Source organism: Pinus tabuliformis, chromosome 3_1 (genome assembly GCF_031772625.1).
Source record: "Pinus tabuliformis cultivar Carrire ecotype Pingquan chromosome 3_1, CPIR1, whole genome shotgun sequence".
Lineage (NCBI taxonomy): Eukaryota > Viridiplantae > Streptophyta > Pinopsida > Pinales > Pinaceae > Pinus > Pinus tabuliformis.
The window spans coordinates 423,504,191-423,576,279 of NC_142301.1; the positions used below are offsets into that span (position 1 = coordinate 423,504,191).

General features: G+C 39.6%; 3 pseudogenes; all 3 read right to left on the minus strand.

Moving 5' to 3' along the window:
• Positions 1-2,753, minus strand: part of LOC149187544 (uncharacterized) — a 4,008-nt pseudogene extending 1,255 nt beyond the window's left edge.
• Positions 2,754-4,991: 2,238 nt separating this feature from the next.
• LOC149187545 (omega-amidase, chloroplastic pseudogene) lies at positions 4,992-5,845 on the minus strand (annotated as a pseudogene).
• A 432-nt stretch (positions 5,846-6,277) lies between these two features.
• LOC149187546 (uncharacterized) lies at positions 6,278-46,945 on the minus strand (annotated as a pseudogene).
• Between the last annotated feature and the right edge of the window lie 25,144 nt (positions 46,946-72,089).

Genomic DNA, 72,089 nt, shown 5'->3' on the forward strand with positions numbered 1-72,089 from the left:
CACTCTCAAAAACACGCAGGAAATCTCCCAGAAACATTTCCTGAGTTACAACTGATTGATGACTACATGCAAGTAACCTCATTAAATGTTGAATGGCCAGTTCTGACTTCCCGATAACAGCATACCATCTTCCAAGATTAAAGTGGACATGGTCTCTGATATAATTCCATCCATCGCCTTCAAATACAGGAAGAACACACATATATGCTCTAATGGCATGTTTCCGCTGTCCACATATAGTGTAGCGATTTCCTGCAAGGACAAGATGGAATCCAAATTTCCTGAGCATGAGTGGATTTGCACGCAAATAAAAATAGGATGCCTGCTACAGCAAAATACCTGCATGTAAGCTTGGTTCCTCACTAGAGATACGGAAGTAGACATTGGAAGCCTCCTTGAATTGCCCCCTAACTTTGTGCAATTCCGACCACCAAAGTGCACATCTTGTGGCATATCTCTGACCTGAGGCACCTATTTTCTGATAACTTGTAAAAGTTGTTTCCATGGAATACTCTGCTTCCTTTCTTGATTGATCCATCATAAATAGTGAAAGTCCAATCATCCCCTGAACACCAGCATAATGCTTCCAGGCCTTGCCAATCTTCTAGTCACAAGATAACAATCGATAATTTGAAAGAGCAAGTTCATAATCACACAACATAAAGGCATAGTCTCCCAAAATTCTGATCTGAGACTCTATCGAACAAAATGTGTAGATGGACCCATTCGAAACATCAGCAGTATCATCCTTCCCCTTATGCCACCAAAGGTTTTTAAACTGATTTTTCAACCTCTTCCTTGTTGCTGAAACCTATCGATTCAAGGAGCGTATTTTCTGCTCCATGTATGGGATAATATTCTTTACAAAAAATTCTTGCATGAATTCATTAATCTGTTCCAAGTCATTTCATTTGAAATAGTGGCCTAGAACATGGTTAGATGATGAATTATCAAAGATGATGAAACAAAAGGAGTCCAGATATCTTCTGGTAAGATCTCTTCATTTGATTGTGAAGAATTAATACATAGTAGCCTACAATCATGTGGTCCAAAAGTTCCCTTCATTTCCAATAGTATTTCATTTGATTTGTCTGCAGGGCCATCTTCAATGAAGGAAAACTGGTACTGTATTGAGTAAATGAATTTTCTCGTACTTAATGTTGTCTAGGGGCTTCAATCATACACTTGTTGATATGAGATATAACTAGATTAGCTTTGAAAAATCCCGCTCCAACCCCTGTAGATCTTGCTTTGTCTCTTTGTGCTGATGATGTTCTGTCTGTTTGTGCTTTTGCAGGGATAGGGGCTGCTGAACCTAGCAAGATGGGCAGGGCTGCCTGAAGAGCTGTAAAACCTTATCAACCATGTATTGAACGAACTTAATAATTTCTTCTTTAAAACAGAGTTTTGAAGAAGAACTATCCTTCAACATTATTAATAATGTGGATCTTGAAGTGAAACCTTATTGAAGCTCTCTTTGGCCTGCAGGCGTTAGTGAACACTTCTGGAGACAAAACCCTGGACTCAAGGATTAAAATGACCCTTTTTGACCAAACTGGTATTTGATGACTGCAAATGACGAGAAATGAACCTTGGTGAATTTGACTCTGACAGAAGACTGACAAGATTGAGTCTAACATTGGCTCCAATTGGGATGGCAGCTATCGCTCCATGGAGGTGCCAAGAACATCAGATCTCTAGGAGAGCTAGACAGTGCCTTCATCCATTGGGCTATGGAGTCCATTATTCCGACAAACCAACATGACTCAATTTATTGACTGAAACTCGACTTAAACTGACTCAACGCAAACTGAAATGACTGAAAAACTTGACTCTAACAAACTAACTCAAAATGGCAAAGACCTAAACATAAAACTTAAAGTTGGGTGGCAGTACATGGCCACCCGTGTTTCTTACAAGACAATATATCCTCAAACTATATCAAAATGCGAATGCAACCAATCAAGAAGATGGCTTCTTGACTGATTCTTCCTATCAGATCTGCTAGTCAACAATAAAAACTGATCACTGGGCATCTAAAAAGCTAATTGACCCTGATCTCCTTCATCACTGAATACTGCAACAATCACCTTCACTGCTGGCTGCAACAGATTTGCCATTGGATCTTGAAAAACATGAAGTCTTTCCTACTGCTGAAGAAACAAGGTGTCCTTTGCTTCAAATTCTGATCTTCCTTCATCATGCACTTCAGTAAAAGTATAATCATGGGCTTCAAAAAGCTCTGAACAGGTAGATGAGCAGATATCTTCTTGGAAAAACATTTCAACACATGAAACATATGAAGAGGAATCTGAATGGAAATCCTGAATGTTTTGATCTTCTGTGGTGTGAATGTATTGAATGAAGGTCTGATCTTGTTTTTCATACATTGACTGGATTACCTCCTCATGAAGGCTGTATTCTAATGAGATGAGGGCAGTTAGGCTTTTAACTCTGGCTTCTTCATTTAAGGCAGTCTCAACAATGCAATTCTCTTCTATGAGATCTGAAACAACATATTTTTCCTCATCAGAATCCATCTCTCGATCTGGTTTATCATCATCATTTTCAGAGATTGGAACATCATTTTCCTGCATATCCTCATTTATTTCAACCAGAACTGGAATAGGACTACTTTTTTCATCATTTTCAGTCATATGGAAATCTTTAACCTGCTGATTTTGATCTTGCTGCAAAGTTTCCTCTGAGAGTTCTGTAGGCTGCTGGAACGAATTTTCATACAATGCTTCCATGATTTCTTCATCCATAAAATTATCATCCTCATAGTATTTTTCAAGGTTCTCAATAAAACCATAAGCATGCTTGCAACAATCCTGAACTAAATTTAATGATGGATAAGATTCTCTATACTTCTCAAAGAATATTGAATGAAAATCCTTTAGACAATAAATGGAAGCAAGTGGCAAGCTTTCATACCAAGATCGGGCTTCGTCTTCCAGAGTAGCCATAAACATTTTCATCAAACAGTCCTCAGGAAAATTTATCTTTAATCTATGCACATGAATGTGAAATTTCACCAGATGAAGAGCAGCGTCATTACCTCCCACATTTCTGAACACAGGCAAATTCTTTGACCAATCTACCTTGGGTATTTTATTTGGAAAACCTGGGAAGTGATCTCGGCTCATGGGAGCATATCTTCTTGCAATCCGATCCATCTTAAGAAATCTCAAAGCTACTGATCCGTCTGTAGTGGAGTCACCATGAAGGATTGATTGCATGGATTCTTAAGTGAATGGAGTCGCCAGGTGAATGATTTCATTCGTCTTCTTATGTCTGATCGTTGTTCGCCATCAATAATCAGCTCTGAACTTGAGATATGTACTGGGGCAAAACAATCTTCAAGAAAACCCTTTTCTTCACCAGTGGAGTCGCCACTATGTTAGCGCTCGAATCTGCCTCAAGCTGAAGAAGGCAAAACTTGAGGCAACATCAAACCAAGCTCAGCCTCGTAGCTAGCCCTACGAGGACAGGAGAGGGCTCTCTCCAGTCAATCTCGATAAAATGAGCAATCGGGTGCAAGAAGACTAAAAATGGGAACTGATTTTAGGCTAGTAAATGGATAGGAAAGGGGTAATTTGATAAATGACTGGGTTTTCTGGGCAAAGTGGGATCAAGAATAGCATGAGCAGGGAGATTAAATCCGAGACACAGATTATCTCAGGAGGCAAGACAGGCAATAAATTTAGCATTCAATTTTGAAATTATATGGAATGAAAAGAATGCTGAGAGGTTGACAAGGGAAATAGATGAATCCTTATCAAACAGAAGAAAACACAAAACATGAATACCTTCCCAAGGCAGAGCAGCAAACTGGATTCTGCCTTTCTCACTTAAAAGTATTCATTTAGAAATGATTATGAAATGAAATGGAAACATAACAAGCTACATATGAAACAAAGGAAAAGACAAGTGCTAAATTCACACCACAAGAATCTCAAGAGTCAGAGCTGTATCTTTTCATTAAATCCCTATCAAAAAACTGTATAGTGAAGTTTTCCTTCATAGCTCTCCCACTGTTTGCCAGAACTCAGAACTCTTTCTTCAAAAATTTTCTATACAATGAATAGACTCACTTTATCAAAAAATGAATCGATTCAAAATATGGGAAGATTTAATCATTACTAACTGAAGATGAAAAGCCATCCATCGCTAAAGGAGCAACGTTATATTTTGCTCGGATCTGGAAAAGTGACATCTGTAGGTGTGAATCCCTTGAAATTTTAACTGAAGTTAGAAATAGACCATCATTTCCTATTTCTCGGCTGTGGTAGGTATTCTTCATTTAATTGGGCTTTTGACCTTTCACCTTCTCTTTTGTCGTTTAAAACCAATTTTTGTAATTAGCGCCAGATCCATCAGCATTAACAAGTGCCATGAAAAGCCCACAAGGACCTCTATCTCTGAATAAGTTTCAAACATACCCTTCGAGCTAATTGAATCTATAGCATAGACATTGTGATACTCTTCATTTACTCCTTACTGTATTTGTCACTGGGTTATAGAGGTGTTTCGCCTGTATCTCTTATGCGTAAACAGCTAAATATTGTAGCATGTCTGGAGGCAACACTTTGATTCTCATTAATATTATTGACTTTTGGAACTCTTTGTTGGCCAGCTCATTTACACAAGTAATCCTGAATCACCCGGATGTATGTAACATATTTGTTCTGTGCAGGACCAAAGGTCATATACTTAGCAACGAATTGCCAAGTGCTCTAAACGTTTCGCTTCGTTCGCAATGTATAATGGATGGATACCCTCTCATGAGCCCCATCACAAAATTCAGACTCAGATGCATATTTTCAACCGCAACATATTCCTTTCTAGCCAAAATGTTTATTCATTGCATTCATAGTCGTTTATATTGGATGAAACTGGCAGGTACTATAATCAATGTAGATAAAATTAGTTGTACAATAACCTTTGCGAATATGAGAAACACGATCAATGTTTTTTGGGTGTCAATGAGTAAAACGCGATCAATGCTTTTCTTTGTCCAGTCTTTTTTCGTCAATGAGTTGATACAAATCACCATGTCGCTGCTTTTCAAGTGGCATATTCATCCTTCTTTCCTCTATTCGGGAATAGTCAATATCCGCTATGACTGTTGCTTCTTCATGGTCCGTTGTTGCAACAATTTCTCCAAACGGCACAATGAGAGTGGAGTGGCCCCAGGCAACATAGCCTACATTTATGTCACGAGCAGGTGAACATGAAGCAACATACAACTGATTATCGACTGCCTTGGCTCTCTGTAGTAGCTCCCAATGAAGCGGATCAGTAGTCATGTTGAAAGCTCCAGGATAGCATATTAAATGTGCACCTCTTGCTGCATACAGCATAGCTAATTTTTGAAAGCAGATATCATAACAAATTCCAATCCCAATATGCCCTACATCTGTGTCTACGATTGTCAGGGTATTTCCCGCTATAAGTGTGTTAGATTCCATAAAGGAAATCTTTCCAAGAACATCAATGTCAAAAGATGTATCTTTCTGTGTTTAGCTTTCAGTTCTCCATCTTTTCCAAATACACAACATGCGTTGTAGAGGTGATCACCACTGTGTTCTGAAATTGATCCACCAACTATTGTGATCCCTTTGCTACGAGCAACTTCAGAAAGCATGGATGTTGAAGGAGATGCACTTCCACCAGCATCTATGTCTTCAGCATATATTGGAAAACTAGCATTTGAATATGGACCATTCCATATCTCCGGCAACACTACAAGCTGAGCGCCATTATCAGTTGTAGCCTCGATGGCGGCATGAGAATGTGCTATATTCCCCTCCTTGTTCTCCGTCATGGACAACTGGCACATGGCGAATTCACTCGTTTTTGGGCAATGGGAGTGTATCTTGGCAATTCTCAGGCTTACGAGCTGTGTGCGCTGCGCAGCACACCCAGTGCGCCGTGCTGCACTAGTGCGCCATGCCCATGTAAATTTCCACTACGGAACAGGTCCCTATGCGCCGCGCGCACCTAGTGCGTCGCGCCAGTCATCCTATGCGCCGCGCTGCTAATTTCATCCTTGTTTCTTTTGTGGATCACCAACATTGAATCCCCCCTCATAAGACCTTAAGTCCTCAAGGCAAATCACACGGAACCTTCCATTAATTTTTTCTTTTTGGGCACTTGCTAGCCCATGAAGACCTCTTTCTATCCTTATGCTACCACAGCAATCATACAGTTCAAGTGCTTCAACCTCTCCATGAGACTTGCAGACAATTTTGAGCATATTCTCCTTTCCCACCTACTCAGATAGTGCCCGACTGATGGCATCATCCTCTACTTTCCCTAACAAGGAAACAACTCCAACCACGTCCCGTATGATAGGGAGTTTTCTTGATTGAACATTCACCCTACTTAAGTGAAGCCAGAGGGAAGGTGCAGTGATTCCCTGTCTATTGATTTCTTCTAAAGTATCTTCAACACTGTGTGAATATGGATTTGAATTTGCCTTCCCATCACTTTTTGAAGCAAAGGTACATTTGTTGAGCTCTCTTTCCAAGTCACTCAGAGAACTATTCGCTTCACTTAAATTGGTTTCTAATTTCCTCAATTCATCCTCACGCTTTTTAACTTTGGTCCCAAGTTGTTTGAAATCATTCTCCCATTTCGTCATCTCACTCATAAAAGTCTCAATGTACAATCTAACTTCATTCACCATAGTTTGATTACTTATTTGTGATTTACTCGCTGCGCTCTCATTGTAAGCATGACAGATTGCTCCATCATCGAAAGTTTGATCCAGAACACTAACAATCTCCAACCGTGGATTTGGAAGAATATCAACCTTAATATGCACAAAGAGCTTGGTATGCCAGGAATGGAAAGCTTTAAATTGCAATAGTCTAATGTCTTCTGGAAGCATAATTTTGGGCACCATACCATTCCCTGACTGAATTTGTATTGAACAGAACTCAGAGTATACAAATCAACTATCAACGTATGCTGGAAACCATCCATTTTAGGAGTCACTTTCAAATGTACCATCATACTTTGACCTCCTTTCAGACTAAAAGCCTCCTCAGATAAAACCAATGAAGAAGCACCACGATCATATATGTTCCCCTCTTCATCGATGCTATGATTAGATAGTGCAATTTCAGATCCAATTTCTTTTTCTCCATGATGACCAACACCAACGTTCTCCGACATCATTTCAGGAATGAAATCACATATGAGGGAAACTGCAGATATATCAATAGGGATATGAAGAGGATTCTTAAACTCAAGCTCCACATTTATAGCCTCTCCAGCAATACAAATATTGCTATCTTTTCCTTTCAAAGATTTGGAAGAAGACCTTGCTGCAGAATCTAACCAGTTACTTGATGTCGAGGATGTCGATGGAACTAATCCTTCCTCCAAATATTGCCATGTCTTTTCTAGTAAAAGAATAGCTCCAGCAGAGGCATATGTGCGGTGATCCTCAAAATGAATTCTCAGTGATGTCATATTAATGGCAGGCAACTTCAGTTTGAACATTTCATCTTTTTTACCAACACTCTCAAAAACACGCAGGAAATCTCCCAGAAACATTTCCTGAGTTACAGCTGATTGATGACTACATGCAAGTAACCTCATTAAATGTTGAATGGCCAGTTCTGACTTACTGATAACATTATACCATCTTCCAAGATTAAAGTGGACATGGTCTCTGATATAATTCCATCCATCACCTTCAAATACAGGAAGAACACACATATATGCTCTAATGGCATGTTTCCGCTGTCCACATATAGTGTAGCGATTTCCTGCAAGGACAAGATGGAATCCAAATTTCCTGAGCATGCGTGGATTTGCACGCAGATAACAATAGGTTGCCTGCTCCAGCAATATACCTGCACGTAAGCTTGGTTCCTCACTAGAGATATGGAAGTAGACATTGGCAGCCTCCTTGAATTGCCCCCTAGCTTTGTGCAATTCCGACCACCAAAGTGCACATCTTGTGGCATATCTCTGACCTGAGGCACCTATTTTCTGATAAGTTGTAAAAGTCGTTTCCATGGAATACTCTGCTTCCTTTCTTGATTGATCCAGCATAAATAGTGAAAGTCCAATCATTTCCTGAACACCAGCATAACGCTTCCAAGCCTTGTCAATCTTGTAGTCACTGGATAACAATCGATAATTTGAAAGAGCAAGTTCATAATCACGCAACATAAAGGCATAGTCTCCCAAAATTCTGATCTGAGACTCTATCGAACTAAATGTGTAGATGGACCCATTCGAAACATCAGCAGTATCATCCTTCCCCTTATGCCACCAAAGGTTTTTAAACTGATTTTTCAACCCCTTCCTTGTTGCTGAAACCTGTTGATTCAAGGAGCGTATTTTCTGCTCCATGTATGGGATAATATTCTTTACAGAAAATTCTTGCATGAATTCATTAATCTGTTCCAAGTCATTTCTGTTGAAACAGCGGCCTAGAACATGGTCAGATGATGAATTATCAAAGATGATGAAACAAAAGGAGTCCATATATCTTCTGGTAAGATCTCTTCATTTGATTGTGAAGAATTAATACATAGCAGCCTACAATCATGTGGTCCAAAAGTTCCCTTCATTTCCAATAGTATTTCATTTGCTTTGTCTGCAGGTCCATCTTCAATAAAGGAAAATTGGTACTGTATTGAGTAAATGAATTTTCTCGTACTTAATGTTGTCTAGGGGCTTCAGTGATACACTTGTTGATATGAGATATAACTAGATTAGCTTTGAAAAATCCCGCTCTAACCCCTGTAGATCTTGCTTTGTCTCTTTGTGCTGATGATGTTCTGTCTGTTTGTGCTTTTGAAGGGACAGGGGCTTCTGAACCTAGCAAGATGGGCAGGGCTGCCTGAAGAGCTGTAAAACCTTATCAACCATGTATTGAACGAACTTGATAATTTCTTCTTTAAAACAGAGTTTTGAAGAAGAACTGTCCTTTAGCATTATTAATAATGTGGATCTTGAAGTGAAACCTTATTGAAGCTCTCTTTGGCCTGTAGGCGTTAGTGAACACTTCTGGAGACAAAACCCTGGACTCAAGGATTAAAACGACCCTTTTTGACCAAACTGGTATTTGATGACTGCAAATGACGAGAAATGAACCTTGGTGAATTTGCCTCTGACAGAAGACTAACAAGACTGAGTCTAACAGATCCAGCAATCAAGACCATGATGCACATGCTATATTATGAGTTTGATAGAGGTGCAAAATCAGTGTACCTGGATGCAATGGAGGCAAGAGTTTGCTTTCAGAAGGATGTCACCAAGGAGTGCATGGACACCATAACAGACTACCAAGCTTGGCATGAGTTTTCCACCATCAATCAACAAGAGGATGTCGATGAGTCAGTCTTCCCACAGCTGTCCGAGTCTAAGTGATGCCTTGTATGGCTAACTCAAGCCCACTTTTTTCTCACATGGGTATGTGTGCAGATTGTATTGTGAACATGTCTTAAAGTGAAAGACCAAGTTTCAATAGTAGAATGTAAATAGTCATGTGTAAGTTGAAGAGTCATGAGGGTAGTTGAACAGTCATAAAGAGGAATGTCAAGGGTAACCCCACCCTTTTCTATAAATAGAACCTAATAACTCATTTTACAGGCTTTTGGGAGCCAAGCTTTCGATAGGTATAACTTAGAGAAAGCTTGGAGTGTATTGTGATGAGCCTTGGCTTCTCCACAATGCAGAGCGAGTACATCTCTTTGGAAGAGTAGGCGAAAGTGATTGTAATGTTCCACTATTGGCGCTAGTGGCTATCATGGTTATATGTGTGATTGGATCTTTCACTCTTTTAATATAATAGAGCCATCATGTTTCATGCATATATTGTTATTGTAGTTCAACTATCCTAGTTACTCTAACATTATATGTAGTTATAATTTATGCATGTATGTATGGACTATTCCATATGTGTTTGTATGAATCTTATCGAAGCAAGTTGTTGGGATAACTCATCATTTTGGATCTTCAGTGATTCTTCTTTCCATCTCTTGATGTCTTTCAACTTATGTGTTCCATTTCAAGATGCGTGCTATCACAGGCTTCTTAGGGGTGCAATTTTCTCCCCTTCCATGTGTTATAGCCTTTCATGCACCTTCCTTGACTTGCTGCAAGGTCATACCCTTGCTTCCAACAAGGGCATATTAATTACTTCTGCGTGCAACTACAGTCAAGGAAATAATATACTACCCACTGTTGGGACTCCTACTCCAAACGGTCTAAAGTTTGGTTGGGAATTCTTACTGGGGAGATCCCCTAACATGTTGGTGGGTCAAGCACTGTCAACATTCTTGGAACTAGAAGGAGGGCTAGATGACAAGTTGAGTCCTCTCAATATGTTTTGAATATTGTTGTGGGGAAAAACGCCTATGCAGGACGATCCTATCCACCTAAGGTGTGACAGTGCCTTAGCAACAAACAGAGACAGCTATTCTAGTATTCTTCCTTTATGAATTAAGAATGAAGAGAGATGGATGGACTAACCGGTGTCTTCTGTTTGTCCCTCGATTCGGCTTCTGTTCTCTTTGAGAGTTCACAGCTACTTGCCTTCTCGCTCGCCCAGCTTCAACAGGTCTCTGCAAGATCACAAGAAGAGAACACTACACAAAGACATAGATTCATATTCATAACTAGTTCAGGATTAGAAGTAAACTAAACATACTAACGCAATCATACATCAAAGATACATCAGTATATAGGAGAAACCAAGATAGCTTTATTGATGAATAACAAGGTTCAGGAAGAGATACAACCAAGAAGGCTCCAATCCAGCATCTCCTTCCCAGCAAATGGAATTCCTATCTTCACCTCCCTTCAAAGCATTAAGCACCCAATGATTCCAATCTCAAACCAACAACAATTCTTTGCAATAACAAAATTCCAGCCTCTGGATCTCATGGAGGAGAGATCCATATATAGATGTTTGGAGAGAGGATGAGTCAGCTTGAGATCTGACTAGTGTCCTCTCCCTCTGTCAGTTCTTGTTTCCACTTGGAGGTTCTTGCTTCCACTTGGAGTTTGAGAACCTCTTACTCATCATGAGTCGAATTCACTGAGGCAAGTGTCATTGAGGAAGATTCTGGAAGCTTCCAGGGTCTTGACACCTCGTTGAATGAACTTGCCATTTGTAAACTCTCGCTCATCGCACCCTGGTAGTGCTTCTACCTGCGTTGTAGTGCAGGTAGCCAGTTCAGGCTTTGCATTTCAGCGCAGACAGCTAGTGGAGCTCTTCAATTGATCCTGAATTGACTTGCTTTTGAGTAGTTTCTGGTGGAGAACTTCTGTGAATTGCTGTGGTTTGTTAGCCTTGTTCCTCTAGGGGTAGGAACAACATGTTTAGGGACTTTGGATCCCTTAGATTATGGACATTTCATGCTCAATGCTGTAAGGCACAAAAATGTCTATAACAGTTGCCCCCTAAAGTATGAGGCCGTTTATCGGGTGAAATGCTTTATCAGGAGGATCCGAAGTTCATCCAATGCTGGGAGGAGACCTGTAATAAGATACAATACAATACATTATTTTTCATACTGCTTTCATGATCTAGCTGAGGCGGGCATTCCCATGCTCAGCTTTATAAATTCATTTTTCTGTACATAGCACAGACAATCGTCTGATGGTAGACTGATAATTTTGATGAAATCATCATCCTTTTGGGTAGGATGATTATCTGCTGCAATGATGTACATATCAATGTCTTTATCTTTCCTGAATATATATCGCAGCCCGGATGGATGAAACTAGATCCGGGGTCTTCAAACTCGTTCGATCTTCACTCTAAGTACAAGTCGATCCATGTGAGAAATGTTCTGAAGTCGAACATGGAAAGACATCGCCTGATTACCGGTCAATGAGGTAAACCATTGACAAGTGCGAGAGGAGTCACCGATAATGATAATGACCCTCAAGGTACTACAGTACAATTCACGTGGTGTGAATAAAGGACTTGGCATCGAACACCACGCAAAATCTTTCGGTCGAAGGTCATTGATGTATACCTGTCGCCGGAAGTGAGAAACTTGCCATTGAGGCATGCAAGCTTCAAAGTACTGAAGGGGGTGTTCCTAGATCAACTTCTTGGATAATGAGCTGATGTCGACAAGAAGCGATCCGTCAAAGGAGGGCCTTGATGAATCCCACATCAATGACACGGAACGGAGCTAATGATTTTGATGGAGGTGAAAACGATCTGTGACATATGACTCAGGGTGGCGGTCATGAAAGGATGAAGGATAATGTACGGCAGTGGATGGGACACGGCTGATTTCTTTGAACGACTTCTCTTGAACATATGGCGACACTTATGCGATGGATCGGTAGCATTACCCCAAATATGGATGGTATGGCGAGACCATGGTGATGTGACTGGTGAATGAAACAACCCAACCCGATTGTGGTACGGAGGAAAAGTGTCATGTTCAAGAGCGACTTGCTACCATCAAAGTTTTCTTGAGTTTCTCCCAATTTTCCCCAGTCATTGCTGACCAGTACCTCTTTATTTTTGTCAAGCTTGAGGAGGATAACATATGCTTGTTCTATAACTTGCCCTTCGGGCAAGCCCATCGCTATGTTTTAACGAGCCTAGCAATAGTGAAACTCGTTCTCGTCTAAAGGCAAGTTTGTCGCTATTAATGCTTTTTAACGAGTTTAACGACAAAGATAACTCGGTCCCTTTTCACTTTTAGAGAGTCTGAAAAGGTACGTAAAGATAACTCCAAAGTTCCTTTTTCGTCATCTAATCCCTTAAGTCCGAAAAAGTATAAAACAATACAGAAGGGATGAGTTTTCGATAGTTTTAGCGAGCCGAACAAAACAAGCGCTCGATCTTTTTGTGTAATAATCCCTCAGGTCCAAAAAGATTAAAATCTAGAGGAGGGATAGCACTTCCGGTCGCTTTAACGAGTTGGAAGGCCAAAACTCGGCAATCTTTTCATATTTTACAAGTCAGATGAAAAGAGCTTAAAGAAGACTCATCTTTTGAGGAACGAGTGATAAAATGGTTTAGCAGCTGATTCCAGGTACAGGTTGGAATTTTCCAATCACGGCAGTGTCACAAGGATGGCTAGTGAAATCACTCTTCGCAGCTGTTCCTCAAAATGGGTAAACAATCAAATGGAGGTGAATGATCGGCCAATGAAAAAGTGGAGGTGATGGTGCAAACACGACCAAGGCTTTAATGGCTGATAATTTTCATTCGCAGTGGTTATTTACCGGGTAGTTCATTTTTTAACGAGCTTAAACGCGGATTGAAACACTTGCTCGATCTTATGTTTATTTTTTAACGAGCATGAACTATGCGCTAAAACTGCTCGGATCTTGCGTTTATTTTTTAACGAGCATGAACTGTGTGCTAAAACTGCTCGATTAATCCAGTCATATGATAAGAGTGTCTCATTAAGATTCTATTTTTTATGGAGCTTCATCTCACAAAGCTTTGCTCCGGATCCTTTCGTTATGCAAGTTCGAAAACGACTAATCCTACGAGTTTAAAGGGTTAGAGGTCCTAAAAATTTAAAAAAATAAATAGCCGCCCCTTGCTTACACTCAAAAAGGTTTGCATGCCCCCAGGCATAAAGTACGATTTCAAGGTTACCCCTTCTTTAGTGCAATAAAACATTTGTTTTACCGAGAGAGGCCTACCTCTTTCAGGTTACCCAAAGATTGTTCTATTAATCTTTCAAACAAAACACTTCTTCGGCGACGTCTACTGAGATAAACAAAGGTGAGCGACGATGCCCGCCAACTCACATAAATTTGACAAAAGAATCTTATTCTAGAATAACCCCTCTTCCTAGACGGACGGGGTACAGACTAGTCATATTCTCCCGCGGAAACCTACTCTATACCCAAAGTTTTCCTGCTGAAGCAGACCAGGACGCATGCCCCCTGGGTTCCAGTCATATCCTCCCAGATTACTCGCGCTCATCAGGAGGATGGACCGTGGGTTGAGACACTTCTTGCGTGAAGAGACCATTTAGGAATGGTGTATGACTATTTGCGATGCGTGATCCGGGAAATGAAAGTTGGTCCACGAGCTTGACCACTCTTCCTTCATGCGGAAAACACATTACTCTAAAGAGTGATGAGACGATGGCTCCCATGCAATATATATAGTCACGTCTAAGGAGTAGGTTATAATCCAAGGGTCCTTGAACGACCATCACGTTCATTTGAACGGTCTTCCCTTTCAATGTTATGGGCACATTGGGGAGGATCCCTAAAGGTCGACTGGTTCCTTTATCAAAGCCTGATAGATTTCTCATTTCAGGCAAAAGCGCTGGCGAACCAAGCGCTTTCCAAGCAATAGAGGAAAGGATACTCACAGATGCCCCCTCATCAATGATGGTGCCATCCATTATCATTATGTATATTTGAACGATAATTCTGAATGGTATGCTTGCTGGCAACCAGGGTCTGCCTAGTTGGTTCCAGTCGAAGGACACAACTAGGTTGCTTGGTGGTGGGACCTCATAGACGGCCGGGTATGACTCTGACGAAGTTCCTTCCTGCGATAAAGGAATGGGTAAATTGCCCCCCTGTTCGTTGGAGTCTGTGCTGATGAAGAGAATTTGGACGGTGTCATCTTTATTCTCTTCTATGATGATATCATTCGAAGATAGAGCCTCTCAAGGAAAAACCGGGTCAACTTCCGCCTCAACCTTTTTACTTTCGTCAGGTATGGATTCAGACGGTTCATCTTCAATGATAGGTGCTTCAGCTGACCACCTGAGCAGGCCAGCCGGGTTCTCAACTAGTGAAGGACTTGGCAGGAGTTTTTGATATCCAGGAGGAAGTTGCACTCGTAAAATCAGGCGATCTTCCAAAACTCTTTTAGCCTCGTCTAAGAAGGGACAACGGTGGATGGCATGGTCACCTTCACACAGTTTGCAGTGAAATCTAGCTTTCCCTCTCTGTCCTGTGGCTTCACCTTCACTAGTTGACGGTGTGCTGTCAAAATGGCTATCAGAGGTTGACGCCACCGAATTGTGCAAACGGGGAGACCAGTCCCTTAGTATCCGAGGGATGCAGGGACAATCTTTGTGGAAGTGGTCTCCCTTGCATATGACACATGGCGATTTAGGCCTAGTCAGTGTTGTGTGTGGATTTTTGTCAGACGACACTTGTTTGCCCCCAGTCGCTTTTGGCTCCTTCTTCTTCTTCTCTTTCTTCTTCTTTTCCTTCTTCTCCTTAGGAACTTGGTTTTTTGTTTTACCAGTTCCGTCAAGCGAAGAGGAAGGAGGAGAGGAAGATTTAGATGAAGTAGAAGACTGGTGGGTAACTCTGGTCTGGTCTAACTGTTGACTTGACTGTTCAGGAATAGTGGTGTTCTGAACGACATTGGTTGAAAAGAGCCAGACCGGCAGGCCAATTGTCAGTCCTGGAAGCGACAATGTGGCCATATGGGGCGCACCAACATCTCCCCAAGAGGAGAAGGGACTAGGATTTCCACCAAGGGGAATTCCTTGGTTGGTGGGCTCCATTTTTTCAACCTAAAGATCAACGCAGGAATAAAGGGTGATTGTTCCGTTTAAAATAAATTTTTAACGACGCTTAGACACAACTTGCTTTTTCACTTTTAAAGAGTCGAGAAAAAGCTAAAGATGACTCTAGTCTCCTTCGATGTTTTAACGAGCCCGAAGTGACAAATGCTCGGATGGACTTTTTCTGTTATAGAGTCTGAAAAAGGCCAAAAGGAACTGCTCTGGAGTTCTACGCAGAGGGTGTGCCAAACTTTTCGCAAAACCGCAGAATACTTTTTAGGGTACGGGCGGTCGATCTTCCTGAATGCTGTGTTTAGTGCATTGCGATCAGTAGGGCGGCCGACACGGCTTCCTAAGGATAAAGGTTTTATTCCTATAGGGGTCTCTGTTATAGACATTTTTGTGCCTTGCAGCATGAAGCATGAAATGTCCATAATCTAAGGGATCCAAAGTCCCTAAACATGTTGTTCCTACCCCTAGAGGAACAAGGTCAACAAACCACAGCACTGAATATCAGTTCTCCACCTGAAAACACTCAAAAACAAGCAATTTCTGGATCATGTCAACTGCTCCACTGAGCATCTGCGCTGAATGTCAACTGCCCCTCTCTGTACCTGCGTTGAATGTCAAATCCAACAAAGGCTACCTGCGCTGAGCGAGATTGGACAAGTGGCACAGTCATTCCTCAAGGTGTCAATGCCGAGGAAGCTTCCAAAATGACACTTGGATCAGGGAATTCGCCTAGTGATGAGTAAGAGGTTCTTAAACTCCAAGTGGAAGCAAGGATCTCCAAGTGGACTCAAGAACTGAAGTATAACTGAAGTGAGAGAGGACACTAGTCAGCTTGAAGCTAGCCTCAAGCTGACTCATCCTTTCTCCAAAAACTCCTATATATAGAGCTCTCTCATGAGGTCTAGGGAGGCTGGAATTTTGTGAATGTAAGGAAGTGCTGTTGGTTTGAGTTTAGAGCTATTGGGTGATTGCTTTGAAGGAGGTGAAGAGGAGATTTCTTTCTGCTGGGAGGTGTTGCTAGATTGGGCCTCTTATGGTTGTAACACTCCTTGAACTTTACTTCTTCCATTAATAAAGCATTTGAGGTTCTTCTATATGCATGTGTCTCAATGGTGTATTGTTATACTTGTGTATTTGATTTATTCTAATCCTTGAATCAATTATGAATGTATGCTTCTTGTAGTTTCCCTCTCTTGCCTTTTTGTAGGATCTTTTTGTAGCTAGGCCAGTGAAAGAGCAAGGAGCTGGGAGCAAGCAGCAAGGAGAGAAGATTGGATCAATCATTAGCGAAAGACATCGGTTAGTGGATCCCTTTCTCCCCTGTTTTACTTTCATAAAGAAGAAATCTTAGATAGCTTTGCTTCGGTTGTTGCTGAGGTACTATCACCCTTAGAGTGGGATAGGGTCATTCCGTATTGGATACTTTTCCCTACAACAAATTGGCGACTCCTATGGGGATCGTATCTTGTTGGTTGTTTGTGTTTTTTGCTATTCATTTCATAAACACAGGGAGTACCGAATCGAGCTGCATTTGGATCTTTCAAATGCAAAATAGAGGGCAGCTACTCTAGCTCAGTTTCTGGGCATGTTTATGATTTGAAGAGCTGATCCACAAGGACTCTGAACAGCTCTTAGTGATAGATTTTCATTCTCCTAATTACCCTTTAGTGTGTACTTGATTGATAGCTTCTGATTTGGCCAAAAACTGTGAATTTTTGAGCAATCTGTGACCCGGAAACCAAGAGAAACGAAAGTTTCGTTCTTCAGTGCAGGCACTGTGAAGGTAGTCTGCATTTCAGCGCAGTTCCCGAAGGGGCTACCTGCGCTGAATGTCAAACTGACAGTGTACTACCTGCGCTGAACCAGTCTTGCTTTGTGCTACTGGGGTTCCCTGCTATTTCTTGCCCTGTTTTCACCCTTGTTTTTGCAGCCTGTTACCAGTTAATATACCTATCTAAAACCAACTTTCCTTGCCACTATTCCGCCTCGGTTGTATAAAGAAATTGTGTTTGTTCTTTGTGTATTTCTTACATCATTTACAGTTTCCCATAACGAAAAGCGAACTAGTCTTGCTGTGGCCTCTTAGATCCAGAACTGTGATAAGTGTCGTAGTGATCTTAAGAGTTAGTTTGTTTGCTGTTCATAGCTGATTGAGCTTTTGCTTTCGTCATATGGTTTGAATTTATATATTTCTAGTGTCGAAACAAGTAAATCTTAAGGTGGCTTTTGATTTTGGACAAGCTTGTTTGCTTTCACTTGAAATTGAATTCAAAATTATACAACAGCTTTCTTTTTGTAATACATCAACATTAAGAAAGAGAAAAGAAATACCTGCATTGTGCATGTGCATTTTGACAGCTTGCATGTTGATTTAGGGAAAAGTCCATTAGTGTGTGCTCTATGATCTGTGTGAAAAGATGATGTCTTTCTTTTCCCTCAGTAGTTAAGATTTTCAAAGTTGAAAGATTGAAAAGCTTGCTTATCATCTTAGACTGCATTTAGGAAGTTGTATATACATCTCGTGGTGATCCATAAAGGCAAACTGCTAAACAAGATCAACTTAAAATGAATTTAATTTACATAACAACGCTTTGAAACATAACGCAAACACATAGAGGTCTAAGCTAGAGACGTGTTCCGGTGTCGTTAAACGTGATATCTTAGCGTTGAGTGGTTAGGTGATTCCTCCACGGTGAAGCGATAAGTATCAATACGGACTTGTGCTCCCACGTACCGTCGCGTATATATTGGGAGACCCCTATAGGAACAAAGCCTTTATCCTTAGGAAGCCATGTCGGCCGCCCTACTCATCGCGATGCAGTGAACACAGCATTCACGAAGATCGACCACCCGTACCGTAAAACGTATTCTGTGGTTTCGCGAAAGGTTTGGCACACCCTCTGCCTAGATCTCCAGAGTAGTTTCTTTTGGCCTTTTTCAAACTCTATAACTGAAAAAGTCCAACCGAGCATTTGTCACTTCGGGCTCGTTAAAACATCGAAGGAGACTAGAGTCATCTTTAGCTTTTTCTCGACTCTTAAAAAGTGAAAAAGAAAGTTGTGTCTAAAGCGTCGTTATAAAATTTATTTTAAACGGAACATAATCACCTCCTATTCCTGCGTTGATATGTAGGTTGAGAACATAGAACGCCCCAACCAAGGAATTCTCCATGATGGAAATCCTAGTCCTTTCTCCTCTTGGGGAGAAGTTGGTGCGCCCCACATGGCCACATTATCGCTTCCAGGACTGACAATTGGCCTGCCAATTTGGCTATTCTCAACCAATGTAGTTCAGAACACCATGGTTCCTGAACAGTCGAATCAACAGTTAGATCAGTCTAGAGCTGCCCACCAGCCTTCTACTTCCTATAACTCTTCCTCCAATCCTTCATCTTCGCAAGGTAGAGCCGGCAAAAGCCAAGCTCCCATGGAGAAGAAGGAAAAGAAGAAGAGAGAGAAGAAGAAGAAGGAGCCTAAGGCGACTGGGGGCAAGCAAAAGACATCTGACAAAAATCCACACACAGCACAGACCGGGCCTAAATCGCCATGTGTCATATGTAGAGGAGACCACTTCCATAGAGATTGTCCCTGTATTCCCCGGATACTAAGGGACTGGTCCCCTCGTTTGCACAATTCGGGAGCATCAACCTCTGATAGCCATGTTGAATGCTTACCGTCAACCAGCGAAAGTGAAGGTTCAAGACAAAGAGGGGGAGTAAGATCTCCCTGCAGACTGTGTGAAGGCGATCACGCCATCCACCGTTGTCCCTTCTTAGACGAAGCGAAAAGAGTTTTGGAAGATCGTCCGGTTTCACCGTTAAGACTTCCTCCTGGATACAAAAAACTCGTGCCAAGTCCTTCGTTGGTTGAGAATACAGCTGGCCCGCTCAAGTGGTCGGCTAAAGCGTCAGTCACTGAAAATGAACCTACTGAATCCAGACCGGACGAAAGTCCAAAGGTCAAAACGACAGTTGACCCGGTTCTCCCTTCAGAAGTTTCATCTTCAAATGACACCGTCACTGAAGACTCATCTTCAAATGACACCCTCACTGAAGAGAATAAGGATGAAACCATCCAGATTCTTTTCATCAACACAGACTCTGATGAGCATCAGGGCAATGCGCCCATTCCTTTATCGCAGGAAGGAACATCGTCAGGGTCATATCCGGCCGTATATTCGGTTCCACCACCAAGCAACCTGGTTGTATCCTTTGATTGGAATCAACTAGGCAGACCCCGGTTTCCAGCCAGTATACCATTCAGAATCATAGTCCAAATCTACAGAATGGTAATGGCTGGCACTATCATTGATGAAGGGGCATCTGTGAGTATCCTTTCCTCTATTGCTTGGAAAGCACTGGGTTCCCTAGCGCTTTTGCCTGAGATAAGAAATCTCTCAGGTTTCGACAAAGGAACCAGTCGACCATTAGGGATCCTCCCCAATGTGCCTGTTACATTGAAAGGGAAGACCGTTCAAATGAATGTGATGGTCATTCAAGGACCCTTGGATTATAACCTACTCCTTGGACGAGACTATATATATTGCATGGGAGCAATAGTCTCCTCACTCTTTAGAGTAATGTGTTTTCCACACGAAGGAAGAATGGTCAAGCTCGTAGACCAACTTTCATTTCCGGGATCACGCATCGCAAATAGTCAAATACCAACCCTGAATGGTCTATTCAATCAAGAAATGTCTCCACCCCCAGTCCTTCTTCCCGATGAGTGTGAGTGATTCGAAAAAATAGGACTGGAACCCAGGGGGCATGCATCCTGGTCTGCTTTAGGCAGAGAAAACCTCGAGTATAAGGTAGAATTTCCGCGGGAGAATATGACTAGTCCGTACCCCGTCCGAAGAGGAGAGAGGGTTGTTCTAGATTCTTTTGTCAAGGTTATGTGAGTGGAATAATCTGCTTTTCATTCACCGTTGTCTATTTAGGTAGACGTCGCCGAAGAAATGTTTTCGTTTGAAGAAGTTAACAAAACAATCTTTGGGTAACCAGAAAGAGGTAAGCCTCACCCGTTAAAACAAATGTTTTAGCGGATAAGTAGGGGCAACCTTGAAATTGTACTTTATACCTGGGGGCATGCAACCTTTTGGAGTGCAAGCAAGGGACGACTATTTATATTTTAAATTTTTAGGTCCTCCCTTTAAACTCGTAGGATTAGCCGTTTTCGAACTTGCATAAAGAAAGGATATGGAGCATAGCTTCGTGAGATAAAGCTCCATAAAAAATAGCTATCTCACAGGAGACATTCTTATCTTATGACTGGTATATCGAGCAGTTTTAGCACATAGTTCATGCTCGTTAAAAAATAAACGCAAGATCCGAGCAGTTTTAGCACATAGTTCATGCTCGTTAAAAAATAAACATAAGATTGTGAGCAGGCTTTCCCTTAGAGTTCAAGCTCATCCAGAAAAAATGAACCGGTAAATAACCATTGTGATCGTAAATTCATCAGCCATAAAAGCCTTGGTCGTGTTTGTGTACCGTCACCTCCACTTTTCATTTGGCCGATCGTTCACCTCCATATGAGTGTTTACCTCTTTTGAGAAACAACTGCGAAGAGTGATTTCACCTAGCCATCCTTGTGACACTACCGTGATTGGAAAATTCCAACCTGTACTTGGAATCAGTTGCTATCCCTGTTTATCACTCGTTCCTCAAAAGACGAGTCTTCTTTGAGCTCTTTTCAACTGACTCGTAAAATATGAAAAGTTTGCCGAGTTTTGGCCTTCTAGCTCGTTAAACGACCGGAAGAGCTATCCCTCCTCTAGATTTTAATCTTTTTGGACCTGAGGGATTATTGCACAAAAAGATCGAGCGCTTGTTTTGTTTGGCTCGTTAAAAGTACCAAAAACTCATCCCTTCTGTATTGTTTTATACTTTTTCGGACTTAAGGGATTAGATGACGAAAAAGGAATTTTGGAGTTAACTTTCTGTACCTTTTTAGACTCTCTAAAAATGAAAAGGATCGAGTTTTCCTTGTCGTTAGACTCGTTAAAATGATTAAATAGCGACAAACTTGTCTTTAGACGAGAACGAGTTTCCCTATCGCTAGGCTCGTTAAAATATAGCGATGGGCTTGCCCGAAGGGCAGGTTATAGAACAAGCATATGTTATCCTCCTCAAGCTTGACAAAAATAAAGAGGTACTGGTTAGAAATGACTGGGGAAAAATTGGGAGAACCTCAAAGCTTTAATGGTAGCAAGTCACTCTTGAACATGACACTTTTCCTCCGTACCACATCGGGTTGGGTTGTTTCATTCACCGGTCTCATCACCATGGTCTTCGCCAAACCATCCACATTTGAGGTAATGTTACCGATCCATCGCATCAGTGTCGTTATATGTTCAAGAGATGTCGTTCAGAAAGAGTCAACCGTGTCCCATCCACTGCAATACATTATCCTTCATCCATCCATGATCGCCACCCTGAATCATATGTCACAGATTGTATTCACCTCCACTAAAATCATTAGCTCCGTTCCGTGTCACTGATGTGGGATTCATTAAGGCCCTCCTTTGACGGATCGCTTCTTGTCGACTTCAGCTCATTATCCAAGAAGTTGATCTAGGAACAACCCCCTCAGTACTTTGAAGCTTGCATGCCTCAATGGCAAGTCTCTCACTTCCGGCGACAGGTATACATCAATGACCTTCGACCAGAAGATTTTACGTGGTGTTCGACGCCAAGTCCTTTATTCACACCACATGAATTGTACTGCAGTACCTTGAGGATCATTATCATTATCGGTGATTCCTCTCGCGCTTGTTAACGGTTTACATCATTGATCGGTAATCAAGCGATGTCTTTCCATGTTCGACTTCAGCGCAATTCTCACATGGATCGACTTGTACTTAGAGTGAAGATCGAACGAGTTTGAAGACCCCGGATCTAGTTTCATCCATCCGGGCTGTGATATATATTCAGGAAATATAAAGACATTTGTCATGTACATCATTGCAGCAGATGATCATCCTACTCAAAGGATGATAATTTCAGCAGAGAATTATCAGTCTACCATCAGACGATCGTCTGTTCTATGTACCAAAATGAATTTATAAAGCTGAGCATGGGAATGCCCGCCTCAGATAGATCATGAAAGCAGAATGAAAAATAATGTATTGTATTGTATCTTATTACAGGTCACCTCTCAGCGATTGAATGAACTTCGAATCCTCCTGATAAAGCATTTCACCCGATAAATGACCTCATGCTTTAGGGGGCAACTGTTATAGACATTTTTGTGCCTTGCAGCATGAAGCATGAAATGTCCATAATCTAAGGGATCCAAAGTCCCTAAACATGTTGTTCCTACCCCTAGAGGAACAAGGTCAGCAAACCACAGCACTGAATATCAGTTCTCCACCTGAAAACACTCAAAAACAAGCAATTTCTGGATCATGTCAACTGCTCCACTGAGCATCTGCGCTGAATGTCAACTACCCCTCTCTGTACCTGCGTTGAATGTCAAATCCAACAAAGGCTACCTACGCTGAGCGAGATTGGACAAGTGGCACAGTCATTCCTCAAGGTGTCAATGCCCAGGAAGCTTCCAAAATGACACTTGGATCAGGGAATTCGCCTAGTGATGAGTAAGAGGTTCTTAAACTCCAAGTGGAAGCAAGGATCTCCAAGTGGACTCAAGAACTGAAGTATAACTGAAGTGAGAGAGGACACTAGTCAGCTTGAAGCCAGCCTCAAGCTGACTCATCCTTTCTCCAAAACTCCTATATATAGAGCTCTCTCATGAGGTCTAGGGAGGCTGGAATTTTGTGAATGTAAGGAAGTGCTGTTGGTTTGAGTTTAGAGCTATTGGGTGATTGCTTTGAAGGAGGTGAAGAGGAGATTTCTTTCTGCTGGGAGGTGTTGCTGGATTGGGCCTCTTATGGTTGTAACACTCCTTGAACTTTACTTCTTCCATTAATAAAGCATTTGAGGTTCTTCTATATGCATGTGTCTCAATGGTGTATTGTTATACTTGTGTATTTGATTTATTCTAATCCTTGAATCAATTATGAATGTATGCTTCTTGTAGTTTCCCTCTCTTGCCTTTTTGCAGGATCTTTTTGTAGCTGGGCCAGTGAAAGAGCAAGGAGCTGGGAGCAAGCAGCAAGGAGAGAAGATTGGATCAATTATTAGCGAAAGACATCGGTTAGTGGATCCCTTTCTCCCCTGTTTTACTTTCATAAAGAAGAAATCTTAGATAGCTTTGCTTCGGTTGTTGCTGAGGTACTATCACCCTTAGAGTGGGATAGGGTCATTCCGTATTGGATACTTTTCCCTACAACAGTCTCCCAATATATACGCGACGGTACGTGGGAGCACAATCCGTACTGGCGCTATCGTCCCTCAGGAGGAATCACCCACCTTCAACGAGATCGACAGTCACCAGGCTTTACGACGTCGGAACACGTCTCTAGCCTAGACCTCTATGTTGTGCGTTATGTTGCAAAGCGTTGTTAAGTTCATTCGATTTATTTTAGGTTGATCTTTTTAGAAGTTTGCCTTTCTGGATCACCACGAGATGTATGATACAATTCCTAAATGCAGTCTAAAGATGATAAGCAAGCTTTATATCTTTTCAACTATGAAAATCCTAGCTACAAAGGGAAAAGAAAGACACCATCTTTTCTCAAAGAGCAATCAGCACACTCTAATGCACTTTTCCTAAATCAAGCATGCAAACTATCAAGATGCAAATGCACAATGCAGGTGTTTGTTTTCTGCTTTCTTAATATTGATGCCTAAAAAGAAAGCTTTTTGTACAACTTTGAATTCACTTTTAAATGAAAAATACAAGCAAGTTTACTTTTTTCGAAATCAGAAAGGGTAGAAGAGAATACAACACTTTACGACTTTCGAAATGAACACTTGTTTCGACACTCAAAAGAGACAAACTCAAACCAAAAACAAAAGTAAATGTATAATCAACTGTAAACAACCAATGAACTCTCTCCTAAGATCACAATCAACAGATCTGAATCAAGGGCTACAGGACGATTATTTCACTCTTGCAAAGGAAAACTGTAAATGACACCACAAACACATAAAAAAACTCACAGTCTTTTTGTACAAAAGGAGGCGGAATTTAAGCAGAGAAAAAGGAGTTATCAGACTGGTACCTATGCTGGTTACAGGCTGCAAAAATCAGAGATCAAAACAAGGCAAAACAGAGCAGAGAACCCCAGTTGCACAAGGCCTAGCTGGATCAACCCACCCTCAACACAGGGGTTTTGACATTCAACGCAGGTAGCCTTCACGGGACCTGCGTTGAAATGCAGAACCTCTTCACAGGGTCTGCGCTAAAGGAGAAACGAGAGTTTCTCACTGGGTTCTGGGTCACAGTTTGCTGATTAATCTACGGTTTCAGGCCAAATAAAAGCAACAAGCAAGGTACAATCAAAGGGATGCTTTGAGGGAGGACTAAGATCTATCACAAAGGATCATCAAATCATTTGTGAGTCCATTGTTCAGATCATAGACAAATCCAGTGATTGGATCAATGCAGCAGCTGTCTACTTTGCATCTGAGAATAGCAGATGCAGTTCGATTGTTGCTATTGAGTCTATGAAACAAACAATGATAGAGACACAAATAAAATGACTAAACAGATCTCCCCAGAGGAGTCACCAATTTGTTGTGGGGAAAAATGCCTATGCAGGACGATCCTATCCACCTAAGGTGTGACAGTGCCTTAGCAACAAACAGAGACAGCTATTCTAGTATTCTTCCTTTATGAATTAAGAATGAAGAGAGATGGATGGACTAATTGGTGTCTTCCGTTTGTCCCTCGATCCGGCTTCTCTTCTCTTTGAGAGTTCCCAGCTACTTGCCTTCTCGCTCGCCCAGCTTCAACAGGTCTCTGCAAGATCACAAGAAGAGAACACTACACAAAGACATAGATTCATATTCATAACTAGTTCAGGATTAGAAGTAAACTAAACATACTAACGCAATCATACATCAAAGATACATCAGTATATAGGAGAAACCAAGATAGCTTTATTGATGAATAACAAGGTTCAGGAAGAGATACAACCAAGAAGGCTCCAATCCAGCATCTCCTTCCCAGCAAATGGAATTCCTATCTTCACCTCCCTTCAAAGCATTAAGCACCCAATGATTCCAATCTCAAACCAACATCAATTCTTTGCAATAACAAAATTCCAACCTCTGGATCTCATGGAGGAGAGATCCATATATAGATGTTTGGAGAGAGGATGAGTCAGCTTGAGATCTGACTAGTGTCCTCTCCCTCTGTCAGTTCTTGTTTCCACTTGGAGGTTCTTGCTTCCACTTGGAGTTTGAGAACCTCTTACTCATCATGAGTCGAATTCACTGAGGCAAGTGTCATTGAGGAAGATTCTGGAAGCTTCCAGGGTCTTGACACCTCGTTGAATGAACTTTCCATTTGTCAACTCTCGCTCAGCGCACCCTGGTAGTGTTTCTACCTGTGTTGCAGTGCAGGTAGCCAGTTCAGGCTTTGCATTTCAGCGCAGACAGCTAGTGGAGCTCTTCAATTGATCCTGAATTGACTTGTTTTTTAGCAGTTTCTGGTGGAGAACTTCTGTGAATTGCTGTGGTTTGTTAGCCTTGTTCCTCTAGGGGTAGGAACAACATGTTTAGGGACTTTGGATCCCTTAGATTATGGACATTTCATGCTCAATGATGTAAGGCACAAAAATTTCTATAACAAATATTCTCACATCTATCATGGATTTTGTTATAGTTAACCCTCTGCAATGTTTGTCCAACGAACATAGCTTTGAAGTCTAGAGGGAGTTCTTTGATGACTTGTTGGAAATCATGTATGATGGTGAAGGCGAAGTGGCTTGGCCTGAGCACTTAGATGACTTCCATGCATTCATGGAGAATGTGGAAGGTTTTAATGAAATAGAGATTTGTATGTTGCTCACACACACACTTTGTGAATACCCATTTCTATGGTGTCGCACACTTCCTCCTAATTGCGTGCACTCATTCAAGCAATTCAATGATCTAATAGAAAATGTTTTTCATCATTTTGATCCCGAAGTTCTTGATAAAAAAAATGTTAAAACAATGAAAGGCCCCACAAGAATCTGTAATGAAATTTTGGCAGCTCTTCTATCTACTCTCTTTTTCAAGCTCCGAAAATTTAGATGAAATTCCAATATCTTTTGGGCAGATATGAGTATGCTTGTATAAAATAGCTATGTCCAAAAAGAAAGAAAGAGCTCAAACCCCACCCAGAATAATTCGATGATGGAGTTATGCAATCTCAAGTGGACACAACCACAATCATAAGTGACTATCTACATTCTCCTCATCAAACAACTCCACCCCCACAGGGTGATGTGGGAGAGCGTGCACATAAGTCTGTTCAACTGTCATATCCTCCCACCCTCACCACTCTCAATTTGTGTGTAGATTTGGTTGGGAAGCCCATGGGTTGTCTTGTGCACTTGTTACCTCAACTTCCATCTCCGTATTCTACTGATCCTCCAAATTGTATTGTCTTGTGCTCATCCATTCTTGACTCCACACCTATTATGAATGAGGATCAAGCAATCGATAGAGTTGATGTTGCACAACCAACCTGCGCTATCATTTACGATGAGTATGACTGGGAATCTAAGCATGAACCCACGGTGAAGGATGACATCCTTATGTCCGCACCTCCTTTGCTTTTTCCTAATGTATTTGGTGATTCTTCTATCTTTGATTGTCCTTGTGTAAATCCATCCATGGATGCATCTACTTCCGATCATTCATAGAACACACACGATGTCAGTCCATCATTTGACAATAGAGATGACAATTCTTCCATTAAAATTCACTCGATTTTTCATCTACTTTTTCCGGAAATGAAGAGGGTGAAAATTATTGCTTCTCATATACCCCTCTGTATGATTCATCAGCTCATGAGGATGCCGATGAACTCATTGATTTTTTTTATTGTAGCTATCATGATCTATTTAATATTCGATCATGATGTTGATTCAATCGTTGTTGATATTCCAAAGCCATCTGTTTTTGATGATATATCTACCGATGAAGTCAAAACCCAACAGGCTGTCAAGGCACTGTAGCCTGATCTGATGGTTATGTTAGGCCATCATTGTTATAAGGTTATTTTCACTTCTTATTAGAAAATTGTTGAAACAACGAAGGCTCCTCATCACTGATTTGTATGCACTGAAGATCAATCCAACACACAGATTTTGTTTCCTCCACTTGAATCACATGATCCCATCACTCATCCATTAGAGGAATCATACACAACAAGCACACTTGCAAGACGTTAGTTATATCTCTTTCACATGTTTTCTTGTCTGTCACAGTCAAGAGAGTGTGTATGATTATCATCTGCATGTGGTGTGTGTCAACACCATGTTAAGTCCACATAGTGCTTGTCTGTCATAGTCAAGAGAGTGTGTATGCTTATCATTTGCATGCAATGTGTCCTAGCACCATGTTAAGTCCACAGAGTGCTTGTCTTGTGCTTTCACTATTTTCTGTGGACACGTTTAAAATCAGAGTGTGTTGGTCTTCATTGTTATATCCCTCATTTTTTTTGGTTTGTTTAACTCTTCTTTTTGTGAACAATCCCTTCACCAACATGGGTCAACCAATGCACTGGTGGCTTCATTGGAAATATCACTTTAGGTGAGAATACCTATCCACCATTAGCTTAGGACTAGGAGTAGTGGTTTCTTTTGTCCAGTTTGTTTGCATGCATGTTTTCTTTCTTTATTTGCTAGCTTGTTTGGTTTCCTACTTGCTTTTATTACTTGCTTTGCTTTTGTATTTGCTTCTGCTCTTTGCTTTATTGTTTTATTTGCTTGTTTACGTTTGTAGGTTAGTTTCACATGAAACCATGTTTGACTCTTTAGTCAAGCAGGGTAAATTACAAGAGGACTTGTAGAGCTATCAACACTTGGTTTTCTGTTATCTTCTCTCTTTATGTAGAACTTGTTGTCTTTAGTCAATGGTACACCATTCGAAAATACCTTCTGTTCAAAGTGAATCTTGTTTAAAACACAACACTTTCACTCTAACTAGGATCACCTACTCTAGTCGGTTGTTTTTGGAGTAACCCTTGTCAGCTCAATCAAATAGAGTAAGGTGAGGGAGAAAAGATTAACAAGTATGTTAGAGGTATATATAACATACTTCACTGAACGAACAACCTATTCTATCTCAGTAAGTTAGGATCCCTCTTCTACCTCTGAAATAAATAAGTCCTATGCATAGTTCTATGAAAAAATCAAAACAAAACTGAAAAAATGATTTTTTTAAAATAAAGTGAAAGAAGAGAAAGGCGTCATGCATAGAGAGGTGATACAAGTAACTTCTTCGAGTTACTAACCAGGCTCACTAGTAGAGGAGCGATGCTTGTGTTCCTATGTGACTCCACGGGGGTACTATCTAGGCCTTCTAGCAGTGGAGCAACATTAGAGATGAAACTTAAACTTTGACGTTCATATTACTTGTGCACCAATATACCTCTGAGCCCTAATTGAAACAACTAAGTTGATTTGGCTTGGAATGTGTGTTGACCGATCAAGAGAATGGAAGGTGCTACATCTCTCACTCAAGCTGGGTCCCTATAATACTAGTGATTACCCCATTACTATTGTAGTTGTATCCCTTATTAATATTGTGTGCCCCTATTTTCCCCATATTGTTATTACTATGCCCCATATAATCTCTCTATTGTTATTTTTGTGGCTTTATATTATTATTGTTAGGTCGGCTGGGTTATATTGTGACTCCTTAGACTCCTATATATAGAAAGGAGGTTTTATCATTTGAATCATCTAAGAATTGCTCATTTGTGTAATGTAAAGGAGGTTTCCCCCTCGAAGAGGCTGAATTCTAAGGCATTGATCTCTCTTTTCTATCTTTTTGTGAGCTGGTTTCATAACATTTGGTATCAGAGCTTTGGATTCTAGGGTTTCGCTGCTCCAAATAGGTCATCGTGGCATTTTCGCTATAACTTTTTTCTGCGACGTTTCAAAAGCTAGAAAAAAAAACTCATTTGAGAATAAATCGTGCTAAATCTTGGATCTGAATTTCAGAGCTTTTCATGCTATATTTGCGGAGATATGATCTGAGGAAGTTGGTTTTTTTGCGGACTCTTGAATTACATTCCAAACAGATGACCTGGGGAAAACTGTCATAAATTTCTCTCTGAGCATCGGATTGAAATTTCGTAAGAAGGTACAGAAAGAGGACGGACCGTAGTTTCTTGTATTTATCTTTCAGAGCCAAAGGTCGAAACAATGACTCGTGGCACGTCGTACAAGTTAGCTCTACTGAACTAGTCTATAATCAGGTCATCTTGGGAGATTGTGCATAACTCTTCCTTGGAGAATCCAATTTGGATCAGGCTGGTGGCATTGGAAAGAGGACAAAGAGGGATACTACAGATCGCAATTTCAGAACTTGATGATCTGAAATTGCAGAGATACATCAAATTCAATATCAAGCTTCTACAAAGTGAAAAAAGGTGTGTAGTTTTTTTTAAATTTTTGCACAAGCTTGGTTTGAAAAATTAGTTTGAATCGGTAATTGATGCCCCAAGGAAAGAAAATGTGAACACCTAGTAAGCTACCTGAAAGCTCTAGCATGACTCATGAAGAAGAGGAAGAAATGCAGCATGATATATCAAAATTACGAGACCAAGTGCAACAAGTGTCACTTGCACAAAAAGCAACAGAATCTAAGATGGATGGTTTAAGGAAAGATGTAGAAGCTAAGATGGATGGTTCAAAGAAAGGTGTAGAAGCTAAGATGGATTTTTTAAAGAAAGGCGTAGAAGCTAAGATGGATGGCATGGAAGCTAAGATGAATGGCATGGACGCTAAAATTGATGGCATGGATGATAAGATGGAAGAATTAAAGATAAATATGAATAAGTTACTACAAGAAATGGTCACTAATGGTGAAAGGGTAGTAAAGGAAACTCATGATGAGAACAAAAGAAATGTTAATCATGATTGCATAGACTCTTATGTTGGATCAAAGACCCACTATATTCCAAAAATCGATATGAGGAAGTTTGATGGCAAGGATCCTGCAACATGGATATTACAAATGGAGCAATTTTTCGACCTCAATAATGTGCAAAACACACAAAAGGTACTTATTGCAACTTTATATTTGGAACCAAATCAGCTTGTATGGTATCAACGGCTTTTCTCTCGTAAACAAATTATCACTTGGGCAATATTTACAGAAGAATTGACAGCACATTATGAGGATACAAAAAGCAACACTTTTTTAAGCCAATTGATAAGTCTCAAACAAAAGGGTTCAATAATGGAGCACATTGAGGAGTTCCAAAAATTGAACATAAGGGTAAAAAATATTCCAGAGGAGCATAGGATTGATGTGTTCATAGCGACTTTAAAGGATAATATCCAACATGATGTTTGCCTTTGGGAACCTGATTCATTAGAGAAGGCATCCAGGTTAGCAAGAAAAATGGAAAGCAAAATTATGGCAACCAGGAAGCATACCACTCACAACTATAAAGATGGAAGTGTTGTTGCCCCTAGTCTTCCACAACCTATAAGGTTGACACCACAACAATCGAAAGAAAAAAGAGCAAAAGGGCTTTGTTACAGTTATGATAGAAAATACACTAAAGGTCATAAGTGTGCTAAGAAGAAATTATTCTACATAGATTGTGAAGAGGAAGAAGAAAAGGAGCAAGAAAGGTCAAAAGAAGAGGATATACTCTAGGAACAAAGCCTAGATAAAGAAGAAATGAATCTGACCATATCTTGTAATGCATTGGCGGGAATTACCACTCCTCAAACCATCAAGATAGAAGGACAAATCAAGAAGAAAATGGTAATAGTGTTGATTGATTTAGGAAGTACCCACAATTTTATTCATTGTAAGGTAGCAAAAGAATTGAATTGCTTCTTATATTTAGCACCAGAGTGTCAAGTGATGGTTACAAATGGAGGAATAATAAATTGCTCTGGAAAGTGCCATAATATCAAGCTATCCATGGGAGAATATGTATTGACTAGCCCAATGCTTTCCATTCCAATGGGAGGTGCTGATGTTGTACTAGGAGTCCAATGGCTACAATCCTTGGGTACAATAGCTTTTAATTTTCAAGAACTTTTCATGAAATTTTCTGTGGAAGGAAAGGAAAGATAATCAGCTCTAAAGGTATGACAAAGCATCTAAAAAAGGAACAAAGAGGGTAATTGCACAATTATGTTCGCTAGATGTTTCCACATTGGAATCATCTATTTCTCTAGATCTCCAAAAAGTCTTGGACAATCATTCCAAGGTATTTGAGACTCCCAAAGGTCTCCCACCTATTCGTGATCATGATCATGCTATTCATATGATTCCAGGAAGTGTTCATCCAAACATCAGGCCGTACAGATATCCCTATGCCCAAAAGAGTGAAATTGAATGTATGCTTGTAGAAATGCTAGAGGCTGGTATAATTCAACCGAGTCAAAGTTCTTTCTCTGCTCCATTAGTATTGGTGCACAAGAAGGATGGATCATGGCGCATGTGTCCCGATTATAGGGAGCTCAACAAGCTCACTATTAAAGATAAGTTTCCCATTCCTGTCATTGATGAATTACTGGATGAATTGCATGGATCAATTTACTTCACCAAGTTGGATCTTCATTCAGGATATCATCAAATCAGAATGAAGACTAAAGACATTCCGAAAATAGCATTTAGAACTCATGAGGGTCATTATGAATTTTTGGTCATGCCTTTTGGCCTTACTAATGCACCTTCAACATTTCAAGGTTTGATGAATTCCATTTTCAAACCATTCCTTAGAAAATTTGTGTTAGTATTTTTTGATGATATACTAATCTACAGCAAGTCTTGGAAGGATCATGTTGAACATGTTGACATGGTGCTACAACTATTGGAGGAGATACAATTATATGCAAGAAGATCCAAATGTTTCTTTGGAGTACAAGAGGTGGAATATCTGGGTCATATTGTATCTCATGAAGGAGTTAAGGTAGACCTTAGCAAAATTAAAGCCATTAAGGAATGGAAAATCCCCACATCCATAAAGCATCTATGAGGATTTCTCGGGTTGACAGGGTATTATCGCAAGTTTGTTAAGAATTATGGGAGAATAGCAGCACCTCTAACAACATTATTGAAGAAAGATGCATTTTCATGGACTCCAGAAGCAACAAAGGCCTTCGAGCATCTTAAAGAGGCAATGTGCCAAGCATTGGTCTTAGCTACACCAGACTTCACAAAAACCTTTATTGTGGAATGCGATGCTTCAAGAAATGGAATTGGTGCTATTTTAATGCAAGATGAAAGACCCATTGCTTTTGAAAGTCATCCAATCAAGGTTAAGTTTTTACACAAAGCTATTTATGAGAAGGAAATGTTGGTAGTACTCCATGCACTTAAGAAATTGTGACCCTACCTAATGGGAAGACACTTCAAGGTAAAAACAAATCATGATAGCCTTAAATACTTTTTAGAACAAAGATTATCCTCTGAAGAGCAACAAAAACGGGTCACAAAGATGTTGGGTTATGACTTTGAAATCATCTACAAAAAAGGGAAGAAAAATGTGGTGGCAGATGCACTCTCAATAAAGGATGAGGATGTGGAAGCATTGTTGTGCACCATTTCTACTATCCAACCAGATTGGATAAATGAAGCAAGGGAGGAATGGAAGAATGATGAAGAAGTGTGGGCACTTATTCGAAAGTTACAACAAGACTCCAGTACGTTTGTTACATTTAGCTAGCAAAATGATTCGTTATGGTACAAAGATCGCTTATACCTCTGTAAGAATTCCCAGCTAAAACAAAATATTCTTATGGAATTGCACACTTCTCCCTTAGGAGGGCACTCAGGATTTTTAAAAACTTACCACAAGGTTAAGAAGGAATTTTTTTGGGAGAGCCTTAAATTAGATATTCAAAAGCTTGTGGCAGAATGTTTGGTTTTCCAACAAAATAAAGTTGAAACAATTAAGACACCGGGTCTATTACAACCTTTATCCATTCCAAGCCAACATTGGGAGGAGGTTTCAATGGATTTTATCACAGGTTTACCCAAGTATGAGGGAAAGAGTGTCATCATGGTGGTAGTTGATAGACTTACCAAGTATGCACACTTTTGTGCATTATCACATCCATTTAAAGCCAGTACAATTTCTACTGCATTTATGGAAACAATTCAAAAGCTAAATGGAAACACAAAGATTATTGTAAGTGACAGAGATCCCATTTTCACTGGAAATTTTTGGACAAAATTATTTTGTTGTCTTGGTACTCAGTTAGCTCATAGCTCATCTTATCATCCTCAATTTGATGGGCAAACTGAGATAGCAAACAAATGTTTGGAAGGATATCTTCGTTGCTTTGTATCTGATAAACAAACACAATGGGTCAAATGGTTGCCTCTTGCTGAATGGTGGTATAACACTTCCTTCCATACAACAAAAAAAATGACCCCATTTATGGTACTTTATAGATATCAGCCACCATCCATCACATCATATTTAAGAGAAAATTCTAAGGTTCAAGGAATGGAACATCACATCGAACATCAACAACAAGTCCTCCAACTCTTAAAGGATAACCTCATGTTGGCACAGAATAGAATGAAACAACAGGCAGATCAACATCGCAGCGAAAGAATTTTTGATGTAGGTGATTGGGTATTCCTACGGCTACAACCATATAAGCAAATGTCCCTCAAGCAAGCTAAGAAGGATAATAAATTATCACCAAAGTATTATGGTCTGTACAAGGTGTTGCAAAAGATTGGTACTATGGCATACAAATTGGAGCTTCCTGCAGCTTCTTGTTTGCACCCAGTTTTCCATGTTTCATGTTTAAAGAAGGTTATAGGCGAAAAGCTCCTAGTTCAAACAATATTGCCAGAACTTGACAAGGAAAGAAAAACTATATTGGAACCAGAAGCTGTCACAGAAACAAGAACTCGACAGTTACAAAATCGATCAATTTCGGAGTATCTTATCAAGTGGAAGAACTTATCCACTGAAGATTCCACATGGGAGGATGAGAATTTTATACAGAAGCATCCAAAACTACTCAAGCATTGAGGAAAACACTTTTTTGAAGGAGAGTGGCATGTTGGGTCCCTATAATATTAGTGATTACCCCATTACTATTGTAGTTATATCCCTTATTAATATTGTGTGCCCCTTTTGTCCCATATTGTTATTACTGTGCCCCATAGAATCTCTCTATTGTTATTTTTGTGGCTTTATATTATTATTGTTAGGTTGGCTGGGTTATATTGTGACTCCTTAGACTCCTATATATAGAAAGGAGGTTTTGTCATTTGAATCATCCAAGAATTGCTCATTTGTGTAATGTAAAGGAGGTTTCCCCCTCGAAGAGGTTGAATTCTAAGGCGTTGATCTCTCTTTTCTATCTTTTTGTGAGCTAGTTTCATAACACAAGCTAGTGTGGAAACCACGATGATCAAAGAATCAAACAATACTTCCAAAGGAGTTAGACTTTCTTTTCACAAAACAAGGTCCATTCAAGGAGCTAGAGTTCTACCAGTGGCTTGCCAATGTTGTAGCAGCTATAACCATCCTCCAAATTTTGCCTTAGCTTCATTTTGGAGCCTCCCTACCAAACATCCTTAGCAGCATGTCTAGCACTGCCCAGGTACTTATGTTTTCAGTTCAGTTTCTTTGGCTTATTAGATTGTGTTCGCTAACTTATTTGCCTTTCACCTGCAAGATAACCTCTCGTAACTTGGTCTTCACCAGTTCTTGCGTTGACTTGGAGAATTGCGCAGAAATGGAGGGAAACCAACCTTGCTCGCTAGAATTGCAATAGGTTAGGGTTTTCAAGTAGGGTAGGGTAGAAAAAAAAATTCGAAAAATAAGAGGAAAAAAGAAATAAAATCTCTTTGAGGTGCCTGAGATTGGCTCATTGATTGAAAACCGCTTTGAGGCAGTCAATGGGTTGGGGAAAAGAGAAAAAAAAGAGAAAACGAAAAGGTCCTAGGTGAAAACCTCCTTTGAGGTGCCTAGGTAGACCTACTAGTTGAAAACCTCATTGAGGGTGCTAGTAGGCCTAGAGAAAAAAAAAAGAGAAAAAAATAAAAAGTATGTGCTCCATGTATCTCTTTGATGAATGTAGGTGTCGTCCAACATCTGCAAGCAACAAAAGAAAGTTAGCACCAACAAAAGAAAAAAATAGGTCAAACTTAGTCAAAAGAAGTCAAATTTTGACTTTCTCCCCCTTTGCTCAAATGCTCCAACATGACCAAGGCCATGCAAATCCATTGCCCTCATCTATTTCGACCATCCACTCATCTTTTCCAAGCTTCTACCACTCACTTTCCTTGCTATCCTAAAAAACTACAGAAATTCTCTATTTTACTACAAGAAACAAAAATACATAGAGCATAAAACTAGTTTTGCCATATCTTGCAAAACATGCATCCATTTGCCAAGATGTTTTAAGGGGAGATACATATGGATTATGGTAACATGCTCAAGCAATTTCAAAAAATTCCAGTGCACGGTTTTCAAGCAATCAGCCTCCATCAACTACAACAATTTTTGAATTTTGTCGATATCTGTGCATCCATTTAAAAATATGTTTCATGGGTTGATTCATATGGATGATGGTAACATGCCCAAGGAATTGCAGCAAATTCTAGTGCATGGTTTCCAAGAAATTGACCTCCATCACCTTCAGCCATTTTTATTTTTTCTCAATATTCGTGCAACAATTTCCCATGATTTGTTTACGGGGAGGTGCACAATGATAATGGCAGCATACTGAGAAAATTTCAGGTCAATCCATTCTGGATTACTATAGGATCTTTACAGGAACACCGAGAAGATGCTACAAGAGGCAATATGATGGAGATATGGGTCAAAAGGTCAGGTATTCTTTAGGGAAGGTTGATATAGATCCCCAAACACCTGCACATCAACAAGAAGACAACCCATCAACAAAATGAGATAAAAAAGAAAAAGAAAAAGAAAAAGGCAGTCAAGAAGATGTACTTGAGTCATTAAAAGCACAACAACATCAACTTAGTAGCAACATGCATGTCTCTCCAACAACCATCATGTAGGTATAGGTATGCAATATTCTTGACCTCTTCTCTTGAGCATATTATAGTTATAATTTTTTTGTCAATACATGAGAGATGAGGTTTTATAAGCTAAGGATGGGTCAATAGTCTCAACCGCCTTCAACTAGTTAATTGCAGCTCACTCCTTCGCTCATGTAATGTTGAAAAGTCAAAATTATGAAGGGTGATGATTTCAAGGAATGATGAAAATAGTTAAAAGATGAAATTTTTGCAAATGCCAAGTCACCACAACACTCCAAGCCCTCCATCCACTTCATATTCACTATCTATCCATCATTCATCCATCCCATTTCATAATTTCAAGAACAAACCCTACACTTTGTCTCACCCTGAAAATTTCTTGAAAAAAAAAACAAACAGAGCATCCTCTCCATTTTCACAAACCTACACTACTCCCTCTGAGCCCTAGCATCATCCTCCAAACCCTCTACATCATTTCTCATCACTCCCATACAGTTAAAAGACTCTGAAAGAGAAGGAATGGTTGCTACAGGAAGACAAAATGTTGCTACAAGAAGGAAGAAAGGAACAAATGGTGCTAAAACCAAAAAAAAAAAGGCAGTGCCTAAGAGAGACCTAATCAAAACAAAGAACTCCAAGGCCATTAGGCAATAATCTAGGCCACAAAAGATAAGAAGAAGGCAACAAAAGGAAATAAGGCATTCACCATCAAAACATAACTCAAACTACAACAATGAAGAGAGGCTTTCCAAGAGGTCTCTAATCTCTTTCTAGCTTTTGTCCAAAGCCTAAAAGATGTTTTGAAGGTTTTAGGGGTGTCCAAATGGTGGAACAAGGTAGCAAAAGGTTGATAAGGATGTGGAATACCTTGCCAAATTGAAAAATATTCAAGAACCCATATTGAATAAGGGGAAGAAGGAAAGTTAATGGTCTTAAGAAACAATAGTTTTTCTATGTACAAATAGATTTTTGGGCTTGTCCTTGCAGAACCTACAACCAAGATTCTTAAGAGAAATGACTAAGGAATGCATAAGAGGGAGACCACAAGGGCCATGAATGAGGCACAATGAGGTCACTAAGTTTCTCAGAGGATGGGCAACACTTTCAGTAAAGGGGTATGATGGGCATCTAAATTAGACATAAATTATGGCCCATGGCTCTAAATTAAACATAAATTAAGGCCCATCTAACCATCCTTTAGCACATTAAACCTCTCTTTTTGCATCAGATAATGCATTTTTTAACTTTAATACATTCCTTAGGAAGGTTTATGAATAATTGCATATTTGTGCCTAATATTGTTTATTTTTGTGGAATATTATGACAATATTGTGCAGATTATGAAGATTTGGAGGAGGAGATAATTTAGGGACTTTCTTCCTACTACAAGAATATCAATATTAAATAATAAATCAATAAGATATTATGGAATTATGGCACATATTTTGGAACTCCAATGATTGAGAAAATCTAGGAATGTGTACCCTGTCATTTAATGCAGATTCCTAGTATTTGGAACCAAATCCACTAATCAAGGGATTTTGGTGGGGAAAGCTTCCTCCTTTCATGGGGATTGATTAATAATCATTTTGTATAAGTACCAAGTCGAGTTTTCCTCTAGGGGGAGATTTTGATTAATCTTCTTATGGAGAGAACTCACATTTTTCATTTCCATTGTATTTTCTTGAAAGAATATAATTGTATTGATGAAAATAATGAAGATTGGTGTCATGTTCAACTTCTAAATCTTGTTCTCCTCCATATATCTCTAAGTTTCCTTTGGATTGGCCATCCAAGAGCCTCAAAGCCCTTTTGTATCATTTGGTTTTATTCTTTTCACTTCTTATTCACATGCATCTCTTGTTCTTGTTTCTTTCTATTTATGCATTTAGTATTAATGATTTCTTGTTGTAGGATTAGGTTAAATGGTGTAAGTTCTTTTGAAGAATCACAAGAATCATTTCATCCTTAGAAAATCTTTGGAATCTCATAGTAATCATTGAGCTATTTGGATTAGTTTTCTTATTCCCAAATCTAGATTTCTGCTATTTTTTAGAGCATGCTAACGAGCTTCAATCAAGTTGATTCCACTTGAATTAGATAAAAAAAAAATCTATTTAATAAAAAAATTCACCCCATTTCATTTTCACTTGATTAAGTTAGGCATTTGATAGATTTACTAGCTCACTAAGTCTCGAATTTCTGGATTTTAGACTAGTAATTTTTCGTTATTTAATAAATCTTTCCCATGTATAGATGAATTTGTGGATAGATGCAGATAATAATGTGTTTTGTTGCAGGAGCTTCTACACTATAGGGAGACCTCATCTTGTTCACCTCATCCAAGCCTTATACACCCATATCGCTAAAATCCACTAAAATATCAATCCAAATTCTTATTTGATAAGTGAAAATTACCATTTCCATTGAGAAAATCTACCCATCTTGAAGCCCTTGCTTGAGTTCTAGGTAGTGTCCATCACCTCTATGACTTATTCTTCCATTATCCACCTTTCCCAATCTCCATTCCACCTTCTAGACCACTTCCTAAGCTTTCGGCCCATTTTTTATAATAAAATAGGGGATCCTGTAGGAACTAGTACATCCTGTAGGAAATCCAGTAGTGGTCTGTTTTGAGCCTGAATTAAGAAAAATCATCATTGGAGATGGGTTTATGCCTCTAACGGACCTCCAAGCCATCAAAACCATTATACCCCTCTTCTTCCACACCTGTCTGCCTTGCCAAAGAACAAGGAAAGATTAACATTTGCATTTATAAAATTAAAAGATAAAGAAAAATAGTTCTTTTTATTTCTTAATTAGCATATGCATGCAGTAGTTAATACTACCTAGATCAGATTCCATGATCAGGTAGTTTAAATCATCACATGTGATAAATAGGGTTAATTTAGGGTTCTTTCACATTCAGTTCACGATATTTATGCAATTAGAATATGTTTCTTTCCTTGTACTTTATTTATTGCAATAGGTTATGGTTTCCATTGCATTTCCTTGTTGTTGCATGCATGACACTGTTTCTACACTAATTGTCGTCATTGCGGAAACTTGCTTCACACACCTCATTATTTTCCAATTTTAATGAATCCTACACTCATTGATTGCATGCATGTTCATTCACTCATGTTTGCACCCAGTTTTTGACATGCATTTAGTCCTTACTATTTTCTATCGCCCGTTGACGAGTCTAAGATTATTTTTCCCAGACCTTGCCTTGCCCAGCTGTCACTACACATTTATCAAATGGAAGGCCTTACGATGGACTATGATTTGTGTAGTTTTAATAGTCAGTTAGCTCATTGGTAGCTTGGACTATGCTTTGCGCAATTCTGACAGTCACTCGCAACCTCTCCTAGAGAAAATTGTGCAAATTTTCTAGTCAGTCACCTAGGTGTCTTGCATGTCAATCCTCAAGCTGGTTTTGGTTTTTAACTGACAATTTTCTTGCCATTAGTGTTTCTCCATCTCTAGGTATCACAAGTGTTCAATAGTCTCTTAGAAATATAGGTGCAATGGCTTCTAAGAGAGAAAGGTCAAAGGACACCATTGAGAGCGCAACTAGAGATGTGGTCGAGCAAGTTTCTATGAGCTTTCCTATCTATGAATAAATTAAGTTGTTAATAGACAAGGAGATCAAGATCAAATGGTAGGACATCAATGACATCTTTTCAAGAACTTTTGATGAGGATCTGGAGGACCGCAAAGTCTATGCCAACACACACAAGGCTGTCTTGTGCCAGGATGCATGCAGGTATCACTCATTTCCATGCACAGACATGATCCACTAGATTGTCTTGCATATTGATCTAGAGACAATGGTGTTGAGTAGTGTTAGTGGAACAAAACTTTCTACCTTCAGGGTAGAGAAATTTCAGGAGATGTATCACTTGCTACATCCGGTGAACATAATGGATGGACCCTTCACTTATCCCAGCAGCAGTGCAAACTCAAGAGACATCTTGAAGAGCTGGGTGAGAGAGGCATCTAAGTTCATGGAAACAACCAACCAGGTATAGAAGACAAAGATATTGTAGAAGGCTTATCAGTTCTTGGTCATCTTCACATGCTACTTATATGGCTAGGAAAGTATAAAAACCATTCCGCAAAGTTGGGTGATTGTGTTGGATCAGATGGTGAACGAAGGAAGACATTTCAATTGGTCCGACATGTTGGATCTCCAACTGAAGGGACAAGTAATAGATGGTTGACATCCTCCCAAGGGTCAACAAGAAATTATCTTCATGTGCACCCACATTCTTGATGAAATCTGTGCCCACCAGTAATTCCCTAGCTTGGGTTGGGCATGGACACCTTTAGAAATCTCTATGCACACTTATTGCAGGTTTTTCCCCAAGTGCAGCTTCCGTGGAGTTATACTACAACTATCAGACCACTTTTTCAACCTAGTGTACAAGATTATCTTTAAGAAGGATCCACCATGCATGTCACAGGTAGCAATGGAGGCATTAGTTAACATAGCAGATTAGTATGCCTCACCCCTTGGCACCTTCATCCGAATGTATAGTGCGAAAAAGGCTCCAGATGTGTTATCAAAGTATGCCATGGACAATCTAGTCATACAAGAGGTTGCATACCACATCTCGACGGGGTTGGTAGCGAGATTGGATAGGAAGAAGAAGGTACCTTGGCCTACTCTTCCTTTGTAGATCAGGTTGTATGAGATCCAAAATCTCAATCCTTTTGAGGCCGAGATGGAGAAATTGAAGAGGTTCACCTTCGGCAACAAAAGTTTCAATCCATATGACCCACATCGATTAGTGGAGGACCATTGTGTGAGAGTGTATCATCCTTAGACAAACGAGACATATCATTGGCTTGAGGAAGACCCATGGAGATACTGCTATAAATTCTCAAGGCTCAATGAACCAGTCAAAGTGGCTATAGAGTGGTTAGTAGCACACAAGGAAGCACCATCTCAAAGAGAAGAAACATCAGTAGTAACAAAGGGTAGCAAACCTACACATGACAAAGGCAAGAGAAAGGTTGTCGACAACACAGAGGTAGAGCAAAGATGCAAGTTCAAGGCAGATCCACTTGTATTAAGAGAAACTTTGGAGATTGAGGCAAAGAAGTAGCAATGCAAAAGAAGGATTGCACAAAGGCAAAGGGAGAAGTAGAAACTAGAGGAAGCAGAGAGGAAGTTGCAGGAGGGGAAGAAACAACTAAAGGAAGAATAAGAGTTGCATAGAAGGGAGAAGGAAGCGTAGTAGGAACAGGAACAACAGGAGGTGTAGCATGCACACATTGATGAAACTTCGCCAATACAGGTTATTGACTCATCACAACTTGCAGATAGCAAATAGGATGAGTAGTCGTAGGAGCGGGACTTTGCTCAGGAGATTTAACAAATGTTGGAACAGATGGACACAGATGTGGTTCAGCCAGAGCAAAATTATGGTGCAAACATCATGCCCAAAGACTAGGAGGTCACTCCACCGGTTTCACCAGATAGGGGAGCAAAGAAAGTCCCAAGTGATTAAGGAGACACCGAATCCTTTAGAACAATCTGGAAGTAGATGTGTACAACATATCCTTCGACGAGTCATAACACAAAGTTGTGAGGTTGCGCAGAGTGCCCACTCCATATGTCCATGTATCTCCTGTGCATTTTCAAGAGCGAATGATCATGTCTGATGTGCGAAAACATCCAACTACATTGGCCGATGCTATAAAGGAATATGCCAAAGCCACCAGCTCAAGTGTGAGATTCTTGATAGCTGAGAACGAGCACATGGCTAAGAAACTGCAAGCAACCAAGCAAGGAGAAGAGAAAGCTATAACATTCTCTAGAGAAGAGTTGAAGAAAGTGATACTTGATGAAGTATTGCCTCTCAAGATAATCATGCAAAGGTTGTACTTCAGGTTTGTCACCATGCATAAGTCAGTTTTCCATCTTAATGGTTGGCAGTAGTGATGTGATAAAAAAGCACACATCTTGATAGACATACACACTACTTTCGATCACATGCAGATATGGACAATGAAGTACAAGGAATCCCCATTGTACTTTCGCAATATGATGAAGCCAAATGTAGTGGAGTTGAAAGTACGCATCCAGAGTCAGATCCAGAACTATGAGGAACTCCCACAGCTCATCACTAGCTTACATGCTTCACATGCACGAATGTTCAAGAGCATGGATGTCATTGTGTGAATGCATGCAATCCCATCCATTAGCACACTCACTAAGGTGAAGGAAAATAACCATGTTCGACTGAAGCTGGACATGTACTTCGAGTCATTGCTGCGCATAGCCACCAACACAAATTTGCAGATGAGCACATGCATTATGCACTAGTATGTCACTGGCCCGACTGCACTCAAGACATTGATGCACATGCTATATGACAAGTTGGACAGAAGTGCCAAATCAGTGTACCTGGATGAAATGGAGGCAAGAGTTTGCTTTCAAAAGGATGCCACCACGGAGTATGCAGACACCATAATAGAATATCAATCTTGGCATCAGTTTGCCACCATCAATCATCAAGAGGATGTCGATGAGTTAGTCTTCCCATAGCTATTTGAGTCTCAGTGATGTCTTGTATGGCTTACTCAAGCCCATTTTTGTCTCACATGGGTACATGTGTAGATTGTATTGTAAACATGTTTTAAAGTGAAAGACCAAGTGTCAATAGTAGAATGGAAACAATCATGTGTAAGTTGAACAGTCATGAGGGTAGTTGAAGATTCACAAAGGGGAATGTCAAGGGTCACCCCACCCTTTGCTATATATAGAACCTCACAACTCATTGTACATGATTTTGGGAGCCAAGCTTCTGATAGGTATAACTTAGATAAATCTTGGAGGGTATTGTAACAAGCCTTGGCTTGTCCATAGTGCAAAGCGAGTACATCTCTTTGGAGGAAGAGGTGATAGTGAATGTAATGTTCCACTATTAGGGAAAGTGGATCTCATGGTTTTATGTATGATTGGATCTTTCACTCTTTTAATATAACAAGGCTAGCATGTTTCATGCATATATTGTTATTGTAGTTCGACTATCCTGTTTACTCTAACGATGTATGTAGTTATAATTTATACATGTATGTATGAACTATTTCGTATGTGTTTGTATGAATCTTATCGAAGTGTGTTGTTGGTATAACTCATCACTTTGGATCGTCAACTATCATTCTTTCCATATTGTGATGCCTTTTAGCTCAGGTGTTCCCTTTCAAGAAGTGTGCTATCAGAGGCTTATTAGGGGTGCACTATTCTCCCCTTCCATGTGTTAGAGCCTTTCATGCACCTTCCTTGACTTGTTGCAAGGTCACACCCTTTCTTCCAACACGGACATCTTTCTTACCTCTACATGCAACCGCAATGAAGGAAATACCATACTACCCACTTCTAGGAATCCTACTCCAAACGATCTGGGGTCTAGTTGGGACTTATTACCGAAGAGATCCCATGAAATGTTGGTGTATCCAACACTAGCAACATTATCATATACACAACTATTCTAAACTTCAGATACCTCTACCATATTTTTCTTATATTTTTAATTTGTATCTATACTATTACTTGTTGCAGCGTTTTGGTTTCCATTTAACAAAGTACTTGATTTCTGAGAATTACTTAACTTCTAGTTATGAGATTCTGCATTTCTACCATTTTTACGATAGTGGAGTTTTTACAATGGGTCCCATGAGCTGAATGGAACAATGCAAAGAGTATAGAAGGTTGTGAAAACAACTCCAAATGAACAAGAGGTAGGTTCATTGATGGTATATTGGATAGTGCAGAGGAAAATTCAAAATGTGTATCCAATGCAATTTCTTGTCATGTGGTGGAGTTGTAGAAGTATGAGGCTACAAAGATGTGTTGGCAATGTGAAGAAATAGAGATAAATCATATTTTTGGAAATGAGATGGCACAATAACAAACTGTAGTGATGATTTTTGTGGCTCATATGATATGTAAAACATGCAAGGGTTGGAAAGAAGAGAATTAGGTGAGAGAGAAGACGTTGGAGCAAAATAAAGATCATTGATATTACAAAAAAGGTCATAGGAGTAAATATCTCTGTATTAGAGACCAATGATGGTTGGATAGCATGCTACATGGTCTTGAACATGACCATAATGGTTTCTCAAATGTGGATTTGAAATCAAAATTGTGCTGGTTGTGAAAATTCATCTTGCTGTTGTGCTAGATCTTGCATAAAAAACCTAATTCTATCACTATTAGTAGGTCATGAAGCAAGGTAAGTAGATCCAGGGTTTGCAAACAAATAAGTAAATTTTACATCCATTGGATCTCCCTTTACCATGAGAATTGTGACTCCAATTGATGTTGAACAAAATCATAAATAAAATAGTTGTACTTTCCTAAATACTTTTCAAAATCATTATTATGATACTAATTTAGAAATGGCATAAAAATTTGGCCTCTGATGGCAAACTACAATCTAGTTCCTAGGAAAAGAAAAAATTGTCATGAAATATAGGGCTTTGATTTGTATGGAAGGAAAAACACTTGAGGGAATAACAACTACAATACTGCACAAAATCACTAGTATGACCCCAGTGTGGAAATGGAGCCAAATTTATGCATCTTGCATCTTGATTGTAATTATCCACACTAGTGAAAAAAATATGCATGTCACAATAGTTTTAGTGGTTAAAGGGAGTAGATCTAGTGGAAGGTGGAAATTAAAAACATCAGTGAGTGATGGTATAGAGCCTTTGATTATAAGAACCCACCAGTGTTAGATCTAGTAGCGGTGTGCGATGGAAACCTTAAGAGGTGACTAGATCTACAGGTTGCAATCATTTAGCTCTAATACCAATTGATATATACACAATTAAGAAAATATAAGAAATATACTGACACAAGAAAGTCACATAAAAGAGAAAACATGCAAAAACAAGGATGAAAGTGTATTTGAGATCCATGCCACTAGATCTCCACCATGATTTATGGAACTTTGTATGGAAACCTCTAATGCAAGCATATATACACTATCCAAGTTAACTCCATCATTGCAACAACATAAGTAGAGTGTTGTACAATCTAGGAAAGGCATGGATATCCATCAACTTGACAATGCATTAAATTTAGTTGATGCACAAGGTGCATTAAATATGAACACTGACACATTACCATCTAAACTCTCGTATGACATGCACCTCAAGAAATCACTGGTTTGTAGGTCCAATCCAAGTTGGGGTAGCCATCAATGCTTCGTGTAATATCCCATATCAGGAATATACCCCAAACATAAGAAAACTCCAACCAGAGATGGACTGGGGGGGCATTTACCAGATATGTCGCCTCTAAAAAGAGGACAAGATCCGAAGGCTACCTGGCCCTTTCCAGACTTTGTCTAAGAGTATAATAGAAACACACAAGTGGTATAATAGCCGAGAATGCTCATAGAGATACAAGTAACAATGATACTATATATATATCAAATAAACCATAAACAGATACACAAGAAATGCAGCGAGAAATGCTAAGCCATTTTATTATACTGAGCAATAAATGAGTACAAGAGGTGATTAGATAGATGGCACCTTGACTTGCACAAGGCAAGTGAAGAAATACTCTAAGAATGACAAGAATGGCCTCTCTGCGGGGATGTCGCTGCTGTGCTACTACTGCTGCTAGGAAACAAACGATGATTTGGGGCTACTCCCCTCCTTGGAAAAAGCTGAAACTCTGGATTCGGGCTCTACCCAAGAAACCCAGAAAAACTGAGAAAGCTTTCCTAAAATGGCCTCACACTGATCTGCATCCTAGCTGCTAGGAAACTGTCGTGCCACTGTTGGTGCTGGAAATTGAATGAGGATTTGGGGCTGCTCCCCCCTCAGAAAATGATTAAAATCTGGAATTGGACTCTACTCAAGAAACCTAGAAAAACCCAGAAAGATTTTCTGAAATGGCTGACCCCCAAAAATCAGCCCCTTGTGGTTCTGCGCAGTTCCTCAAAGACGCTGATGAAACTGCGACTGAAATGCTGATGAAATTGTTGCTGAAATGCTGATGAATCTACTGCTGGAATGCCAATGGAAATACCTTGCCCGAGCAGGCACTCGAAGTCCCTCGGAGCTAAGGGTGAGATCTTCGAATGGAGACACTCAATGCACTAACAGTGCTGTAGACTAGCTAAACAACGAACGTGCTTTAAGTCGAAATGACTATCACAAATTATCATAACCAGAATGATCCCAAATGAGGGGGTTCCTCTCTATTTTATAGCCTCTACCTCTCACAATACCTAGTCTCACTTTCTCCTGCGTGATCCCCTTCTTGCCATGTGTTCCATTCCTCCTGCACAATCCCTCCATGTGTTTGCTTGGGCCCCATTTCTGCGTCCCCCTTTGGCCCCCTTGGTTCCCCCTTAAGTCACAACGTTGTGCTACCTAGGAAGTGACTTTTTATTCTAAAGTGAGTTATGTTCCCCCTTCCTCACTTTTTATTTACAAATAACTATAGAAGGCAAAAATCGAACAAAATTGAATATTCCAATTAGCCATAGCTAATTAGGAATATTACAGTCTCCCCCAGCAAAATGTTGCTTGTCCTTAAGCAACTGAAGTGATGGATGCTGTAAGATCTCCTCACTCTCCCAAGTGGCATCCTCATCCGGCAAATTCTTCCACCTCACCAAGAATTCCCGGACCATCCTGCTCCGTAACCGTCTCTCCCTAGAGTCAATGATAGCCTCTGGCTGCAATACCAAATGCCCCTCATCATCCATGGGTGGTAGCTCATCTGTCACGGTCACCTGCTGCCCCAATGCCTTCTTCAGGAATGATACATGAAAAATGTTATGAATCTTGCTGCCTTGGGGCAGCTCCAACTCATATGCAACCTGTCCAATCCTGCATATCACCCTGTATGGCCCATAAAAGCGGGGATTGAGCTTCTCAGCCCCCTTCTGCTTTAGCGATGACTGTCGGTATGGATGTAATCGTAGGAATACCATGTCCCCTACCTCGAACTGCCTCTCCACCCGACCCCTGTCGATATACAGCTTCTGCTGGTTCTGCGCTGTAGCCATGCTATCCTTGAGAGCTCGTAGGACATCCTGAATCTCTTGGATCCAAATCTTGGCTCTAGGAGCCTTGCTATCACCAAACATCACATTGACAAAAGATAAAGGATGATACCCATATAAGGCATAAAATGGTGACATACCAATGGACATGTGATGTGAAGTATTGTAGCAGTACTCCCCCAGATGCAGCCACTTCAACCATGCTCGCTGCTGCCCACTGACATAGTTATGCAAGTAGCCCTCTAGCCACTTGTTAACTATCTCCGTCTGTCTGTCCGTCTGTGGGTGATAGCTGGTACTCGGTGTCAACTCCGTCCCCACCGATCGGAAAAGCTCCTGCCAAAACCCGCCCATGAAACGGCTGTCCCTGTCACTGACGACGGTCTTAGGAAGACCATGTAGCCTGAAGATCTCCCTGAAGAATAGCTTGGCCACCTGTGCTGCTGTATAGTGTGCGGACATGGTAAAGAAATGTGCGTACTTCGTTAGTCGATCAACGACAACAAAGATACAATCCTTTCCCTGTACCATGGGCAACCCTGTGATGAAATCCATTGAAATATTCTCCCATTTTCCCTTTGGAATGGGAAGAGGTTGTAATAATCCTGCGGGATGGCTCATCTCTCCCTTGTTCCTCTGGCAAACATCGCACTCCCGGATGTGTTGGAGTACGTCCTCCTTGAGGCCCTTCCATGAGAACCTCTCCCTAATGGCCTTGTAGGTTTTGGTAAAACCCTAATGTCCTGCCAATGGGGAATCATGTGATGCCTGGAGTATCTTCTTCTTGAGCTGAGACCCCTCAGTCAAGAAGATCCAGTCCCTGTAGTAGATGATCTCATCGACCACCCTGTACTAGTCATCTACCACCTACCCATCCAGAACCTCACATGAAAATTTGTCCTTGGAGTACTCTACTAAGAGTCGAGCCCTCCAATTTGTATCCAAGCTCATAAGAGACAACGTGGCTGGTCTATGTGAAAGGGCATCTGCTACCACGTTGTTCTTACCTTTGACATACTCAATGTCAAAGTCATATGCTGGGATCTTACTGATCCACTTTTGCTGCCTCTCCTGTAGCTGCTTTGCTCTAAAAAGAACTTGAGGCTATTGTGATTAGTCCTCACCCTCAACCTGTTGCCTACCACACACTGCCGGTACTTAGCCAATGCATGCATGAAGGCCAACATCTCCTTGTCGTATATGGAATACAACCTCTCGTGCGGAAGGGGCTTCCGGCTCTCAAATGCTATAAGGTGACCTCCCTACATCAATACTACGCTGATCCCCTCTCCCGACGCATCACACTCCAAAACAAATGGCTGCGTAAAATCTAGAAATGCAAACAACTCCTAGATAGCCCACTCAATCTCATCCCGATAGGCCTTGGGGTGCCTATAGGGGTGGTAATCACAGCCTGTATGCCCTGCTCAAGCTCGATGTCGTGCTCAAACCTCTGATCTGGTGGCTGTCCTGGTGGAATCTCCCCAAACACTATGGCATACCAATCAAGGATAGGCTGTATCTCTGGGTGTATTGTTTGCCCTGTAGTCCCTGCCTCTAATGCACATAGCTCCACTGCCCACTCTATGTCTCCCTTTCGGAAGACTGCCTCCATTCGATGAGCCGAAATAGTCTGAGGCAGATATGTGTGCTGTCCCCGTATCTTCTCATGCCTCCCTGTCTTCTCATCATCCCACTCCATCTCCAAGGTCTTCGAATCTGTCGTGGCCTTCCCTAGAGTGGTAAGCCATTGAACACCCAGTATCATGTTGGTGTCTGGAATATCAACCATGAAAAAGTGCTCGGTCAATGTGTAGGTGCCCATCGTCACTGAAAGCTCTGGAACATAATGAGCACATGTCATGGTCTGATCTCCTGGGACCAAGACTGAAAACCCATCGAAGCTCTCTGTCTATATACTTCTCTGCTCAACCATCTGGGCATCAATGAAGTTGTGGGTTGCCCCACTGTCAACCAAAACTGATATGCGCTGGCCACGTACTCTCCCTCGTACGCGTAGCATCAGATACTTAGGAACTCCCCGAAACGCTGCAAGGGCCCCTCCGGTGGGTGAAAAAGATGCACCACATGCTGCTGGTGGTGGAGGTGGCAAAGGTCCCTGTATGGCATGGCTATCTCCTACCTCCACATCCTCCTCGTCATCCTCTACTCCACTACTCTCAGAGAAGACCTCAATAAAATGTGCTTTACCAGTAGCACATCTATGTCCTGGTGCCCATGGCTCCTGACAAGTGAAGCACAACCGCTTCTTCTTCAACTCCCTCCTGGCATCATCGTCAAGCTGTACTTGTCTTGGATTCCCCTTTGGAGGTGGAATCCTCACATCCTTCCCCTTAGATTGGAAAGTCTATCTCTGGGGATAAGGTGTCCGGGTCTTAGGTAAGACATCCTGTAAGTCCCGGGTCCTGCTGATAGCGTCCTGGAGCATAGCTGGTCTAGTGGATCGGACTAGACCCTGAAGTGGCTTTGCTAACCCCTCAACATACATATAGACCCTCCGTGCTGTGGATAGGTCTAGCACCATCATGGAGACCCTCAAGAAATCTGCAATGTAGGTCTCTGGGCTCCCTGTCTATTTGAGCCTCATCAGCTCAATGAAATGCTGCTCTGGATCCCTCAGATCAAATCGCTCCATCAGTATCCTGGTAAACTTGGCATATGACGTCACTGTGGTGTGCCCCAATGTAACCATCCCATGAAACCACCAATCCTGGGCCTCGCCATCCAAATGCAACGTTGCCACCTTGATGGCCTCTGCCTCCGACATCTGGTTAAGCTGGAAATAAATGTCCAACTTCTCCACCCAAGACTTTGCCGAACTGTTTGATGAGCCAACAAACATAGGCAAGTAGAATCTGCTTGCTACACCTTGGGTGTCGCCATCATGGTAATGCCAGTACCCTCTGTGATGATCGCGGGGTCTGCTATCCTGCTGGAGCTGAACAAAATATTTGAATGAGAGGGCTTCCCTAAACTCCTGCCCATAAGCCTGGTACTCTGCAAAATAGTCGCCCATATGTCCGAGCTCTGCCTCCTGCTGGGCTACGGCCCTCGTGTCTGCTCCTAAGAAGGTGGGCATGGTAGAGCGTGTAGGGGCATGTGAGGGCCCCTACTATGTCGTATCACACTTCTATGGCAAGTGATGGGATGCACCTAATCCCTCACCAATCTGAAAAACTCGTGGGCTCTCTCGCTGTTTGGCTTCTACTACTGTGAATCTCTGCCCCATCACCTCAATCTGCCTCGACAGATCCTGCACTGATTTGAGGAGCATATCCGCAAATATCTTCCCATCCTTGTCTGCCATCTGCTCTGTGTCCACTACTGGCTCTCTCTGTTCTACGTCTACCACAAGTTCCTCTTGTTCTTGTCTGCCATAGGAACACAATCTCCCTCTTCGTAGGTATTCTCCAACCTACGCCCTGTGTATCTGTATCTCTAACCTCTGTAACAGATATAGGGTTTTTCCCCTGGTGTCATAGATTGCTAGCTCCACAGGTTGAGCCAGATCTATGCTCTGATACCACTGTAATATCCCATATCAGGAATATACCCCAAACACAAGAAAACTCCAACCAGAGATGGACTAGGAAGGCATTTACCAGATATGTCACCTCTAAAAAGAGGACGAGATCCGGAGGCTACCTGGGCCTTTCCAGACTCTGTCTAAGAGTATAATAGAAACACACAAGTGGTATAATAGCTGAGAATGCTCATAGAGATACAAGTAACAATGATACTATATATATATATATATATATATATATATATATATATATATCAAATAAACCATAAACAGATACACAAGAAATGCAGTGAGAAATGCTAAGCCATTTTATTATACTGAGCAATAAATGAGTACAAGAGGTGATTAGACAGATGGCACCTCGACTTGCACAAGGCAAGTGAAGAAATACTTTCAGAATGACAAGAATGGCCTCTCTGCGTGGATATTGCTGCTGTGCTACTGTTGCTGCTAGGAAACAAAATGATGATTTGGGGCTGCTCCCCTCCTCAAAAAACTCTGAAACTCTGGATTTTGGCTCTACTCAGGAAACCCAGAAAAACCTAGAAAGCTTTCCTGGAATGGCCTCACACTGATCTGCATCCCAACTGCTGGGAAACTGCCGTGCTACTACTGCTGCTGGAAATCAAATGAGGATTTGGGGCTGCTCCCCTCCTTAGAAAAGAGTGAAACTCTGGAATCAGACTCTACTCAAAAAACCCAGAAAAACTCAAAAAGCTTTTCGGAAATAGCCGACCCTCGAAAATCACCCCCTTGGGGTTTTGCACAGTTCCTCAAAGACGCTAATGAAACTGGTGCTGAAATGCTGATGAAACTGCTACTGAAATGCTGATGAATCTACTGCTAGAATGCCAATGGAAATACCTTGCCCGAGCAGGCACTCTAAGTCCCCTGGGGCTAAGGGTGAGATCTCCGAACGGAGACCTCAATGCACTAAACAGTGTTGCAGACTAGCTAAACAGCCAGCATGCTCTAAGTTGAAATGACTATCAAAAATGCTCATAACCAGAATGATCCCAAATGAGGGGGTTCCTCTCTATTTTATAGCCTCTACCTCTCACAATCCCTAGGCTCACTTTCTCCTGCGTGATCCCCTTCTTGGCATGTGTTCCTTCCCTCTTGCACAGTCCCTCCATGTGTTTGCGTGGGCCCCATTTCTGTGTCCCCTTTGGGCCCCTTGGTTCCCCCTTAAGTCACAATGTTGTGCTACCTAGGAAGTGACTTTTTATTCTAAAGTGAGTTATGTTCCCCTTTCCTCACTTTTTATTTACAAATAACTATAGAAGGCAAAACTCAAACAAAATCGAATATTCCAATTAGCCATAGCTAATTAGGAATATTACACTTCCTTTGGGTAACAACTCTCTAAAATATAGTTAGTGGCATGCAACAAAACAACAAATTAGATCTAGATGATGCACTAGGTGCATTGAATATGAATACTAGAAGATCCTCATCTAAACCTTGGTTTGATATGCATCTATAGCTCCCAGTGATCCATATTCCAAGTACCAGTCTAATATCCATGAACACATTTTCTAGGTAATAGTATAATTAAAATGGGTGGCCAATGTGGAGGAGATCCTCACTGATCCTGGAGGAAAAACTAAATTGTCATGTGCTTGGAGTTGATGGGCCTCTAAATTAGACACAAATTAAGGCCCATGCCTCTAAATTAAACATAAATTAAGGCCCATCCAACCATCCTTCAGCAAATTAAACCTCTCTTTTTGCATTAGATAATGTATTTTTAACTTTAATATATTCATTAGGAATGTTTATGAATAATTGCATATTTGTGCATAATATTATTTATTTTTGTGGAATATTATGAGAATATTGGGCAGATTATGAAGATTTGGAGGAGGAAATAATTTAGGGACTTGCTCCCTACTATAGGAGGATCAATATTAAATAATAAATCAACAATATATTATGGAATTATGGCACAGATTGTGGAACTCCAATGATTGAGAAAATCTAGGAATGCGTTCCTTGCCATTTAATGCAGATTCCTAGTATTGGGAACCAAATCCACTAATCAAGGGATTTTGGTGGGGAAAGCTTCCTTGTTTCATGGGGAATGATTCCTAATCATTTTGTATAAGTACCAAGTTGAATTTTCCTCTAGGGGGAGATTTTGATTAGTTTTTTTGTGGAGAGAACTCGCATTTTTGCAGCTCCATTGTATTTTCTTGCAAGGATGTAATTGTATTGATGAAAATAATGAAGATTAGTGTCATGTTAAACTTCCAAATCTTGTTCTCCTCGATAAGTGAACAAGGCAAAGTCTAATTGTAGTAATCGTAACTTGGTAAAGATATTGTAGTCAAGGAAAGACTTGCTTGGGTTCCTTGGTCCCAAAAAAATTAAGGGTAGTGGTGAGGGAATGATAGCTAAGGAGTGATAGGGCATTCCAAGGAATGAAAAGGAATGCTAACACATGTCAAACATTGTCAATGCATCTTGAGGAGTGTTAGGGAGTGCCAGGGCATCACAAGGGAGAAGTAGGTCAAAATTCATGGAAATGAACAAATAAGAGTGTGTGTCAAGGAGTGCCAATGAATTCCAAGTGTCTTAAGGACAAAGTATGTTAGGATAAGGTCAGAATAGGACTTGTAGGAGGTAATCCTATGGTTACAATAAGGGGTTGTTCAAAATGGTTTCAGACAAAGGAATACTTTTGGTTGGGCACAACATTGTTTTTCTAATGACTTGGTTGGGTTCCCAAGTCACAAAAAAGTAAGGCTATCTATTAGGGCATGACAAATAAGGAGTGCCGAGGTGTGCCAGGGAATGCCGGGAAGTACTAACAGCTTCTAGATAGTTCCAAGGAATGTTAGGCATGCCAAGATAAGCTAACTACTAAGGCATCCCAAGAGGTGCTAGGTGCCAAGGTGTGGCACAAACACATGTTAGGAAATGTTAGGGCCAAGTGCTAGGGAGACAAAAGGGAGAACTAGTTTCAAAGGCATGGAAATGAAGCATTAGGGAGTTCTAGGTGTGCAAAGGAGGGAGTGAATAGGTATGCTATGTAGTTCCAAGGCATGCTAGAGTGCCAAGAAATCATACCAAGATGTGCCAAGTGCCAAGGTGTGCCAATGTGTTCTAAGGAGTGTTCAGGAGTGTTATAGGAAGTTCTTAGGTGAACAAAGAATAGTCTAGTTGTAGTAATTATAACTTGGTGAAGCTATTGTAGTCAAGGCAGGACTTGGTTGGGTTCCCATGTCCCAAAAATATTAAGGGTGGTTGTGTGGTAATGATAGATAAAGAGTTTCAGGGCATGCCAAGGAATGAAAAGGTGTGCTAACACATGGCAGAAAATGTCAATGCATGTTGAGGAGTGTCAAGGAGTGCCAAGAGAACAAAAGGAAGAACTAGGTCAAAATACTTGGAAATGAATGAGTAAGAGTGTGTGCCAAGGAGTGTCAATGACTTCCAGGTATCTCAAGGATGAAGTGTTTTAGGAGAAGTTTAGAATAGGACTTGTAGGAAGGAATCCTATGGTTTTGATAAGGTGTGCGCAAAGAAATTTTGGAGAAAGAGAGACTCTAGGTTGGGCACAACGTTGTTTTTCTAATGACTTGGTTGGGTTCCCAAGTTGCAAAAAATGTAAAGCTATCTCTGACGGCATGATAGCTAGGGAGTGCGAAGGTATTCCATGGAATGTAAGATTCCCAAGTCATGGAAACATGTAAGGCTAGATGTGAGGGAATGAGTGATAAGGCATGCTTGGGAATGAAAACATGTGCCAGATAGTGTGAAGGCATGGTGAACATGCTAATATGTGCCAAGTGCTAAGGCATGCCAAGATGTGAAAGGTTGTGATAATGTGTGTCGCGGACATTCAAGGAAATGAAAGGGAGAAACAAGTTAAACTACAAGGAAATGAACACATAAGAGGGTTAATAAGTGATCAATTTACCTCTTCCATGAAGGGCATGCTAGGCACACCAATGTTAGGTGCCAATAGGTGCCAAGTGCCAAGTGTTAGTTCATTCTAAGTGCCAAATCTTGCTCTGTTGCTTCTCCTCTACTTTCCAATAATTTATCTCAAATAACTATAATAGTAAGCCCATACCAAAGCATATGAAGTCATCGAAACGCATGTTAGACATGCTAATACTTTCCAAGCACCAACATGTTCCAAGTGCCATTGTGCATCAGGGAGTGTTATGCATGTTATGAAGTGGCAGACCATTTCGAAAAATGCCAAGGTGTGCTAGAGAGTGCCAATGCATGATGAGGAGTGTTAGGGAGTACCAGGACAACAAAAGGGATCACTAGGTCAAAATACATGGAAGTGAATGAATATGAGGGTGTGCTAGGGAGTCTCAATGAGTGCTAGTTGTCATGCCAAGGAGGGAGTGACAAGGTATGCTAACCAATGGTAAGGAATTATAGGGAATATTAGGGCATATCAAGAATTTCCAAAGTGTGATAGGTATTTCTAGGGTGTGCTAAAATGTGCCAAATAGTGCGAAGGCATGCCAATACATGCCAGGTGCTAAGGCATGCTAGGATGTGAAAACTGCTAGGGTATGCCAATATGTGTCAAGGAGTGTCAAGGAAACAAAAGGAAGAACCAAGCTAAAATCAAAGGAAATGAACACATAAGAGGGTTAATAAGTCGAGACTTTATCTATTTCAAAAGGAACATGATAGGCACACTAATAATAGGTTCCAATACATTCCAAGTGCTAATGTATTTCAATTCATGCCAAGGTGTTCCACAACATGATATGGACTATAAGGAATGGCAACACATGCTAGGAGAGTGATATGCTATGCTAGGGCATGCTAACATATGCTTGGGTGTCCCAGTCGTGGCAAGATGTTATAGGTATAAATATGTTCCAAGACATGTGAGGTGCCAAGGAATGTTAGTGTGTGCCAAATCATGTTAAGGGGTGTGAGGAGCGTTGAGGAGTGCTAGTTCTCTCTCATTAATAAAATTGACAGAGATTTATTATGAATTAAATAACATAGTTCCTACACACACTAATGGAACTTTATCTAAAGGGACTTTTCTAGATAATAAACCTAATAGAGATGAATCATGTGTTGACTCATAGGAAAACTATATTCTCATTACTTGAGGGAAATTGTATGCACTAATTACTTCTTAACAAATTGACTTACTCTAACCAATATGTCCTTGGACACATAATGAAAAAGACTCCACAACAATGGTCTTAAATCATTATCTTTTGACAAAAAATATAGTAACAAGCACATAGAGTCATCAAAAACTCATTGGAATGATCAATTATGACAAAAAAATTTTGAACATCGCCAAATGTAACCAAAAATATAATTGGTGAGTGTCAATAAAATATCGTCACCAGAATTTTCACCATAGAGAGAATTAGTGATGGGCCTTTAATGACCCTCACCAAAAGTGTCATATAAAATGGCTATGGTGACAAACATTAAGGGACCAGCACTGTACACACTTACACCAATGTTTTTTAAGGACCATCACCATATGCGACATTGGTGATGAACCTTAAAGGTCTGTCACAGGCATGACCCTCACAATGACCTTTTTCATTGTAGTACAAGTCAGAAGATCATCTTGCGGGTCATAAAATAAAATAAGTGAGAAAACACAGGACAAGATGAAAAGGATAAGTCCCAGTCGAAGCACTGATACCTGGATTAGTGCAAGATGAGTTGCTGTGATTTAGAAGGAAGGCTCCAAAATCGAACCATAGGTAAAATTTTGAAGGGTGTTTGTAGTCGCTACAACAATGGCGACACATTGGTATAACTCCAGTTCTCTGTATGGACCTTGTATCATGCAAAGCAAGTCTAACTCTTCTAGAAGTATTGTTTAATTATTCGATTATCATGGTTTCTTAACTTAACTTGAGTTAAAGATGTAGTCCCTACCATTCTCTTTATTGGCAACACACATACCAATTCAAGTAAAACTAAGTTATTTCGATTGGGGATGAGGGGTATATAGATGGACAAGTAAAAAAGACTGACAGAGTTTTAGTTTCATCTCTAGTGTTGCTCCACTACAAGTATGCCTAGACAGTACCCAGTTGAGTCACTTTAGGAAGATAAGAATTTCTCCATTGCTAGCAATCCTAGACAATACCCCAGTGGAGTTACTTGCTACACCTCTATGCAAAGGAAGCCTTTCTCTTATTTTGCCCTTTATTTTATTTTTTGCATTTTTGCATTTTAGTTTCAAAGAACTGTGCATAGGCACTTATTTATTTCATGAGGTAGAAGAGAGATCCCAACTTATTGAGAGTAGGAGAAGTTTTCCCTTCAGAGAAGGATATTTATATATACCTTTGACATACTTGTTAAGATTCCCCCCCTCTCCTTACTATACTTGACTGAGTTGACAAGGGTTAGCCGGAAAAAAAAGTCGATTAGAGTAGACGGTACTAGTTAAGAGTGTAAGCAGTGTGAATTCAATGTGACTTTATATGAAAGGAACGCATTTTCCATCAGGGTATCATTGACTAGAAAAAACAAAAGACTCACACAAAGAGAGGGAATATACTGATAACCAAGTGTTGATAGTTGTACAAGATCCTCTTGGATTTCACCCTGCATGTCTAATAAGCCAAACATAGTTTAATGCAAAACTAACCTACAGGTGCAAAAGAAAACAAACAAAGAAAAGAAGTGGGAAAAGAAAAAATAAAGTAAAGAAAATCAAGAAACAAAAAAGAAAAGAAAAACTACTCATACTCCTAAACTAAGTAGGACATAGGCCAACTCACATAAAGTGATACTTCCAATGCAACCATTGGCACATTGGTTGGCCCATGAAGGTGAGAGCATGATCGAAAAGAAAGATATGCAAGTAAGCCAACAAACAAGAAAGATAAAACCATGCAAACCAATATGTTCTAATATTGAATGAATATGTAGAGAAGTAAAAATGGAAAGCACATGAAAGGCACTCTGCGGATGTATCATGGTTTCCTAACGCATTGTGAGTGGAAGAAAAGCATGTACATAAATTTGAACTTGAAAAATGAGAAAACATAAACAAAGAAGAAAAATTTTGTGTTGAAACAGTGCTTGCTACGTATGACTCCAATTATTGAGAAATAGGATCATGTGATTCCGGTGTAGGATGCAAAAATGGTAGGATAGATTGATTTTCAACATGAACAACATCATTATGAGGAGAATACAAAGTTTCAATAAATTATTCATCAGAAGTGGAACTAACATCAAGGTTACAAGAACCTGACATAACCATCAGCCTGGGCTAAACTGCCTCGACCGCTTGAGGAGTTTCTAATTCATCAGAATATGGATCATCAAAGACCGGTGGCTTAGAAAGATCGATAGTAGACAAATAAAATCATGATTAGATGAATGAATGAAAAGATAACAACAACCATGATCAGAAAGTTCAAGATGATGGATAGAGGCATCCTCATGATCTGATGAATCATAAAGAGGGGATGATGGAAAATGAGAAATTTCAACCCTCTATATTTGTGGAAAAGTAAGATGAGAGATTGGGAGGATAAGGGAAGATAGATTTTTCCTCTCCACATTGAAATGGAAAACTGGTATCCCACCTATTTTTCAAGTGATCAGAAATAAAAGCATTTGTAGATGAATTTTCACAAGATGGAATAGAATTGACAGAATCATGGAAGATGTCAGGATAAGGTGAATGAGGTGCAGATAGAAGGAGAACATTCTTCACCGCAGATTCTTGTTCAAATTCCCACACATACTCATCATAAATGATATCACAGATTGACTATTAAACACCAACTCCATCCAGAACTTGATCATTGTGAACATCACATGTGAGATCTGAGACATATGAAGATAACAAACCAAAATTTCGAGGATCAAAGGGAGCGAAGGATGAAGGATGAGGAGATAGCACTTCAACAAACCCATGAGAGTTATAATCCAAATCTCAGTAGAAATCCTCAGTAGGCGGGGTAGGAGGAGATGGTGATAAATCAACAGATGGATTCTCAACTTCTCCCACCTAGACCTACGAAGCTAGATTTGTTTGATGGGAATGGGATGGAGGGTCACTTGGGACAACAATGTTGTATGTCTCAGATTTAGAAGTTCTAACACTGAGGTATGTTGGGAATGGTTCAAAATATTCTAACTCACATGGATTTTTAGACATGTGAAAAATATATTGAAATCTTTCATCCAAGAATTCCTATTCAAATTCATCTTTAGGAAATTCAAAATAGTAGTGAAGAAAACGATCGTGAAATTATTGAAGAGATTCGTTAGGTGATTTTTTCAATTTTAAAATTTTTCTTATTAAGGAATTTATGGTCATAAAGAATGAAAGCAAGACATGATTCTCTGAAAAATTGATCAAAAGAGTGTATAGAGGTTGTGGGAATTGTGTGACACCATTTATTTGCACACCCTTTGAATGTGAAAGTGAACAACCCACAGGAAATATCATCAGACGAGACATCATGCATGTCACAGAAGTCAGCAAAAGAAACTGTGTTCCGGAGCAAGGTTATTCCACCCTCGTTGTTAAACTTAAATCTAGACAAGTCATCTAAAATGCTCACTAGAACTTCAAAATGTGCAAAGTTAGAAAAACATGTTGGGGTTTTGACTTGGACAGAAGCCATAAAATATGTGCAGAAATTCAAAACAAACTTCAAGGGCTCAACTTGTCATCTGGCCCTGCTTCTAGAGCCATAAATGTTGACAGTGTACAATTTCCTATAGATTCACAAGTTCATGTAATTTACTAAAGAAAGGACAAGAATCTACTTCTAATTTCAACCAATGGAAGCCAATAAATTGAGGAAAACAATATGAACAAGAGGAAGAAAAATCAATGGCACATAACATAATCAGTTTTCTTAGGGAAAGCCACAACTCAAAACCCCATCTATATGTATTGCATTAAAGTCAAAATATGAGTGAAGATACAAAACTTGTTCTCACAATAACAATTCCTCACAAGTATTCTCAACTCTCTGTCTCAAAAGCCTGCTATTAGCTAACACTTAGCCGATTTCCACTACCTACCAAGCCCCTATTTCCTTGCACAATTCCTAGGATGAATAACCCACATTTAAAGGGAATTCATGCTTCCAAAACCATGCAATCCAAACATAGGTCCTTCTCTGATTGCATGCATGATATTTACAACTCAGTAAATCATACAACTGATAGTACATTATCCCTGCACTCTAGTCTCAACTGGGTCATTCTCTGAACTGACATGCATGAGGTTCCCATGAGGGAATATTCAGTTAACTAGAGTAACAATTGTGGATGCACTAGTGCACCAATTGACTGTTAGTCCTATGTTAGTTCCACAAATAGTTAGAACTAATTTAACTAACCACAACTCAGTAAACTAAGTTATCTAATTACAACTAAATTTAAACTCATACTCAACCCCTAAAATTTAGGGAGAACACTTACATGTCTTCCAAAATACTTCCAACTCGAAATTCCCAAGATAATTAAGTTAATTAAACTTAATTGACTATTTATAAGTTTCTATGAGAATATAATTACAATTTTAATTCACAATTTATTTCAAGGACAAATTAAATTGGAATTTCTAGATTCTATTTTTAACATTTCTTGTTTCTATTTTCATCACTCCCTCTCAACAAGAAAGGAATTTAACTCGATCCTGATCCTAAACCTTTGGAATATTCTGCATGCAACACTTCTCTCTAGTGTTGTTGCTACAACAACTCCAGAAGAAAGAAAACATCGAACATGAATTAGTATGATGCATCTATCACAAAGTCTCTGAATGTTATTGCCTCTGTCGACTGGAAAGTTCGTGCTTTTGCTGGCTCTGCCTTTCTGCATTATTGTCAACCCTTCTATGCACTCTTTAGTATTTGGATGCTCTAGCTTCCATCACTTTGATCTCTGATTACATTAATCACCACTGATTCCTCCCGATACTATGTACTTGTGGCTTCCATAACAAGGTACGATCCATGAGATAAAACCTCCCAATGGACCCTACCCAATTTTATCCCTCTTAGGACTATCACTTCACATCACCCAACCTCACACCTAGAGGTATGGCTGCATGTGCTCCCTCTACCCACTTGGCTCAAAACTTCCCCCTACTGGAGGTCTCTAGATGAGTGTATGCCTCCACTCGATCTACTCTTTGCTTCTCCAATTGTGGCTACTCCACAATTTCCTGAAGCTACTTCTGAGGCTTCTTCTGGGGCCACATGTTGAGAGGTAATTTACTTTTCCTCTCAACCACCAAGTATTTAACCTTTTCCTTTCTCCTCAACACTTTGAATGCATCTTGTACCTCAAGAGCATATAGGTTCTTGACTCGTAAACTAATCGGTCTCACTTGTCCTATGGTGATGTGTCTAAGGAAAACCTTTCCCTTACTAAAAATCACATCATAGACACAGTATTCCAATATAGCAACTGAAACAAGATTATTCTTTAGTCCTAGAACATACATCACATCTGTGATTCTAAGAGGGGAGTTAAACTCCCTCTAAAATGTAACTATACCAATCCCGGTAGCTCTATACCCCCCATCATCTCCAAACTCTATGCTCTGCTTGAGGTATTTCTACTCAATATCACTAGAGAGATCTCTATTCCTCATCATATGGAATGAGGAACCGCTATCAAGATACCATATGCCTCCCATGGCAGTGTTTGCCATGCATGCAATGAGAATGAATTCAAGTTTGAATTGTGAAGCTAGAGCTTCACCTACTGCAACTACTGTAGGCTCCTTCTTGGTTTCTTTCTTTTGTGGGGAATTCGTGGCATAGTTCCCATGCTCATGATAGTTAAAACACTTGAATTTTGACAAGTTCACCTTCTTGCCACCTACCTCGACTTGGTACTTCTTTCCCTTGGACTTCTTAGACTTACTTGTTAAGGAAAAATCCTCTTCCACTTCCTTGGAAGAGGTCCCATCTCTGGTGCTTCGTCGAAACTCTTCTTGTACCAAACCTGACCACAGTCGTTCCCAATCTGGAAGCTTCTCCCTCCCATTGACAGAGTCTTGATAACTATGCCAACTTTTGGGAAGTCCTAGAAAAGCTATGCTCACCATATCATCCTCAGAGACAGTGATTCCAACACTTCCAGGCTCATGTTGACAATGAGGGAACATGGTCAAGTAATTTGGAATTGATTCACCTTCCTCCATCTTGATTTTTCGAAGTTTGTCCTTTAGTCCCAACTTCCTATGGTCACTACTATTCTAAAACAGGTCCGTCAATACTTTCCACATAGCATGCAAATTTTCCTTTCCATGGAGACTTAAGAAAATGTGGTCTCGAACTCACTTAAGGATTATCTGCCTCGCCTTTGCCACACACTTCTTCCAATCAGTCAAATTTTGTGCATCTCATGCTGATGGATTAGAAATGTCTTGATCAATGAATTCCTTCGAGCTATTATCCTCTAGCATAATCTCCATTATGTCCCTCCAGGCTATATAATTCAAGCTGCCTTCCAAAGCATACTCGATTCACAAACTGTAGAACGCCATCTCCCAATCCTGAAGTATGCATTACAAATTCGAATTTCACATGTAACCCAAAACTCAAAAATTTGAAATCTCCTCTAGTATATTATCTTCAACATTGATACCATGTATATTTTCCTGTAGATTCACAAGCTCACGCAATTTACTAAAGCACAAGGCAAGAATATACTTCTACTTTAAACCAATGGAAGCCAATAGATCTATGAAAACAATATGAACAAGAGGAAGAAAGATCAGTGGAACATAACACAATAAGTTTTCCCGGGGAAATCCACAGCTCAAAACCCCGCCTATATTTATTGCATTAAATCAGAAATATGAGTGAAGATACAAAACTTTTTCTCACAAGAACAATTCCACACAAGTATGCTCAACTCTCTACTTCACAAGCCCACTGTTAGTCAACACTTAGCCAATTCCCATTTCCTACCAAGCCCCTATTTCCTTGTGCAATTCCTAGGATGAATATCCTGTATTTAAAGGGAATTCATGCTTCCAAAACTGCACAATCCAAAAATAGGTCCTTCTCTGATTGCATGCATGATATTTACAACTCAGTAAATCATAAAACTGATAGTACACTGTCCCTGCACTCTAGTCTCAACTGGGTCTTTTTCTGAATTGACATGTATGAGTTTCTCATGAGGGAATCTTTAGTTAACTAGAATAACACTTGTGGATGCACCAGAGCACAACCTGATTGTTAGTTCTCTATTAGTTCCACAAAAAGTTAGAACTAATTTAATTGACCATAACTTAGTAAACTGATTTATCTAATTATAACTCAATATAAACTCATACTAGACCCCTTAAATTTCGTGAGAACACTTACATGTATTCCAAAACAATTCCAACTCGAAAGTCCTAAGATAATTAAGTTAATTAAAGTTAATTAACTATTTACAAGTTTCTATGAGAATAGAATTATAGTTTTAATTCACAATTTAATTCAAGGACAAATTAAATTGGAATTTCTCGATTCTATTTTTAATATTTCTTGTTTCTATTTTCAATAGATGGTGATGAACCTGCCAACATTCAGGGGATTTTCTCGATATGAAGACCCAATTAGACCTCACACTTTTTGGAGTAGGAGTCCCAGCAGTGGGTGGTAGTGTAATTCCTTATCTGCGTGTTGAAGCCTCAAAAATTGCTGCAACAAAATGGGGGATGACCACCCAGTCTGGACCTTAAAGCAGCGCCTTTTCCATTTGGAATGGTGGTTTCGACTGGTTCAACTAGGTCTAGTTAGCTTCTCTCAATCTCCAATGGCTTTAAAATATGATTTTCATTTACCAATGGAAAAGAGACATCAGATCAACCTTCTTGCTGATCAGGCAAGAAAGTGATCCTTAAGCTGATCTAGGGCTCAACCAATCCACTACTAAAGTTTGCCTCTTTGGGAAGAGGACTTAAAACAATGTAGAAATTATTCTAAATGCAAACTTGTTCTAAGATTGAAGCAAAAGAAACTATCTTAATCCTATCTCAATTAGGTAGATATAGATCTAACCCAACCAAGAGCAGGTATTTAAAGTATTGAGATTTAAATGTCTCGTTTATAATGAATATCAAGTTAATGAAGTGGTTCAATTAACTGACATTATGGATACCAAATACATCTTATTGAGACCTTTTAACTGAAATAATCAATCAACAACACTCAGGAAGAAGTTCACAAAATGATATTGATCATTTAATCAGTAACTTGAATTATTGAACAATAATATGCAGAAGAAGTTCACAACATATCACTATTTATTCATCCAATATTAAAAGACAGATTTATAAGTAAATAGTTACTCAGAAATCAGAGTTCAGCCCATAAGAGCAGAGATAAATAACAATATAAAATAGAAGCAAATTACCCATACCGAGAAAAGTGCACAAATATGTAAGTAAATTGACACGATTCTTGTTATCATAAAATAAAGCCAGCATTTAAAATAATAGCATTCGAAATACCAATTTATTGAATCCATTTCTCCAACTCCGGTCTCTAATAGTCTTTTACAATGCCTAAGCTTCTGCTTTCAAAACCAGAGCTACAATAGTGCAAACTCTATTCATTATACATAACTTATAATGTAGAAGAAAAACCTCAATAATCCCTAGATTTGAGATTCCACTCCTCCCACCTACAACTCTAAATCCGTATTACAAAAGTGCTTTTAGAATTCCATAATTGCAGAGGAGAGCAACCCTTATTACATTTTGCAATCTGCTATTTATAATATTTGCAAAGGAATTCTTGAGATGAAAGTTTGTTGAAGGTAAATTTGTCAAATCCAATTTTATTTGCTCAAAAATTCTAATCTTCAATTGCTGGAGCATTCTTATTGACTGAGATATTTTTCTCCATATCTCTTCTACTATTTTCCTGCAAAAAGAAATCAAAATGAATTAAGTTGCAACAATAAAATCAAAATACTATTTCTGGCATTAAAACAAATCCAGTCAAATTTAATTTAAATAAATCATTGAAAATAAAATATAAGCTCTATTGATGCCTGGGATGGTTTAATTGGCCAAAGATATTATTGATGAGCGAATCTGCAATTAGAAGAGGCTTAGGACAAATGAAAATGCAAAAAATAACTCAGAGAATTGATTTTGTTTTAGAAATTAGGAGCTTGATCTTCTGCATGATCTTTGATCCAATTAATGACCAAATCTATTAGTGAAACCTCCTCAGAAATGTTCTCCTTGAATTTATCTTTCCAATGAGACATCCTAGGCCTCATTCGGCCAAGTAAAACTCATTCTATGAGCTTCCAAAGTTGATGAGTCAAATCTGGCATAAATCTGGAAATTCTGTCATTGAGCTAAAAATCAGAATTTTAATTAAAAATTTAATCCTAAATTAGAATTCTAATTAATTCTAATTTAATTATTAATCATAAACTAAACCAATTATTTATTAAATTGTTATTAATTAACCTAACTAATTAATATAATTAACTATATATAAACTAATTAATATTAATATAAATAATTTTTTTAATGGTTTTTTGTCTTTTTCTATAAAGACTTAAGAGAGGAGACATAGTCACTTTTTTTTGCACGGGAGCTCTGCAACTCTTCCTAGGGTGCATCAGGCAAGCAGGAGACCTAACTAGAGCGGCATAGGTTGGCAGTGACCTGCGGATCGGCTGAATTGGCATTGCCCTCGTATGGGGGCCCCGTCTACGACTTAACTCGGGCTGGTTTCACCCTCGAGGAACCTCAGACATGGAACGGGGCGATGGCTCCGAAACCCTATCAAAACTGCAGGCATTCAGTTCTCTAGTGGCAGCCTCAGGAAAACGGCCTTTCGGACCTCAGCTCAAATTTGTTAAAAAACTGGGAAGCATTCCAACGGTGTCCTTGCCGGTTGAGAGCACATACAGATTAGCACTGAATCTCACCGAAACAGGACTCATCGGTCAGTTCACAGGGTTATGGCCCTCCCCAAAAGGAGTTGAAGAATGGGTAAAGCGCAACTGGATCCCCCTGGTCAAAGAAGGAATAAAAAGTCATTTCGTGGGCAAGGGTTTTCTTGTGTTCATGTTCGAAAATGCAGAAGATAGAAGCCTGATCATCAGAAATGGGCCATATTTTATGGGCCCTCAAGGACTATACCTGAACAAATGGTCCCCCGACTTCGATCCATCCTAAGATGTGCCCAAGGCAGTTCCAGTCTGGTTGCGCCTTCCTCATCTTCCCCTCCACTGCTGGAGCCAGAAATCATTGCAATCTATTGGAAATGCACTTGGCAGATATATAGATCAGGCGCCAAGGAAGGATCAATACTCCTGTGCGAGAATCTGCGTAGAGGTTGACCTAGAAATCGGGCTCCCTGAAGCCATCAAGCTCTCGGTGGCAGACTGGACGCATATTCAAGAACTAGACTACGAGCAGCTTCCATTCAAATGTCGATACTGCCACGAATACGGACACTTCGCAAGATATTGTAAGAAGAAAAACGAGGAAACCACAGAGAGAGAAAAAGGAGAGAAATGGAAGCAAGTAAAGAAAGCAGCAAATAATAGGCAGAACAACAAAAACAAAGGCAAGGAGAGAGGGAACAAATCAGGACAAGAATCTGAAAGTCAACAAAATGCCAGGAGCAAGGAAGTCACCAGTGCAGCGGAGGACAAAAACCCCTTTGAATCTCTCACATCACCCACAGAGCCTCTGGAGAAAGAGCAAGAAGATCCACCCGAGCACAAAGACAGCAATTTTCAAGATCCAGGTAACACATCAAATCCGAATCCAAGCAACAACTCTTCTCCTTCATACACAGACATAATTAAGCAGAAGAAGAAAAAGACAAAAAATGTTGGCTCCTCGGATGATGAGGAAAGACCATCCAAGCGAGCTGGAAGGAGATCAAACAAGGAAGTAAGGGAAAAAGAATAAGAAAAGCAAAAGACCCTAGGAAGTCAAGCTACTATAGAAATGACTTTGGGAAGGAATATCAGGCCAAGGGCATCCAAGGGAGGAGGCCCCACACCAACAAGCTATAAATGATGAACCTGAACTTGGTATCTTGGAACTGCAGGGGTCTGGGTAACCCCAATAAGGCAGAGGCCATCAAAGACTTAATGAAAATGGAACCCATAGACGTACTCATGCTCCAAGAGACCAAAATAGAAGGGGAGACCCTTCTAAATACCAACACTGCCAAATGGAAATTTGATTCAGGGAAGGTAATCAACAATGTAAACTTTGAAACGGGAACTGATACTGTTACCCGTTTCGTAGAGATAGCAAAAAAATGACCCGATTTTCAAAAGTGGTGATGCAGAATACACATGTGTTTTTTAGAACATGGTTTTTGGAACTTTAATTTTTTTTCATGTTCAAGGATGAAATCAAGTTTTAGAATGGTAATGATTTTCATGTTGATTTTAAAAAGTGAGTATTCTGCATCACACCCTTTTTTTAAAAGACCTATTTTTTGACTTTAAATTTTCTAGTGTGTGAAATGTAAATAATTATTTCGTAACCCTTTTTTTAAAAGACCTATTTTTTGACTTTAAATTTTCTAATGTATGAAATGTAAATAATTATTTTGTAAATTTAATAATTTTGGAAGTGATCTTCTTCTTCATATTTTCTAGTTTTTATTTTTTTTATTTTTATTTTTGTAGTGGGACTTTTATTGATTTGCATATTTAAAGAAGAAGGTCGATATTTTACATTTTTGATATTCTACATATTTATACATCATTAATTAAATTTTCAATCCACATGAAATAATTGTCTCTAAAAAACAAATATAAAAACCTACTCTAGCCTAGAATACTCTATGTGAGCCTACACTAGTCTAGCCTAGCCTCGCCTACATTACTCTAGCCCAATGTAGGCTAGACTAATGTATGCTAGCCAACTTGAGTCTAGCATAGCCTAGCCTAATCTTAGCTAACCTAGTGTAGCCTTCTATGGCCTAGCCTAACCTACTTTATCACTACCCTGCCTAATCTAGCCTAGCCTATCTTACTTTAGGCTAGCTTAGCCTAGCTTAACCTACTTTAGTCTAACCTGCTCTAGCCTACTCTTGCCTAGCCATGCCTATTCTTGCCCAGCCTATCATACTTTAGCCTAGCCTAGCATACTCTAGTCTAGCCTAGCCTAGCTTAGCCTATTCCATCAACAATTAAATTAGTCTACTCTATCGTTGTGTAGCCTATTCCACATTAGCATATCCTAACCCACTCTACTTTAACTTAGCCTACTCTAACACGATATATATATTCAAAATCAATTTAAAAAAAACATTTACATTTCAATTTTATTTTATAGCCGAAATTTAGATATAAAGATATTATCACTTTATATTATATAAATTCAAACATTTTTCATTATATATTATATTATTTAAATTAAACAAATATACCATAATACATTAGTAAATAACATATGAATTATCTAAATTTTAAAATCATTTTAAAAAATAAATTAAACTAAATACTACTAATAAAAAATTAAATATAACAAAAAAATGCAGTAGTATCCAATTTTAAAACTAAAGCACATTTGAACTTTACCATAATAATAACATAAAAACCGAATAAAAAATTGATTTTGAGTGAAACAAGTGTCAAAAATATTCATACCAAACTATAATATTTGCATGAAATTAAAATTAATCGATAGTGAATTAGATTGAGAGACAAAAATGACTAATTTAAATAAAACTAAATTACAAAAGCATATAGCATTCTCATAAAATTAAAATTATCCGGTATTCAATTAAACCGAAAAAGAAATCACCCCTAAATACAGAGATCATACCCTAATTTAAATAAAATTAAAATTAAAATTAAAAAATATTCATAATGGAAAGAAATCTCTCAGCAAAATACAAAAATGAAAAACTGATTTAAATAAAACTACACTACAAAAACATGTAATGAAACTACACCAAAGTAGAAACGAAACTTAAACACATTGGAAAGTCAAGAATAAGTACCTGCGGATGTGGGACAAACCCGGTTATTGTTTGTACCTGCGGAGAAAGTTAGGTCCGGCGCCCTTGCTGACTCATACAAAGTATTTTATATCATCTTTTTTGGGTATACATTAAAAATAAAAAATTGATTCAATGTTGTTCCATTTTCTTTTTAATTATTTACAACGTAATTTTGTGAAATTTCAACGCCCAACAGAATTTTGTTCATCTATTTTTACAGAAGCTTCAACATCTTTTATTTCGGACATAATTTACTTTAGTATTTTAAATAAATAATTATCATCTTTCACGAGAATTTCGTAAAGCTATTTTTTGAATTTCTGGTAACAAAATTTATTTTATAATTTATTAAAGACTTAAAATGAGCTTATAAGTTTGAAACCCTAATCCGGCCTGGAGTATGCCGTAAAACTGCTTCTGCTTGGCTAAGAGCTCGTCTTCCTCGGACGTAAGGAAACAGGTTAACGGCCCAAGACCCAGAGGCATCTGGCAGGAGTGAAAGCCTGCTCCCTTACGGACCACCAGCGGGTTATTACAGGTGGCGTGGTTTTCCTTGATAATAGTGATGAGTCAAAGCAACATTCGCGGATAGCAGCCAGAGATGGCTGTCCTCACTGTTGGTTTGACACCTGAGTTTGATAGGTTTTGCCACCTTCGGAAAAAAAAAAAAAAAAGAAGAAGAAGAAGTTTGAAACCCTAATCTCAGTTTCAGTGGGTCTATCTTATCGTATGTCCTGTACAAAGACAACATGGTGCATTTCAACATGGTGAATAGTATCTTAAGGTGTTTGTCGTCAAGACTTCACTGGTGCATATTATTCTAAAGGAGATCTCCTTTCTTTATATCCAGTCTCAACCCCAATTCATAATTAATACTGTCACCACTACAACCGTAATAAGTTTCTCACTGTTAGCCTTGCGGGTCGATTCCCGGAATCGACCCGCAAGGCTAACAGTGAGAAACTTATTACGGTTGTAGTGGTGACAGTATTAATTATGAATTGGGGCTGAGACTGGATATAAAGAAAGGAGATTTCCTCTAAACTATTACTGATATCTTCATGCTATTATCATTTTTATTCAACCACGTGCAGAGATTTGTTTAATTATGCTAATGAAGGAAATTTCCTTCCTGATATTGAAACACTAGAGCACAGTGAGTACCATGTCGTGGATGACTATCTTCGCAATCAATACTGCACTGTATACCATATTCATTCCACCTACTTACTGGATTAGAGAGTCGTAATTTCATTGTTTCATGGAAACTCATAATTATAGGAGGTATACCAATCCTGTAATTACCCACTCTGCTCTAAAATGGCTCCTCATGCCATTCCATTAACTGTCATACATTTCTTATGGCAACAGCACATCTGTATATTTGATACTATTTCAACTCTTCTGGCTATTTCTGAACAGCACTTTCCGATCTTTTTGGGGCGCATCCTTCATCCGCATGCTCTTTTGGTTTTGATCGATATGTTTACGCCTATTTGGCTGCGGCTTTATGCTTCTATGTCTCCATGAACACTATATATGTTTTTGTTCAAACACGTCCTGCTATTCTGGCTGAGGCTTCGAGCCTTCAATGTACTCTTGATCATTGTATATTCTCAATATAAACTATTCTGCTTTTTTCTCTGAAAAAAAATACCAATCCTGTAATTCACTTGTGCACGATACGCCAAACGCATTGCTTCTAGTTGCCGATGAACATAAATTTTATCAGTGAAAGGATTAATTCTTTCATCATTAAAATGTGCTGGATGTTTCTCTATTAACAAGTTGAGTTGTTCCTTTAGGGGATGTCACTACATCAACACTCAAGCTGCTAATTCAAGTCGAAGTTCATATTAAGGTTATACATTATATTCAGCTGCTCACAAATTCGGTTTTATTCTGGCAATGACGAGAGGAGATGTAAATTAAAGTTTGATAACAATAAGGTTGACTGCACTATATATATAATTTCAAATTTACCTATTATTCTGTTCGGTAATATGAAATAGTGTCGCCTCATTTGATGATGTGTTGCCAACACAAGTTGGTTGAATAATGAACCAAAATTTTAGTATTAAGATATTATGAATTGACTAAGAAATCATAGAATTGAAGTTGATCAAACCCTAAATATTATTATCTACAATGCGAGAGCTCGAAGGGAAAGAAATTTGTGGCACTTCCTAAAGTACAGAAACAAAGAAAACTGTAGAGATAATACAATGTTACAGTTGTGATTAGAATGTATTGCACATTCTAATAATTAAATAACAAAGAAAATTGTCTCAAAGTAGCATAAATTCACACCTAAAATTGGTTTAGATCAACACAACAGCTTTAACAATGCCACAATAGCATGAACTTGTTCAATATTTTTATAAATATTAATAAAGCACAATATTCAAATTTACATGTCTCACACATGAATATTCCTGCTTCAATATAACAATTACTCTCACTAGATGTAGAAAAACTTAAACAAATATAATTTGGATAATTTTATGGCATCGTTGACGTGATGATGTCAATGCCAAGTAATATTGTTCACTTGAATATAGCTCGTCAGTCACTTGATTGTTACTAAGTATCCATTGATGATATTTTCCTTGTATTTCATAAATCTTTGTGAAATTGACCTAAGTTGATGACCCACTTAGTTGGGCATTCTACTAATTCTAAGGTAGTCGTCTTCCCAAATACAAATCTTTGTGAAATTGACCTAAGTTGATGACCCACTTAGTTGGGCATTCTACTAATTCTAAGGTAATCATCTTCCCTTTCCCCCTCCCCGAGCCATTTAGTTTCTCATCTTACTAATTTCAAATCAGAATTGGACCACAACTCTAATCTCCCAAGATTAATTAGTTCCTATACACCCCACCATCTAAAAAGTACCCAAGATCACAACTTGAGGATCACAAGATTACAATATCGCAAACTCTC